The sequence below is a fragment of the Elgaria multicarinata genome, chromosome 8 (assembly GCF_023053635.1).
Source record: "Elgaria multicarinata webbii isolate HBS135686 ecotype San Diego chromosome 8, rElgMul1.1.pri, whole genome shotgun sequence".
NCBI classification, from domain to species: domain Eukaryota; kingdom Metazoa; phylum Chordata; class Lepidosauria; order Squamata; family Anguidae; genus Elgaria; species Elgaria multicarinata.
In genome coordinates, this window is record NC_086178.1 from 50,338,085 (window position 1) to 50,410,173 (window position 72,089).

Below are 72,089 nucleotides of genomic sequence, written 5' to 3' on the forward strand. Positions count from 1 at the left end.
GATGAACCTCAATTTAATGGTCATGCACTCCACCTCTCTTTCTTCACTTTTGCCTCCCCCTCTTCGGCCTCTGCCCTTTGCTTGTCCACACTTCTTCCATGACATTGGCTGATGTGCAGTGATGTCAGGCTAGGTCTGCTGTGTTGGTGGCAGGGGAATGAAGCCCCATCTGGAAGCCATTGGTTAACTGCTCTGATATCAGAGAGGGGCTAGTCTGCCTTAGTCCAGGCAATGCTTAAGTCTTCACTTTAGATGTTAGAATCTGAATTCTAATGCCTAGGAGCATCTGATGTGAAAATTAAACCTCTAATCTATGGTAGCTTTCAAACTGCATGTTGCAGGCCTAGACTGAAAAGTTTTAGATCCATTTGCCAGAAAGGAACTGACTTATAAGGTAGGGTATGTTTGATGTGTTATTTTTCTGCATCTAGAGCAAACTTGTGTGTGTGTGTGTGTGTGTGTATGTGAGAGAGAGAGAGAGAGAGATGGAACAAGGACCTGGGGACATGATCCCTCACAGTGGAAACAGTGTGTGCCTGGAGGGATCACCACCTTTATTTATTTCTTTATTACATTTTTATACCGCCCAATAGCCAAAGCTCTCTGGGCAGTTCACAAAAATTAAAACCATAATAAAACAACCAACATGTTAAAAGCACAAATACAAAATACAGTATAAAAAGCACAACCAGGATAAAACTACGCAGCAAAATTGATATAAGATTAAAATACAGTTAGAACAATAAAATTTAAATTTAAGTTAAAATTAAGTGTTAAAATTCTGAGAGAATAAAAAGGTCTTCAGCTGGCGACGAAAGGAGTATAGTGTAGGCGCCAGGCGGACCTCTCTGGGGAGCTCATTCCACAACCGGGGTGCCACAGCGGAGAAAGCCCTCATCCTAGTAGCCACCTGCCTCACTTCCTTTGGCAGGGGCTCACGGAGAAGGGCCCCTGTAGATGATCTTAAGGTCTGGGCAGGTACATATGGGAGGAGGCGTTCCTTCAAATAACCTGGCCCCAAACCGTTTAGAGCTTTAAATGTCAATACCAGCACTTTGAATCGGGCCCGGATCTGGACTGGCAGCCATTGAAGTTGTAAAAGGACTGGCGTAATGTGATCTCGCCAGCCAGTCCTTTTCCCTCCCTTTCCCCCTGGAAGTGGACACCACATTTATTTCTATTTATTTATTACATTTTTATACTGCCCAATAGCCGAAGCTCTCTGGGCGGTTCACAAAAATTCACATACTGGTCCTTACTCAGAAGGGAACGCCAGCATGTTTCTGTTTCCCCATCCATCTATCCTTCTCTCTTCCAATCCAGTGCCAGACCCAGAAGTTAAGCAAAAAAACTCAAAGAAAATTTTGGGTGAGGTCGCTGATTAGACTGGGGAGTTTAGCTAGGAAAACTGGAAGCATATTGCAGTTCACAACACTCACCTGTGAGTACACCAAGCAGAACTTGGGCAATCCCTCTGCTGCACATACCTTAGTTACAGTCACACCTGCAGGTGTTGTACTTTAAGATCAGAAGCACAGAACTTCATTTTCCTCATAAAACACAGTTTAGCTTTTAAAGCTCAACTAAAAACTTTTCTTTTTCCTAAAGCTTTTAAAACTTGATCTTGTTCTGACTTTATACTGTTAGTTTTACCCTACCCAGTGCCTGTTTACCCTACCCTGTGCCTGTTTGCATTCTCTTCCCCTCCTTATTGTTTTATTATGATTTTATTAGAATGTAAGCCTATGTGGCAGGGTCTTGCTATTTACTGTTTTACTCTGTACAGCACCATGTACATTGATGGTGCTATATAAATAAATAAATAAATAAATAAATAAATAAATAAATAAATAAATAGCTGACACCCAGTGAAAGACATCTGGCAGATATTGCTAGCAATCTGCATATATTTTCTTCCCAAGATTTGTGGGGTGCAGGACAGAGATGAATTCATATCGGGCCTAAAATTCCAACACTCTGGAAGGAGGTGTGACGTAACTTGCGAGTCTATTCGACAGAGTGCCCCAAAATGGCTGCTTCTAAATTACTCCTGTATCTGCAGGCAGACCCAATTTACAAACATTATGAGCCAGCCTTCTCCTGGCGTAAACTGGCACAGGTTGATATTCAAGGCTAATTATGCTGTACTGATTTGCAGGCAGTGCGTGAATCTGTCCGACTGTTTAACAATATTTTTGTGTGCATTTCCTTTCCCCAGTTGACATTTCTTTCTTTTTAAATGTAAGGCTGGGTCTACCAATGAAATCCTTTTAGCGAATATAAATGACGGTGGCAATTAAGAAATAATCAAATGGCACCAGCATCTACCTTTGGAAATAGAACAAAACTAACCAAAATAATGTAGACCCTGAAAAATAAAGGGAAGGGGAAATGATATCAAGTTTGTTCAGCTGGAATTCCTCACCAAGAGAGCTCAGCTCCCACCATATTTGGGCCAGAACCATGTCATAAATCTTAAGGCTATTAATCCAGAGCCTCATTCATCTCTGCTCAGCTATAGAAGAGCAATAACCTTGTCGCTACAGAAAGAGAGATAGAGGCTTTTAATTGCATATAGATTACAGGAGAGCTCTTATCTTCTACTTCAATTTGTAGCTCCAGATACAGTTCTTTGCTTCTCTTGGTCAAAGTCACTAACAGACTGTAGCACTCCATACTTCATAAATACTTGAAGAGTCTGTGTCCCTGTAGAAAAGACGGATGTATTAAGTTCTGTGGTAGATCATGCTGCTTGCCATTCTGAATGGGCTTCCTCAGAAATCAGTCCGAAGGACACTCTTTGCTGCAGTGGTACAAACATCAGTTAGTGCTGCTATAGTGAATGCTTCATCAGATGAGCACGGTAAGAGGAAGAGATCCATCCAAGTTAGTATGCCACATTTGTAGCTGGAAAGCCCTAAAAGTGCACTTCAAGGGCCTGTGGAAACCGTCAGGAGGAATTCTTTGGTGGGATCTGCTACCTTGGTGACAAGTATTGGATGTAGGAAACCCTGCCAAGCTGGTATCCTCCAGATGTTGGACACAGGTCCCACAATCCCAAGCCAACAGTGCTGGCTAGAGATGATGAGTGTTGTAGTCCAACACATCTGGAGGGCTTCCCCAGCTTGAGAAAGGTTGCCCCACATCCTTGTTGGGTTCCAAGCCCTCCTTAGTTCTGTTTAGTTATCAAACTCATTCTAGATGGTCTTGGACAAGTCACTGTTGCCTCAGCTAGCTAAACAGAGTTGCTGTAGGGCAAAAACACCTAGCTGAGTTCCTTAGGAGACAAATCAACTCTAACTGTAACTAAGGAACAGTTTTATCTGTTTGTCTTTATGCAATCACTGTTCCCTTTGTTGGTTTTGCTGTGACAGACAAGACTAATCTACAGTGAGCTGGTCTTTATGTTCTTAAGTTGTGCCTTCTGTTTGTGTGATACAATGTCCCTGTTGAGTGCGTTGTGAAATCTACTGTGCAGCTCTCCAACTGTCAGGATGTGAACGTGTCATTCTTCTTTCACGTCAGTTTGTGGCAGGATCTACACTAACGGTTTATAACGGTTTATAACAGTTGTCAGCAGCTTGTAAGGCCAGATGGGATCCCATTGCTTTCTTAGATCTCCTGAGCCCTTGAGGCTGCTGCAGTGGTGCTGTTATAGAGCTGCAGAGTCCAGTCCTCTGTTTGTAAGTGTCCCAATGGCCCAAGGAGGAAAGGGTCTGGGCCTCACCAGATGAGACTCCAGTTTAAGGGCCAAAACAGACATGGCTTGATGTGTGTGTCTAGCAGCCATGCCTTCTTTTCATTTTTACTCTAGAGTATGTTCAGGAATCCCAAATCAGATCTTAAACCCCCTCCCACTTGCTACCCATGGGTCCTGATCTAGAGTAAAAGTGAAAACAAAGATGTAGCTGCTAGACATCCATTTAAAGCAATGTCTGCTTTGGCCCTGAGACACTTAATAACCTACAGTTCAGTGCTCATGAATTGGGGAGAAAAAGATGCAAGAATAACTTGTTGGAAGTTATATTTTAGAGATATCCCTCCATATCACAATAAAGCAGGAGTTCTTAAATGTTAAGAAACCAAGCTTAAAACCATTTCAGTCTCCTCAGAGAAACTAAGGGAAAACAGAGGCATGAAAATCACATTTCTATTTTCTACTATTGTCATCGCATTTTTCTTCTTTTTGTGTGAGATCAAGGAAACTTGGTTTGTTGATTGATATTTTCAGGTGTGTTTGTATGAGCAATAGGTGCAAATGTTTTGAGTGCCTTTCTCTGCACTGTATAAAGGACTTTACAATAGGGAAAGGATGTGCTTTAATGAAAGACATGAAGAGCAAAACCCCAGATTCTTTCCTTTGTCTGGATTAGAAATTGAAATGACTTTAAAAGAGTCATAATGCAACAGAGATGACTGCCGGCTAAACCTAGGTTATATACCAGCAACATCAACAACAAGAATAGCAAGTCTTAAAGTAATTTACTTTAATAAGCAAGAACTCAATATTATAAGCATGCATAACAGGCATACACAATCAAAATTTCAGCTTTGTAGAAAGCTATTCAATTAATAAAAACACAACAGTAAAAAAAAATACATGCATAAGGTCTTAAGGACTATGTAACTAGCCAGATGAATAAAACTAAATATAAAATCTTATCAGCATAGGCTTTTCTGAAATATATTAGTATTGCTGGGCTAAAAAAAAAGCATTGAATGACTGTCACACATATTGGATATGTTCTAGGAATGGGGAAGAAAGATGCTCGTTTCACATTTTAATGCGAACTTCTCTAATTTCACACTTTCAATCCAATATGTGAACCAAAACTCAATTATCCTTCAAATTCACATTTCTCTGCATTTTTGAATAGTGTTTGGGGGAAAATGCATGTAAAAAAAATGCCTACGTTAGGGAAATTTTCACCAAAAAAATGCATATATTCATGATAAATAATATTCAAAATGCATTATATTGAGAAACTTGCTAGCAAAACTGTGTATATTAGGGAAAATTCAGTCAAAATGCATATATTAGGAGAAAATCGCATAAAATGCATACACATTTCATATCAACTTTTTTTTTAGTTCTCAGTGTTCAGGATTAATTGAATTTATGTTTGTAAAAAATAGAAATTGAGTGAAATAGAAATTGACAGATGTTTGTATTCCTTCTGTGTTCATACATAAGACCTAGCTTTCGTTTGGTGCTACATGGGCAAGATCTACACCAAGCAGCATATAGAACTATGAAAGCGGTATGAAAGCAGTATATAAGAGGCAGGAGCCACACTACTGCTTTATCGTGGTATTGAAGTGCACTGACAACTGTTGGGGCCCATTGACACATACCATATACCGCTTTCATACCACTTTCATAGTGCTATATCCTGCTTGGTGTAGATCTGGCCGTGGATGAGCTGGAATGAGCTGAGCGAAATATTTGGTACATTCCTGTTATAAACAAATGGTTTTGGTAAGAGTCCATATGTGTGTTTGTGAGGGGTGGGGTGAGAGAGGATAAGTTAATGAAATGGGAAGGAAGCAAATTGTAGCTTTGATTCCTCTGCAGCTCAGTAAGAAAGTGGTGGTTATTTCAGAAATCCATCTTACATTAGGTTTACGTGTGGAGTTTTGCACTTTTTAAAACTTATATTTGGCATCTGACAGCTCAATCCTATACATGTCTACTCATATGTAAGTCCCATTGAGTTCAATAAGGCTTACTCCCTAGAAAATGGGTATGGGATTGCAGCCTGAGTTAGATGAAAACAACACCGTACCTTGCAATAATATTATGGTTTTGAATATCTGCTTACATCTTTTAAAATAAACAGTCAATAGTAAATTGGCTAGCCAGTGTTTTAGCTGTCTTCAATTCTCCTTAAAATCAGAAGCAATTGCTGTTATGATGAATGCAGCAGTGCGGGGGTGGGTGGGGGTGGCACAGTTCTTTTGGAGCATTATAATGTCAGCAGGATCTATTCACAGTCGCGTTAAGAGAACATTTATAAACCATTGGGGAAGAGATCCTAGCATCTCCAGGCCAAACCAATTGAAGTAAGGGACACAGACTTGAGAAAGGCCTCTAGTTAGTACTTTGCTGTTGCTTTGGTCTAAAACTAGAGGTTTTGTAATGTTGAAGTAAGACCACATCTTGAAGGGTTTATCTCTATACATAGTCATGTTTTGAAGGATAAGAACGCCTCCCATCATCACTTTTGACAGCGGTATTCTTGGTTTCATATCCAACTCCAGACTTATATCCAGCAGACTTGTAGGACACTGCCTTGTAGCTGAAACAAAAATAAAACACAGTATCACATAGTGGAACTGCCTAAGATTATTATTATTATTATTTATTTATATAGCACCATCAATGTACATGGTGCTGTACAGATTACACAGTAAATAGCAAGACCCTGCCGCATAGGCTTACAATCTAATAAAGTTGTAGTAAACAATAAGGAGGGAAAGAGAATGCAAACAGGCACAGGGAAGTGTAAACAGGCACTGGGTAGGGTGTAGCTAAACAGTATAGAGTCAGAACAAACTCAATATTTAAAAGCTATAGGGAACAGAAAAGTTTTTAGCTGAGTTTTAAAAGCTGTGATTGAGTAGCCAGATAACTGGCTACTCATGACTAGCAGCCATGTAATAAATGTAATACAATGGGCAAAACATAATAGCCATCTTCTACTTCACTAGAGTAACATTTAAGGCTGATTCATCCATGGTCCATACCATTTTGATGTGCTTAGTGGTGTTCATGTTATGTGTGTACTTCTGGGATCAGTGGCTGCTAGCGGCAGCAACCGGCATCCTTGAACAGCTGCCAGAGCCCAAGCAGCTCCAGCAGGGCCCACTTGTGCAACAGTTATGCAATCAGGAAGCCACCAGCCATTTTGGTTTCCTTACATTGCCCCAGATTGCCCAACACAGCATCACCCCAGAGCATTGTGTGAAATTGAAATGGCAGGTGGCATCTCAGATTCAGCTGTTACTGCCAGTTATGCCTACAGCCATGTGAGCAAGTAGGTGACAGGAATGTAGGTGAGTGAACCAATGAGTTGGGAAAGGCACTAGTGGAAGCGCCCCTCCAGGACAATTTGCCAATTGTCTGCAGCTGGACCTCTCTGAAACATTTATTGGTGGGACACTTGCAGCCTGTTCCTATGCAAGTTTATGGAGAAATACACCCCACTGAGTTAATTCAAGAACTACCATAGAGAGGTGGGTGGGACTGACACCTTAAAGCAAGACATCATCACTCCAAAGCTGATTTTCTGTGCTGTTTTTCTGGAAATCATTTAGAAATAGGCAGGTTAAGGTGCAATTCCATGCACAGAAAAATGTCCTACAACTTCCAGGATTCCCCAGCCATGCTGGGAATCGTAGGACTTTTCTACTGTTTAAATTGGCATAGGATTGTGCTTTTAGACATGTATTTGTATACATAGTAGGAAGCAACATACATGCCAAAAACTGTAGGTATCTGCATAAGTGTCCATCTGATCACTCGAGAACCAAACCCATTATCTGTATGCTACGCTACATGCTACTTTATTACATTTGAATGACTCTAGTATTCTTCAGATGAGTCCTTGACTTGCAGACAGTTGGAACATTGAGCTGGAAAAATAACCAAGCATTTGTATGCAACAAGCTCAACCAATGGATACAGTTCAACTTTCACTGTGAAAAATGGCACTTCGGCCATTTGGGCTTTACTGGGCATTTAACTAAATCATTCAGCTTGGAGAAAGTAATTATATAATGTGTCCAATCAATACAAAGCAAATCAGTATGCCATGGCTTTTGTCAAGCCTGTGATCTTGATTCTCTCTTGGTTTCCATTATTATTATTATTATTATTATTATTATTATTATTATTATTATTTACATTTATATACCGCCTCATAGCTGAAGCTTTCTGGACGGTTTACAGAAAAATAGTGAACATTAAAAACAAATATATAAAATTTAAAACCATAAAAAGCATGAAATACAAAAAAAAAAAAACCACACAGACAATATCTGTTGAAAACAACTATTCTGGAGTCAGTTATCTGATACTCATACTATTATTGTGTTTTACTGATTTAGCTTCCCTTTATTATTCAGGTAGACTGCAGAGGCCACCAGAGAGGGAGGAAGCAGCAGCCAGGCACCTCTCCACCGTGCCTGGGCCCAGCTCCAGCTGAGAGCCCCCTCCCTCCTGCTACCAACTGTCTCTGGAGCAGCCACCAGAGAGGGAGGAAGCAGCAGCCAGGCACCTCTCCACCGTGCCTGGGCCCAGCTCCAGCTGAGAGCCCCCTCCCTCCTGCTACCAACTGTCTCTGGAGCAGCCACCAGAGAGGGAGGAAGCAGCAGCCAGGCACCTCTCCACCGTGCCTGGGCCCAGCTCCAGCTGAGAGCCCCCTCCCTCCTGTTACCAACTGTAACTGCTGAACTTTCCAACTAAGATTGTAGTGCCTGAGTTTGCTTTCCTTCCCCCCTCCTCCTCCTCCCTCCCAATCCCCTTTCCTTTTGTGTCATGTCTTTTAGATTGTAAGCCTGTGGGCAGGGACTGTCAAGAAATACTTTTGTAAGCCGCCGTGAGAGCCTTTTTTGGCTGAATGGCGGCATAAAAATCCTTAAATAAATAAATAAATAAATAAAACAGAGAAACATAGGTAGCTAATGGCATATAATGAAAAGTTATAGTTTAGGCACTTACTGGGTCTCTTCTGGTACCAGTCCTCTGCAGGCAATGCACAACAAAACGCCTCCAATGAAAGCCAAGCCACCAGCGACCCATCCCACAAATAGAGCAGCACCAAATGTATATCTGCAAAATAAAGAATGTCAGTACATAGCTTACTCAAGTCAATGGACTGGATGCAAACTAAGATAGTCCCGTTGAAATCAGTTGGACTTAAGTTACTCATGACTAATTAGTCACATTGATTTCTATACACTAAAACATAATTAATCTCATCTGAATCAAATCCAGTACGCTTAAATTCTGCTTCTTTGAAAAAGGTATTTAAAGTGTAGTTCTCTAAAGTATCACTCATATACTGGAGACATCCACGCACACTGAATTCAATGGGTCTACATCAGCTTAGATGCAACTGCTCTACTTTAAAAGGTTTGTGGATCCACCTTTCTTGACTTCAGGTTCTTCTATATCCTAGTAGGTATTGCAATGTTATATTATTCTTATCTTCTTGCATATTATTATTATTATTATTATTATTATTATTATTATTATTTATTGCATTTTTATACCGCCCAATAGCTGAAGTTCCCTGGGGGGTTCACAAAAACTAAAACAATTCAAAGTGTCAAACAAACAGTATAAAAACATGATATAAAATACACATTAAAACGAATTAAAACATACCATACATGATTAAAACATCGTGAAAACATCCTGAAAACATTCTAAAATTTCACTGGATAGGCCTGCTGGAATAGATCAGTCTTTATTGCTTTTTTAAATTCTAAAAGACTGTCAAGTTGACTAATCTCCTCCGGCAGGCCATTCCACAGTCTGGGAGCAGCGGAAGAAAAGGTCCTCTGGGTAACAGTTGTTAATCTAGTTTTTGCTAGCTGAAGTGGATTCTTCCCAGAGGACCTGAGTGTGTGGGGCGGATTGTACGGGAGAAGGTGATCCCGCAGGTAGCCTGGACCCAAACCATGTAGGGCTTTAAAGGTAATAACCAACACTTTGTACTTTGCCCAGAAACTAATTGGCAGCCAGTGAAGAGATTTTAAAACTGGTGTAATGTGGTCACCCCTAGGTGTACCAGTGACCAGCCTGGCTGTGATATTTTGGAGTAATTGAAGTTTCCAGACTAGGCACAGAGGTAGCCCCATGTAGAGCGCATTACAGAAGTCGAGCCTCAAAGTTACCAGCGCGTGCACTACCGTCTTTAGGTCTTCCAACTCTAGGAAGGGGCGCAGCTGGCGTATCAGCCGAAGCTAAATATGCATATGCTTTGTCCCTGATTATGACTCAAGCGAAGATTGCAACAGTTCAGTCCTGTGGGCCAGTGGCATGGCAGGGATGGGGTGTGGGATAGCCTAATGCATAAGTCTTGGTTATGGAAACCAGAGGTGGACAACCGGTGGCCCACCAGATGTTTTGCCCAACAACTCCCACCATCCCAGGGATGGGCAAACGAGCGATGCTTGAGATTACCAGGATTCTCTGAACATCGTCTCACCCTTCATCTTGTGCCTGCTTCCCATTCATAATCGCTGCTTGTAAATCGAGCAGAGATTGAATGGGAGATTTGCCTAAATCTCCCCACATGTGTGCTAATTTCCTCCATAGAGTAAAGTAGGGTTGACTCAGCCTCTTGGGGAAATTTGCACAAATTAGGAAATTCACACAAATCAATCTTCGTATTGGAAATGAGACATGTTTGATGTGTTGAACAATATGCAAATATTCTCAGTGAACACGTGCTCATGCTCGGAGCTCTGAACAGGACATGCTTGCATGTTTTGGAAGCAAAAATTAAAATTTCACCCATCCCTACATCAGTCCTCACTATTGGCTCTTCTGGCAAGGGCTGATGGGAGTTGTAGGCCAAATCTTGTGGAGGGACACAAGTTGCTCAGCCCTGATTTCAATTAACACCAGTAGTTTGTGAGAGGGCTGGCACAGACATCCCAAAAAGGTGGTAGCCAGATATTACAGCTCTGGCTTGCTGTAAGTCTCTGCCGTCATCCTTCCTCCATGCTCTTTATCTCTTCTACTAATCCATCTCAGAAGTGTGCAGTCTTCTTGTGCATCGTTTCGTGTACACACTGCACACCTCTAACAGGCTACAGATCTAGTCATCAGAACCACCACTCAGTAGTTGAGTGCATTTTGGATGGATCACGTACCTGGGGATGGAAAGACTTCTGCCCCAAACCCCGGAGAGTTACTGCCAAGCTGAGTGGACAATACTGAGCTAGAGAGCCAAACAGTCTGACCTAGTATAAAGCAACTTGCATTGGAATGTATATTGGATATTACCCAATGAATCCACTGAATGATGGGTGCAAGGAAAGAATAATCTCCTTTATAAGGATAAGCAATGCTACAAAGTATGTTGGTTTTATACCAGTTTAAGCAGAGAATTCTGGGAAATATAGTTTGGCAAAGGTGCTGACAATTGTGCTAGCAGTCCCTAGTCCAGTCTTCCTCAGTCAGGTGAGCTCCAGATATTTTGGACTACAGTCTCCTTCCTGATCATTGACCATGGTAACTAGGACTGATGGGAGTGGACATCAACAGTATATGGAGGGCACCAGGTTGGGGAAGACTGCTCTAGCCTCTCTCATAGAACTATGTTTCCCAGAGCTCCCTGGGAGAGGAGAGTGACTACTTAAATGTCCACTTCCCTGATGTGGGCATTCCCTCTCATCATGTATGGCCTGGTTATGATTAAAGCACACCATTTTGTCTCTAAGCACTGAATATAATGACATGGAATTACCTTGTCTGGAGCGTCTGCATCATTCCTGTTTGATACATGTTAGCTGTTGACATCCAGTAGTTTGTGACAAGCATGTTTGCAAAAACAGAAACCCCACAGATAGCGCAGAGACCTGTCAGAGAGAATGAAGCATCACTCACTGCTAGAATGAGATTCCACTTCATCAAGCCCAGGCTTGTTTACCTTTACTTACTAACTGGGCAGAAAGAGGTGCCTTTCACCTCAGATGTCCATTTATACCAGGCTAAATATGTTACCTATGGCCTTAGCTAGACCTAAGGTTTATCCCGGGATCGTCCCGGGGTCATTCCTGCCTGCTCCCGGGATATCCTGTGTGTCATTTACATGAACAGGGATGACCCTGGGACAATCCCGGGATAAACCTTAGGTCTAGCTAAGGCCTTAGTTACATTGGGGGTATTCATGTGGCATCATTTCACCATGTTATGCTGGTTGTATTAAGACGTTCATGTAGGTTAAGTGTATTGATGGCTACCAGCCATGGTTGCTATATACTACCTCCAGGATATAGTATGCTTCTGAATACCAGTTATTGGTAAACTACAATAAGAGGGTGTTGTTGCCTTTCTGTGCTGCATGTGGGCTTCTTAAGAGGCATCTAGTGGGCTGCTATGAGAAACAGGATGCTGGAATATATAGGCCTTTCTTCTGATCCAACAGCTGTTCTTATGCTGTTTAACAATTTGACTAATTGGAAGGTGGTCTGCTAGAAACCCAAATACTCTCCTAACTCCTCATTCTGCTTTGCAAGATAAAATGTAAGATCAGCTGCTAAGAGTCCTTGAGTCAAACTATTCATTTGCCTTTGCACCAAAGCAACCAAATATCCAGGGTTTGGTGTGTGATTTCTTTACTAATAAAGTTCAGGAGAGTTCAAATTTGTGGCTGAGTCATGCCATGCAGGAGTATACTCTCATTTATACTCTTTAGGAATGCTGCTAAAATCATCAGGGTACTTTGCTCTTCAGAGAGATTGATTTTTACTACACCAGCCATGGCAAAAAGATCATACAATATGTACAAACCAGAATCAGTCACTGAGAGCATGCTTCACATAGGTGGCATGGGACACTGTATCAAACATGGGTATGCAAACATTTTGGCCTCCAAAGGCTGCATGAGACAATGGGTGGTGGATTGGGAGTGGCATGGCAGTGGGAGTGGCTAGAGCTAGCAATAGGTGGGGCTGGGCTGCTGGTGAGTGTGGCCAGGGCTGCTGCCTTACTCCCCCCCATTGCGGTTTGGCAGGCTGTGGGGAGTACTATTTTCATGGGGAGAATGGTGCATGGAGATTACCTTCCTAGCATACCATCCGTCCTATCACAATTGTGGGCTGGTCATGCCACAATTGGTGGCATGACCAGCCCACCAAAGAGCTGTTTGATAGGTTGGAGAAAGTGTGATTTACATGGAAAGAACATCATGTGGGAAAGGTTATTCCTGCATGCCTCTTCCCATAACAATTCCACTCTTTCCAGCCTGTCACATAGCTGAGCAATGGGCCTTTGGGGGCATTTCATGGAGGTTTGAGGAGGCCTGCAAGGCTCACATTCCATGAGGTTGCTTACATGTGGTATAAAATATATTATATATCAACAGAACCCCCAAATATTCTAGAACGGGATGAAGATAAAGATCTCATTTGATTTTTAACATGTTATGTTGAATGCTCTCTCTCTCTGTGTGGTGGAGACTATGTATATAGAGTTCTATGCACATAGCTTTTGTGTACCCATTAAACTCAACATCTGGAGGTCAAAATGTAGGGATATTCATTGTGGGGGAATCTCATTCTTTTTTGGCTTGGTAGAATTCCATAGTGTATACTACTCACTTTGCATCTGCAAGCCAAGCTGCAGGCAGTTTCCCAAACTCAGAGAACTTTTTTGTACATTTTGGAAGGTTCTACAATTTGCACAAATTTCTAAGCTAATTGTGCAAATTATGGTCAAATTTGTGCAAATGACAGCTGAATTCAGCTGCCACTTGCACAAATTTGACTGCAATTTGCAGAAATTGCAGAAGCTTACCCCCAAATTGAACAAAATTCCCAGAAAACTCATTGCAGATCAAATTGGGCAGGAACTCAATGAAGTCTAGGAAAACTCATCAAGCCCCCCCCTCCCCAAATTGGATTTCTTCAACATCCCTACTCATAAATGGGAAATGCGAGTGTAACTCTGCTTCCCCACCCAACATAACAGGTTGAATCCAGACTTAGGATGCAATCCTATGCATGTTTAAACAGAAAAAAAGACCTACAACTCCAAGCATTATCCAACAAGAATTAATTTTAAGCATAACTAAGTCCAAATCCAACCCAATATGTGAAAAGAGCTCTTAAGTTAGGTGGGGCTAACCTTTTACCTTGTGGGGGTAGCTTTTGCCACTCTTCCTCTGCAAACTTCACTTCCTTTTTGCCTAATCCTGGCTGTGGCCAAGACAAACCAGTGATAAGTGCCCTAATAATTATGTGGGCATTATTGCTCACCAGATTAACATGAGGATGGGGGTAACCACTAGGGTGCTCCACAATTGGGTTTAGCAATTTCTTTCCGAATGTGTTCATAAAAAGATGGAAATTCCTCAGCTACCAATACAAGAGCATGTCTCACAACTGATATTATGACTTTGTCCCCTATAAGACCTTCAAGGCCACTATCTGGAAGATTAACACAGTAATGGTGCGACCCTATACATGTTTAGATAGAAAAAAAGTCCTTCACCTCCCAGCATTCCCCAGCCAGCCCTGCTGTAGGTCTAAACATCCATAGGATGGTACCTTAACTGTCTTCCTGCGGTGAACTTAAGACAGATGGGCTATAAGTTTTATGGATGAAGGGATCTTTAGCAACAGAGAATTGTGAGAATGTTTATTCATCTAACTTTATTTGATGTAAGTTTGTTAAATGTGTTCAGCCTTTTAATTCCAATTGTCTCTTACAGAACAGATGGTGTCATGGGGCCCAAGATGAACCATAACTCACCAGCTACAATATTCATGATTCCAGCAGTCAGAGTCATGTTTGCCTTTGCAGAGTCCTCCATGCTGCCGATCCGTAAACACTTCAGTGAAAAAATGGCCACCAGGAGGCCAAAAGCGCCCAGCACAATGCCCACAATCATCAGCGCTCTCACAGCCTGGAACATCGCTGTAAAATACACAGGAGTGGGGGTGGAGAGGGTCCATTAAACTAGTAGCAAATGGATGTTGCTCACAGCTCTTGAAACAACAGCAGCTTCTTAAGAAATAGACATGGTCCACAGACATAATTGACTGGCAGTAGATTCATGGCAGACAATAATTTCTTCACAAAAAGCAAAAATAACATATTAAATTCACCATCACAAGATGTGGCGATGGTCGCTATCTTAAATGGTTTTAAATGGGATTAGACACATTGAGGGAGGAAGAAGTCTATCAGTTACTATTTGCCATGATGGTTATATGGAGCCTTCATGTTTGGAGCAGTATGCCACTGGCCTTGTTCAGACGACATGCTAAGCCATGGTGGTTAAGCATTTTGAGCTAATCATTATGGCTTAGCGTATCATGTGAACCATGACTTAACTATGGTGGCTACATAACCATGGTTTAAACATAAGGTTTAAACAGTTGCTGCAAAAGGGTTCTTGGCCTAACCATTGTTTAGTGTCTTGTTGGAATAGCCCCAAAGAATATCAGTTGCTGGAGAGCAAGAGCAGGAGAGAGCTATTGATCTGGTTTGCACATACTGTTAAGCCATGATGAGGCTTATTGAAATCTGGCTTGTCATTGTATCTGAACCCATCCCTACAAACAAACCATGGTTTGTTAAGCAGCTATAAACCATAAATTGAAGCCATGGTTTGTTGTTAGCTTGGTCTGGCTTGTTTAAGCCATGGCTTGTAGTGATGACTGATCCCAGAACTGTGGCCTATTCCTGGCTTGTTTGCACTGCTGTCCACCCTGAAACAGAGACACCCAAGCAAGAGCAGCCTGAAAATGAAACCTCTCTGAAGGCTGGCAAAATTAGCAGGAGAGAACAAACCAGAAATAGGGAAAACAACCCATGGTTTGTTTGTTTGCCTGCAAGACAATGCATGGCTAAAGCAACAAACTGTGGTTAACTTAAACCATGGCTTAGCATTATGTGCAAACACAGACAATGGTCCCGTTCAGAAGACACCTTAAACCATGGCTTTAACTACAGTGGCTAAGCCAGAAAGCCAGATGGTGTTGAGACGCCATGGTTTAATGTGTCTTCTGAACAAGGCCTGGCTTTCTGGCTTAACCACCATGGTTAAAGCCATGCTTTAAGGTGTCTTCTGAATGGGCCCATTGCCTTCATGTCCTCCTTGTGGGCTTCCTTGAAATATCTGCTGGGTCCTGCTGTTGCCAAGATAAAGCTGGACTAGACTGAATTGTGGTCTGATCTTGCCCTAGCTTAGCTGTTCTTAGGTTCAAGCTAGTATACGTTGTATATAGGAAAGAATGTAAGCCTATGCGGCAGGGTCTTGCTATTTATTGTTTTACTCTGTACAGCACCATGTACATTAATGGTGCTATATAAATAAAATAAATAATAATAAAGAAGAAAGTGATGAAGTGAATATTGACATCAGCCTACCCCAACCTGCTGCCCTCCAGATGTGATGGACTACAATTCCCCAACCAAGTAGGTTATGCTGATTGGGAATGATGGAGGTTAGAATCCGACATATCTTGCAGGCACCAGGTTTGGGAAGGCTGATCTCCATCATCAACATCAACAACATGATTATTACCATAATGTACTGCACACCTGAGCAGAAGGGACACACTTATACCTTTTGGAAACACTGTGGATTCTGGTAAAGCCGCCTCCCAAAATGTTGCCTCTGATCTATCTGTGCAAAACTTCCAAATCAACAGCAAGTACTCCTTTAGGTGGAATTTGGCAGCAATCCTATCCCAAAGGCACAGTTTATTAGGTAGGCTAAAGCTACGAGAGTTGATCTTTCAGAATAACCCAATGGGACTGCTATGTAAATTCTTGAGAGGTTTCTGGCCTGGGTGTTAGCATACATTATTGTTTTTGGAGTTATTGTTTCTGGGGTCTGCTGGTTTAAGGGACTCATTCCCATTGCCATTCTCACATTATTATTCTTGCACCTATTTTTCAACAAGACACAGAGCTGACGTGCAAGGGCATATGAACAAAACCATTGGCTGAGTGTCATAGGGATCTGGGGGCAGGGGTATCAAAAACCAATCTAACATTGGGTTACTACCTTCTGTAGGCTATAGGATTCATTCTAGTCATGAGATATGGCCTTATTAGTTAATGTATGATAACAAATGTTAACAATCCAGACAGTTTCAAATCCCCAGGTTTGAATCACAAGTGTGATTGAAAGTTACTGGAAGAGTGCCATCAGCACCAAAGGGCAGTCACTGTATGTGCTATGTACAAAACAGAAGGAAGCAAACAGAAAGGTAATCTATGATCTGGTGATGTATATGTTGTACTTTCAGTTGCCCAATTGGTCATTTCTGTTTTATCAACATGAAAAATGGTAGAATTATGTGGTTTATCACAAATGTAATTCAAACATTGCAAATCCTTAGGAGAAATCCAGAGTAACTCTTAAACACGGAAAAAGTAATGTAATCTGTGGTATCTTCTAAGGATGACATTAAATCAACGTCACTGGGTTGCATTCAAGCTAATTGCACTTCGGTCCCATTTAAATCAATGTGAAAAATGCATCACGACTAAGTCCCATCAATTTCAATGGGACCTAAGTTTAACTAACTTGGCCTGAATTGAGCCCATTATGCTCAATTCTCAAATGTTTACCTGCCTCCATCCTTCCTACCTACCTTCCTTCTTTCCATATCTGCTAGAAAATTGAGCTAAAGCACTAAATTTGGATTTCAATAGTCTACATTTGGTACCTGATTGTGGCTCCCCAAAGCGGTACACACAAGATAGACACATGTACAATCACCACACTTGATGCTATAAATGAATATACATGAGTTTCTTCCCAACCCATGTACAGTTGTGTAGAGCAAACGTCATGAGAGCCAGTGTGGTATAGTAGCTAAGGTGTTGGACTGGGAGTTGGGAGAACCGAGTTCTAGTCCCCGCTCAGTCATGGAAACCTACTGGGTGACTTTGGGCCAGTCACAGACCCTCAGCCCAACCTACTTCACAGGGTTGTTGTTGAGAGGATAAAATGGAGAGGAGGAGGATTATGTATGCCACCTTGGGTTCCTTGGAGGGAAAAAAGGTGGGATATAAATGTAAAAAATATTAAATAAATAAATAAATGTGTGAAGTGAACTAGTAACCTAACCACAGTATGCACCTACTGAAAAAATGTTTACCTCATGCAGTGGCCTTCACATTTAACAGCTTCTTATGCCTGGCTGTTTCCATGTCACAACCACAGATGTCCAGCATTATTGTGGAGTCACTACATGCTCTTGATGACCCAGAATGTCACCATGTAAAATTTCAAAGGTGGGATTACCACCATGTAATATCTTGGTGGTGGCACACCCACCCTCCGGAAAACTGCCCCCACCCCTGTGCTGCTCAGGAGGCAGAAAATGTGGTATGTTTCAAACACCTCCTGAAGTATTTGTTTCAAGCACTTCTTCACTCAGGCTTTCTCTTGCTTATAATTATTTTTTATTATTATTTATTTATTTATTTATTTATTTATTACATTTCTATACCACCCAATGCCTGAAGCTATCAATTAATCATATGCCGCTCCATCTTATTATTCCTTGAATTGCTTTAAATTGTTACTGTAGTTGAAAAAAATAGTAGTATTTACATGTGATTTTAAATATTTAATATTTAATAATAAATAAATATTTATACGAGAACTGCTTAGAGATTTTATTAAATTAAGAAATACATTAGTATTACTAATAAATAAATAACCTTGGATTGACTGGAATAGATTTTTTAAGAAGAACTGTAATGAACAAATGAAAATTTGGGGAACATTTTTAAAAGTCTATGTCTTTGAGAAGGAGCCTACAGGTATATTTGAAATGAATATATTACATGCAGAAATACTGGGTAAGATACTCATATCTGCACTACTGTACTAGCAATTAGCATAATGGATCAGAAAGCAGAATGTGAGTATGGTAGTGATTTGATAATTATGTCCCTTTCTGATCTTGTAACTCCTTGTCATGAATTAGAATAGTGGACAATAAAGTATAGCTAATATCTTACTTGAACTTTAAATAAGTGAACATAGTTGTCTCTTGAAGCTTTACTATCTCAAAATGCAGGTGAGATGTTGCATATTTAAAAGCATCCCCACAACAAAAACTCCTTGCAAATAGAAAGCTAATGTTTCATAAGACGACTTCTATTATTTGTTATTAGCTTTTTGTGTAGAGAGATTTTGACATGAAAATGCATTCAAAAATGTGAGGAGGTACAGTCCCATGAGGGCACTGCAACCACCCATTTGAATAGAGTCTTAGGGCCAAACATGACTTTTTTTTAAAAAAAAAAAATGCATCAGCAGGAGGGGGTGAAAATTACTAGGTGTCCAATGTGCCTCTTTCCTCCCCTGCTGGTTGCCTGCATAGGGTTTTAAAGAACAACCTAACCTCACCAGGTCTCTTATTAAAAACATGGAACTAACAGCTAATAGAAAAAATAAAAGAAAGTCCTTAGAAATAAAAGTGTGGAATAATACACACAATAGAATTGTGTTCTGGGATAATAGAGCACAGTTCTAACAACCAAATGTGGGTAATTGGAGGGAAGGGCTAGTGTGGCTTGTTTTTGCCTTTCCATTGGCCTCCATCAGGGGAGACAAGCATCACTGGTGGAGGCCTTTGTTTCTTTTTTTTTATAATAGTTTTTTATTTTTTCCCCAATACTTAAACATACATCGATACAATAAAAAGAAACAACATAATACATAAATGTTGAATAACCTTAATAGCATATTTTCTAATTTAATCTATTAACATAATCATACTTAACATAAAAGTGCGCCCCCCACCCCGGGATCATTCCTGTTTCCAAAATCTCATTGTTTCTTCTGGAGGTGGTTTCCCACTCCCTTTAGATAAAACAAATTCTAGGAACTGTTTCCATATTCCCTCGAAATCATTCATTTTTGTTATTCCTCTTCTAACTTTTCTATTACATGTTAATTTATCATTAATAGCAATGTCCCATATCTCTTTATACCAATCTTCTATATGGTAATCCCCTTGAACCTTCCAGTTCTTAGATATCATTAACCTTGCGGCCGTCAGCAAATTCGTTATCAATTCTTTGTTTCAGTGGATGTCTCTACTGTGGACAGCTGCCACCTGCAGATCTCCCAGCAGTAGAAGGCAGAACACTGCAAAATGGGGCACTATATGAGTGTGGCAAACTGCTGGATCCAAAGCTGCTCCATTCTGCTGGACAGGACTGATCTGGGCCTGTCAGCTACACAGCACTTGAGTTGGTGTAGCTAATCCTCTCTACCCTCCATTGATGTGAATAGGAGAAAACTGGAAATACACAGAACTGCCTGGTGAAACTAGTCTACATCCATACACATTATTCTGCCCTGGCTGGCGGAAGCTGGGGATATGGTCCCAGATCCATCACTTTGTTCCTCCTCAGCCCCCTTAGAGTTGTTCTACCCAGCTGCAATCCTAGACGTGCTTCCCTGAGAATTCATCCTGTTAAACCTAATGGCATGCACAGGATTGTGCTGTAAATTGAGAAAGAATGTCCTGAGATGAGAATAAGTATATGGGCATGCTTTATTGATGACTAGAATGAAAGTTCCAGTTGTTTTGAAAATGTCTGGATATTATTTTTTGTAAGATAACACATTTGTCATAGGAACTTCTTTTCTTATTTTGGGGTGTATTTTTGTGTATGTTTTTGTTTCTCTCTGTGTGTGTGTAGCCATTTCACTGTATAAATTCCAGCTATTGCTCCAGTAGCAATTCATTTTTAAGAACAGATAAAATACTGGCAACACATTGACCAACAGATTTCTGATACCTTCTGCACAAATGCATAAACTACGCCATCAGTATTAATGCCACCTCCAAACATCATGCCCTGTGGAACCATGTGTATAAAAATTCTGGAAATATGTTTCGGAGCAAACATATTTAGGAGTATATATAGGATCGAGTTCCAGTGTTCCTTATCAAACTTTTGTGCTCTCTCTTTTAGTAACAGTCAAGATATCTATCAGAGAATTGCAACCTAACACTGAAAAAGTATTTATTTATTTATTTAGGTGTTTAATTCTCCCCAACCCAATGACTTGAAGCAACCAAAAACATTTAAAAATCTAACTAAATACAAGCGATAGAAAAATATGTGTCAAATATATAACATTATGTATATTGTGCTTTTTATACTGTATTTTGTATTTGTGCTTTTAACCTGTTGGTTGTTTTATTATGGTTTTAATTTTTGTGAACCACCCAGAGAGCTTCGGCTATTGGGCGGTATAAAAATGTAATACATAAATAAATAAATAAATAAATGTATAATATTAATTTAAAATCACCCTAACTGCTTAAAACATGCCCACTTGGAAGTTTGATTGTAAAAATTAGAAATGTGATTTAAATCTCAAATTCAAATTTCAAATGTGAAAACTATTAAACTATTAATAAATTAGACGAGTCTCGTCTAACTTTTTCTTCAGGTCTACCTATTCCAAAGTCTATTTATAGTTGTTTCCATTTGCAATTTATTTGTATTGACCCAGGTTTTAAACCAGGCCCCTTTCTGATAACAGAAATTTGACCACATCTACTTTCTACCAAGTACAAACTCTGTCAGTTACACACATCACATTAACCATGGAAAGTTCCAGTAAAATTTTAGAAATGGTATGACACTGGAATGAAATAACATTTTATTCTCTAATAATTTGAAGCCAAGTATTTATCTTCCTTAGAGGAAAAAATGCAACCTATCAGCTGTCCTGTGCACAGCAATGTCAACGATATGGTATCAAATCAATCCACCACCTAAATAACTAGAAAATGTATCAACACACAGTGAGTGCATTTTGACATGGCCAATGAAAACTGGTGCCAGGAAGGAGTTTGGTTGGTCTTTACACCAGTTTTGACAATGTAACAATAACTATTTTTGAATTTCAGTATCCTCCTCCTGACCGTTTTATTAATGACAATTGTATCTACATTTATAATTGCATCTGTCTAATCATTATAGTCAACATTATTCTCCATTTATATTAGCAAGCTGTTTTAGACATTGTTTCTTGCTTGTCTAGGAAATCACTTTCCCTTTCAACACATCTATGGGGTAGCCTTGGCTAGCCCCTTGCCCATCCATACCTGGAAGCCCAAGAATTGTGAAATAAGGCCGGCACTCTGTAAGACCCGAACTCTGAGTGACACAGCTTCTCCAGAGCCCCTGATACTGGTATACAGCTGTCACCGGATTGTCATATAAGTCCTGGGTACTCCACATGTCCATCACTGTGGCCGCAATACATCCAGCAAAACCCAGGGCTGAGACCAAAAAGCCCATTACTTGGCACATGGTTGCGGACATGCTATCTCCTTTGCAACCAGGTGCTGAGATACCTCTAGCAAAACTTAAGGAAACACTGAAGTCCCCTTCACTGTACCAACAGACTGTGGCAGCCCTTATCAGATGGTTTCCATTAACAGGTTTTGTTTGCTCAACATGTTTTTGCAAGATAACACAGTTTCAGTCCTGTCGGTTAGCGCTCAGTGCTTTGAGGCGGTGGGACTGGAGACTGGAGCTTTTGTCCATTAGAAACCCTTGCTGGTCAGATAATCTTTGTTGGTTAAGTGAAGGGCAATCTGCCCAGAACAAACTGCATTGTACAACATGACACATGCACTGCTCCCTTTTACTAGAGTCTCAAATACAGCTTGACTTATTCCAATTTCCATGTACCGGACATAACACCAGTTGCATTATGAGGAATGAAAAGGAGAGCTACATCAGTAATTATAGGATACATTTTCAGTACTGTCCAAATCGACCTTGGTTAGATCTACACTACAGCTTTATAGCAGTATTGAAGTGCACCAGTAACTGTTAGGGCACATTACACATTCCATGTACCATTTTCATCGAGTTATTTCCAGCTTCTTATTCCACATTATCCAAAATACCACAGCAAATGTCATTGTGTGTCCTACAAGGTATAAACGCACAAGAGGGATTCAGTGTTACCGTGATGGGATCATAATGATTTGACACAAGGTGTAGCTCCATCCCTCCTCTCAGTAATATAATCAAAGCTTGGGGGGGGGGTTACCTTTGCAATGCACCCCAATTTAGTTTTGTGAAAATAGCATTTGTGTATTGTTATTGATTGGCTGAGCAAAGTGGGGGCTTGGTTTCCTGTCTTTCCCATTTGTTAGTTTCTAGTTTGTATGAAAGTTGATGTTTCTCTCAGATCTTAAGATAGGCCAGTAATTCAAAATTGGTATGCATATTTAAGACAAGATTCAACATTTCATGTTGTAAATCAGGAATGGGCAACATAAGACATGTCGCCACATGTGCCTCCTGCCCTGCCCTTTTCTTTGACTTCCACTGCCCCCGCAGCTGCTGCTAAAATTCATCAATGCAGCCACTCTCCATTTAAAAGCACAAGTGCATGGCTCCATTTAAAAGCATAAGCCACAACAAAAAGGGGGCTATTTTAATGCAAAATAGCCCCCTTTTTCCTGCTGCCACACCACTGAATTTCTGCTTTTTTCCTGCTGCCACATACACACACACGCTGCTGCACTTCTAAATGTTGGTGGTAGGCTCTCTAGTTGGAAATATAATTTGAGTGGTACTAATGCTCTTTTAGATTAAAATGGCTATAAGTGGATCACTCATTTTATTTATGTGTTGGTTTTGTACTTTTGCTGTGTAATCTGTTACTAGTCAGGGATGAAGATAGGGCTTCTGGACTGAGGTATGGCAGTTCTTCTTTTGCTCTCTCTCTCTCTTTCTCTTTGTCAATGGGAAGTTCATTGGGTGTTGTTGAGGGATTGAAGTTAATGCGGGGGCATAACCGTTGTACGTATCTACAAAACTATGACACAACCCGATACCATGAATCATTCCATTGAATTAACCAAGAGTAAACATTTTCCAAGTGGCACCCCTAGTACAGGAAATTGATTCCTTGCGCAATTTCTAACACTGTCCAACCCCTTAATATCTTACATTCATCTCATACCATGTTGATACAAGGAGAAAAAGACTGGTGGTCTGAACACTATGGGGGAGTCTACATCACCTGTTTATTGCAGTCATCACTAACAGGCCACAGGACGTTCACCTGCTCCTGCAGTGATCTCGGCTCCACCTCTCAGTTTTCCCGGAATTTCCCTGATGGCTTTTGTCGTGGTTTTTCTGGCTCTTTCGCGTCCATTCCAAAGAATGTTTGTAGTGTGTGTGTGTCCCTTTGCAAGGACGTTGCTGTTCACCATGAATTTGAGGCTCAGCAAACAGTCAATCAGCTATGAGGGGTATGTGCATGGGTATCAGAGGTGTGTGGGAGTGGACCTGTCCGCCATTTTTGCTACATGTTTTGGATAGGTATTGGTGTGTTTTACCACAGAGTATGCTTTTTTTTTAATACAAACATATTTCTGCTCAGGAGCACATGTTCAACAGAGTTCATACCCCCCCCCCAAGTTTTGCTGAGCATATGTACTCATGTGCAGCACTCATGAGTCATTTAAAAAAACCCAGCTCTGCCCCATACCCATCTCCCTAGCCCCACCCACTTCTACTGATACACATGCACAAGTGCCATAATGGGACACACATGCTTCTGCAACAGCACTCCTGTAATTGCAGTAAACATTAGCCATGTGTGCCCCATGAGCACTGATCACAGAACTGGGGAACATTTTGAAGCACCCCTCTTCCATTGCAAAAGGGCTGCAGGTACAGATTAGGCCCATGTTTAATTTTGAGGCTCTCAGATCTAGAAGATCTGGAAGGGGGACAAAAAGAAGACAACTAAGCCTAATCTATATCCATGAAATAGGAAATGTCTTAGTAAATGCACAATAGTGAGCACCAGTTCTGCCAAGATACCAGAACAGAGCATAAGAGACTCCATATCCTAGTTCCCAATGAAGTAAAAAGCTAGCCTGATGCCATTCTGACTTGAGTTCCAGGCATTTTCTGAAGAACTTCAGCTGGAACACATTTTAGCCCTGGGAATGGTTTGGAAACATTACGGTGCACAGTGTGACTGTCTGAGTACTAGGAGGTTGGATCATATGACACCTATATTGTACCAATTGCACTGGCTGCTTTTGCATTTCTGGGCCCATTTGAAAGTGGTGCTTTTAATCTTTAAAGCTTTGAATACTTTGGGACCAGGGCCATAGGTCAAGGGAGGAGCACATGGTCACAACGCTCAACCACACCTTCATAAAATATGGTTTATGAAGCTGTGGATGAATGTGAAAACAGTGGCCCCATTCAGAAAACACCTTAAACCATGGCTTTAACCATGGTGGTTAAGCCAGAAAGACGGGCTGTGTTCAGAAGACACTTTAAACCATGGCTTTAACCATGGTGAATAAGGCAAAAAGACTTTTTCACCATGGTTAAAGTCATGGTTCGTCTTCTGAACACAGCCTGGCTTTCTGATTTAACCACCATGGTTAGATCTATGGTTTAAGGTGTCTTCTGAATGGGGCCATAGTCTATATCTGTTGACTTGGGTTAGAAATTCCCTTAAGCACAAAAAAGAGAGAATGGCAAGTTTATAGGTTGCGGTTTAGAAAGGCAGAAGGGCTGTGAGAATTAGGAAATTAATCTTGTTTCTCCAGTGTGGTGAATGGCTCTTGGGAGCGATATAAATTTGCCAAGTTCTCTGCCAGCAGCACAGCAGCAGTGAGTAGTTAAAGGGGGCTGCTGGACTCTAAGCTCATCAATTCTGGTCTAATACACTGTTGCGACTGATTTACTTCAACTCTGACCTAGAAACAAATTCAGTTTTTATCCAGCCATGATACCATTATTTGCAACCGACACAGTCAATACAATATTCTCGTTGTGAACTGAATGAAAGCTAGCATTAGGATGAATGATTTGCAGGGAGCTTATTATGTATAGGCCATTGCCTAAACATGTGGTATAATAACTGCCCAGATGGACAAGGCATCCCAATAATAATGCATAACAATTAAGAGGTTGGATGTTCATCTGTAAACATGATAAAGAAATGCACCATCTAGTTAAGTTGAGAGACACTCTGATTATTTCTAAAGAAGCCAGTGCCATATAGTAAATTCTTCTAGCTGCTAGAATAATCAAGCATCTCTGACAGTTGTACAGATACTTGTGCAAGATTGACACAAAATGTATCCTTATTTCAAAACAGACCCTAGAAATTGGGGCCCGGTCCCTAAACTACACAAGGAAAGGATGTTAAAGCTTTTCAAAAGACTACTATGGTGATCTGCCCTATTGACAAAGAAAGCAACAAGTTAACAAAGAAAAAAATGGGGCAGGGATCATTAAAAGAAAAAGCAAGGAAAGTGATGCAGAAACCAGATTGAAAGAGGGGGAAAACCAATGTCAGCATTAGGCCAAGTTCTCACATTACATTTCCATTCCAGATCGCATGTATATATAAAGCAGGACCCACCCAGCATGCATGAGAGAAATTTAATTATCCATATAACCAAACATTTTTAAATGTTTGTGCTGAAGCAATTAAAATGACCCCACCCTGCATGTATGTGAAACAACATGGAGTTCATACAAGCCCCTCCACGTGTTGAATGAATGTGCAGAGGTTAACCCCTCCCACCGATGGAAGTGCATTCTGCCTCCTCCCTCCACTGATGAATGTCCACTGGATAATCACCAGGGAAAGAGGGAGGCAGTTCATGGTTTTGGCAGTGTCCAGGGATAGCCCCCTGCAGCCCCATCTGTGCACTCTTTCAATGTGTGGAGGGAGTCATGGGTACCGCCCTAAACTTTCATATCAGTTCACGTCCCCACAGTCTATCAAATACAATGAGTCATTGTGAGAGACATGCATGTGTGAATCTATCAACCCTAATTGGGGGAGACATTAAATGAATCCTAGAATGTAAAAGCAAGATAGATAAGACAGGCAGACCTTTTAAGGGGAAGAAATGCTGGCATTTCTTCTCATCTTGAATCTATCTATCTATCTATCTATCATCATCTATCATCAGTCTATCTACCCATCCATCTGTCCCTAATAGTTAACCCTAGACCAGCTGAGCAGTCTGTTACGGACCTCAACTCATTTTAGATTGATCAACCCCTTAGCAGCATGGCATGATTTTACAGACCAGAGGTTATGTTCCTCTGTACAGGTCGCAGCATCGAATGTTGCAAACCACTTGTTACAGCCTTTTAGTGTGAGCAAGCCTCAGCTTTCTGTTGGAAAGATAAAATGCACATGAAGCAGGTTTGTTTGAATAGATTGTGATTCTGATTAAGACAAGGAAGTCAATACCATTTCATTAGGAAAATAATCCAGGATCATTGTGCCAATTTAAAGAAGTGGATGAATCTATTGTGTAGTTTTGATGCTTGTGAAATAATAAGAATAATGTATTACAAAGTACTCAAGGTATTCAAGACTGTCCAAAGACTTACATATAACCTATGTTAATGTTAGTGAATTAGACCATACAAAGTGGGTCAATCTCAAATTCACACACAGATCCCAGATAAATTATGAATATCTGACTCTAGTTACAAACGTTGGTGGGCAGTATTATTCTATAAAAATTACTACAGTCAAGGCTGATTTACACAAACTCAAGGCTGCAAAGCTAGTGTGCAGTTGAGCATGCCAGTGCAAAGCTTCTAAAAGTTGGTTGAGCACTGGTGTACTCAGCTGCAATTTGCAAGAGTAGGGGAGTCCTCGTGAGGAACAATTCACCAGAAAAAAGTGGCCAACCATACATTCTGCAACTCTGTGAAGAGGCAGAGGTGAACATATTCATTCCTGGACTACTAAAAACAGAGGCTTCTATCAGATCAATCTCCTGAGTAACAAGAGCTGTCATTCCGTTCCATCCCATCATTCTCCATCAGGTTATACTCCTTGCAAAATGCCTGTTGGGAAGTAGTAGAACAACACAGAATGAAAAAGAACAGAAGCTCAGTGGATAGTGAATAGATGAGACCCCAAAACAAAACAAAAACCACCACCACCAAAAAAAAACCCAAAGCCCACCTGATACTATTTGATGCTCAGCTGCATATTTCAGCAATGGCATCTTCTGCCAGGTGTCATGGTCCTAGGTGCCATGGTCCTAGGTGCCATGCCTCCTCTGGAGGAATTCACTTCAGAGGAAAAGTTATAGCTCCCAGGGGCAAACTGCAACAAGGAGCAGCCCATATCAGGAGACAGATCAGGAGGAGCCTGGGCCTTTGTGGGAGATGTCGGTGGATCCATCTGTCCAAGAGGTGTCCACCTGGTCCCTATGAGCAGCAGTGTCTCTCAAGAGTCAAGCCAGAACTATCTCTGTAAGAAGAAGTGGACCAGCAGTCTGACCTGGTACTGGGCAGTTTCCTATGCCCCAAATGCATCCCTCACAATGTGCTAACGACAAAGTTATCTTATTGAAACATCTATTAAGTATCCAGTGACCATCAAGTTACTTGTCCTTTTCAATTGGTGTTCCAGTTAATAGATTATACCAGGAGGATGGTGCAAGAAACCCGATTATGGACTCACTGTCCCAGATAGTTGTGTACCCCACAATAGCTACTGGATGGCTTGAGCTATGGGAATCAAATTCATGGAGCCTGTCCTTTGTCACTGAACCACACCTTAGTTTCAGCAGCACCCACCCCTTTTATCTACCCATTCCTCAGACAAATGTGTATTTGATACCAATCACTGCACCCATTGGAAGTTTTGAATGTTATCGTTGCTGCTCCTACAAAATTACCTGTAGCTCATGTTGACTTTATTTTTAGCAAATACAGCATACTCCCATAGGGTGGCATCTAACCAGTTCAAACTAGAGAGAAAAATTAAGAGAGCCCCACCCTCTTAAATACAATACTTCTGTTGATGAATTGAAACTGAAGAGAGAAACTTGAATAAGCAGAGTCTCCAAGACCATCTGATTGGGTGTTTTCTAAACACACACACACCAGCCATTTGTCTAAAGTTTTTAGGGCTGACTATTTTCATCATTGTCAGTGCTCAGCCACTTGCTTCAGGGCCTGCCCAGTGGGTCATTTAGATATTAGATGGGCTTATGTAGTGTATCTAATCCTCATAGTTTATTTATTTATTTATTTTATTACATTTTTATACTGCCCAATAGCCAAAGCTCTCTGTCAGGGCTTCTGTCTGCATTGGTCCCACATTGGTGTATTTAGTACAAATACAGCAAGCATACTGCAGGAAAGGGACCAGATGATGACACCAGAGAAGTGGAAGGAATTGCCAAAACATATCCATTACCCAGTTGGCATCCCATTACAGTCAATACAAATAGCATAAATTATGCTGAAGTTTGAGCTGCCATGAGATTTCATATAGTTGCAAACAAACAACCATAAACCATTTTTAGCCATCTTTCAAGAGTGTAATTGTATCTTTCCCTCAACTACTCCTTTTCAGAAGAATCCACTATTGCTGCTGGAGGCCCCACCTTCACCCTGTCATTAGTCACCTTCATGTCAGTGGGTGAACAGATAAAATAAGGGTGAAGGAGCTCCCAGTTCCCAAATGCCTCTCTTTTCTGTCTGCAAGAATTGAGATGGGAAAGTTGTTATCCATGACCTAGCCTAGTAGAAATGCCAAGGCCACTAAGTACGAGACTATGGGAGAGAAGTCTGGAAAGGTGTTGTCATTATGATCGTGGACAATGGATAGACTTTTGAAAAGTCCATCAAATATAGGGAAAGATCACAAACCAGGAAACCAAGGGTGGGGTTTACGATGTTTTTGTGACATCTCCAAAGTGAAAACAAAGCTGGTTATATGGAAGTAGTTGCAAATGTCTTATTTTCTCTATACAAACCCCTGAAACTCCATCACACCTTGGAAGAAACGCTGGCTAACGCTGGCTACTTTTGCTTCTCCGTGGACACTCAGTTACTTCCTGTTTTCAAACAGGAAGTAAACTAGGTGCATGAGGGCCATTCAGTCCCTCATTGTGAACATGCTGCTTCTCCTACACACAGCAGGAGAGAGCAGCAACTTAGGTTTAAAAATTATTTCACAGTTTTTCTGTTTTTCCTTGCGGTGCAAGGAAGATCAGAAGGGGTGGAAGGGGCGAGAGAGGCAGACTACGTCATGTGAGCTACCTCCAAGGAATCCATGAGTGTCCAGTAACGAGAGTGCAATAAAATGCTCATCAGATGGAGTTTCTGGAGTCCATGGAGTCATAAATACAAACTCCATGGAGTCCATGGAGCTGCTGTTGTGTGAAATACCATAGATGAAGTATAGTTTTGCTATAATTGGTGTCATTCATTGATGCCAACTTAATTGGAGCAGTTGTTGTTGTTGTTGTTGTTAGATACTTCTTTTCACATTGTTTGGTTGTTGTTAGATACCACTGTATTAAAGCTACTTATGTAATTGTCAGCCACCCTGGCCTTTTCTTGGAAGAAAGAGCTGGGTACAACTGCAGAAATGAACATGAACTGAAATAATTTGCAAAGCGCCCCACATGAGCAGTTGTGGAGGTATGCAACAAGAAGTAAATGTTATAATAAGATTCACATAATAAGCATCACGTGTCATATCACTACCTTAAAAATACATTATAGACTCAAACGTGGATGCAAAATAACAGTGCAAGATCCCTATTTTATGTATAATGTTTAGAGTTGGCTCCAGACTTAGTCATATGGAGATGAGCAGGGGGGCAGGGCAGGACCATTCCACCAAATTGCTGAAAGTTGCTAAAGATACAATCCTATGCCTGGCTGACTGGGGCATGTTGGGAGTTTTCTAAACATGCACAGATTGCACCCTGACTTAATTTCCCCTCTTCTGTTCCCTTGTGTGTTGTGTATTTTTAGATTGTAAGCCTACAGGCAGGAACTGCCTTCTTTTACTGATTATTTGTAAGCTACTCCAGGAGCCTTTTTGGCTGAAGAGCAGGACAAAAATCCTGAATAAACCCAATGAAATAAAGGAGACCAAATTTAATCATGATTAACTTAAGTCCCATTTAATGCATCACTTCTAAATATGGCTAAGTATGGATCCAGCCCCCTGCCTCCTGAATACCTGGGAAAATTCTGGACATAAAACCTGATAAGGAGGTATGTCAATATAGGATGAAACCCAACCAGCATTTTCTGCCAGGAAGCGTGACATTCCCATTCACTTTGGCAGGCTTTGTGCAGAAGAAGTTCCCAGTGAATTGTATCTATAGTGCTAGTCATCATTTCTAATTTTTGATAGCATTTCTCAACGTACAAAGGATAGTATCCAGTCTAGTCCTGTGTAGAGTAGAGCCATTGAAAATCATTTCAATGGGGCTACTCTACATAGGACTAATATTGGATACTATTAATAGTGTTTTATAGTTCTAATTTTAGTAATCTCACAACAACCTTTTGAGATGGGTGAATGTGGAAGACAGTGACTTGCCCAAGTCCATTCTATACACTTCACAACCAAGGTTGGATTTTGAACCTGTGTGAGTCCCAAAGCCAACCTTCTGCTCACTGTATCAAATCAATCTTAAGGCTGTTTGTATCACACTTATTAAGATATTTACATTTTCCCCAAATTTGTAATTTTGAAACCACAATATATGTATGTATATGTCCCCCTTTCCAATACTTGATTTTAATTTAAAATCTCACTTGATTCCATCAACTAAAATCAATTAAAAGTGCAATCCTACACATGCCTACTCTAGAGTACACCCTATTGAGTTAAATGAGGCTTACTCCCAGCTAAGTGTGCAAAGGACTGCAGCCAAACTTGGATTTATTTTATTACAAGTCATATTTTTTTCCATTAATTCTATTCAAGAAGCCCCAATAAACCCAGTGGAACTTCTGAGTAGACGTACATAGGACTGGGTTATAAGGTGATGAATATAATAAGATATTTTTGGCAAGTGATCAATAGAAAAATATACTATCTGGGCTAAGCAAGTAGGATGATGGGAGAGAACCGGAACAAGCAAACTTATTTTTTGACAGTAATAAAATCCTGACTAGCTGTTCATAAGTGAGCAGCTAAACCAAGAGTTCAGGGCGATAGTTCTCAGGGCACACATGTTACTGGAAAACCAGTAACAGTAAGGAAGGCAGAAAATGTAACATATTTCAAATGGCTCCTGAAAACACACCTTTTCACACAGGCTTTCCCTGGGCTGTAACTGCTGTTGGGTTTTATTTTGTTTTATGTGGTACTTTAAAACTTTTAAAGTTTTATATTGTGTCTTGTCATATTGTATTTTAGGATTTTAATTGTGAGAGCCTTGGCTATCGGGCAGTATAAAACTGTAATAAATAAATTAATAAAAATAAATAAATACTATTGAGTAGTTCTATAAAAGATATTGGGCTGTAGCCAACATTAGTCCTACTTAAAGTAGACTTATTGAAATGATTGGAACAAGTTGGTAATGTCCACATTTTCCCATTCATTTCAATGGTTCTACTTTAAGTAGGACTAACATGGGATACAACTCCTTGTGTGTACTTCAGCATAAATGGCTTGAAATTTGTTACATCGAAATGAACTTAAGGTATTTCCTTTTGTAATATTTTGCACTTGCCTATCCCATTTTAGTAAACTATCAATAAAAAGTGTAACCTTAAAAAAAAAAATCTCAAGGACTCTTTGTTTGTACTTGAGAGTTAAAGAGTGGGGGTAAGGGTGGGGGGTGGAATGCAGAAACCCAAATGTCAATGATGCATTTGGGTTGCCTGGCTACTCTACACCAATCTTACTGTTTTTATTCACTATGACACTATTGTTCATAATATAAATTGCTATTGTCAGAATAATAAATAGGGCTTTATAATGGAAATACTGGCAGACCCATTAACTATGTCCGAGCGAGTGAGGTGGCTGTAATGCAAAACTGGGTGGGGTGCAGTTAAAGCAAACCCATCCCCCAGTCCCATCGTTTTCTGTACTACGGCATTGCATATTGTGATAATTTGATTATTTATACCTTTTTTGTTCTTCTCTAAACATGATTCTTCATTATTCATTTTAGATGGTGGAAAGACATCTCTATCTTAGCCAGAACACCTACCTCCCCCTCCACTAAACATGGAACCATGCCACTGGCAAGGGCTGTTCTTCTATGGCTATCCCCAGAGATTAAAAATGTCATACAATATATAATAAGAGAGGAAAGTGCTCCTACATCTCTTCCTCTTAAGAAAAGGTACATCTCTCTAGTTAAATATATATATATATATATATATATATATATATATATATATATATCTCATCGCTCTTCCTAGGACTGTGCTGATAATGCTTACCAACTATCCTCCACTTAGGAGTAAATATAAATGTTTTTGGAAATATGTTTATATAGTCATAGAATAGGTACAAAAAGATACATATTTTTCCCCTCCATGGCTGAGGAATTTACATGCTAATTGATTTGGTCTGTTAGGGCTTTCGGATGACAAGTTAATTAAAAACACGTACACAGTGCAGAATTGAGCACAAAACCACTCAAAGCTTGCAGATTGATTTTATTTTGGCCAAGCAGCCTGCGATAGCTTTGTCTCCTGTGTCTCTCAATATAAGGTCTATTCCCAAGTGGTTCTCTCTCTCTCTTTACTTTCAAGTGCCTGGGAAGTGAGGTAGAATATTTCATACTTTACCAAGCAGCTCCCTTTGTTTTGTTTTGTTTTTAACTTTTAACACGGAGGTGCTAAAAATAGGCTTCTCTCTTTGGATGGTGAGAGGCCAATTACACTCGTAGCCATAAAAACAAATAATCACACCACCTCTATGTTTAAGAGTGTTCACTGTGCAGCAACCCAAAAAATATAATTCAAGGACATTTGTTCACGGCTGCATAAAGTGGCTTATAAGAGTTATTTCGTGTGGCCTTGCGACAGCATTGGTTTTACAAGTGGGGCAGCTGAGGTTGAAAGACTGTGACATATCAAAATCTACCCTATCAGGATGGGTTCATATGTTCAGTTCCTACATGTTCAGCCACGTTTTCTTTTATGTAACAATGGACAGCATTCAACCCTCCTACACAAAGAGGCACATGCTCACATGTATCCATGCTACTCCTTTTGGCTTACGGGCAGCATGCTAAGTGCTTGATCCTTTGTCAAGCACTTAGCATTGTATTCGCTAGAGCTGATATTGTTTGGGTTCTTCCTTTTTTAACATGTTTTTAACCATTTTAAGTAATTTTAGATCTGCTGAAGGCTCCTATCTGCTGGTTTTATTCCATGATTATTTTGATTGCTTGTTGCAAATAGGCTGGATCCAGATTTAGGCATTTGCAACTAGGCTGGCATATTGGCATAAACCAATTTCCCTGCCCCTTCCTCCCCATGGCAGCCCCTCCAGCCCCCTCAAAATGCTACATAGAGGATCAGGGGTCTCTGCTGAATGAGGTGACCTGTGGTGTGTGTGATCCCTGAAAAATGAGCAGAGACTCCTTCTGTAAGCAGATCACTTCCATCCACAGAAGAGAGATCCTGGACCCAACCCTGACAATATATATATACTGTATGCATTGCTGATATTTTTTAAATGGCATTGGACACACCACTCTTTGCAAAACAAATTGTCAAAGGCATTGTTTTCATTGAAATTATTCACTTTCCACATTTAGGCCACTTCGCACATTGTTGTTATTACTCATTCTTTATCTAATATATGTATAATTCAAAAAAGAAGAAGATAAATGTTGGAATTACCAATATCATAATAAAATCACTGTAAAATCCTAAACCCAGATCAATAGAAAAATATACTATCTGGGCTAAGCAAGTAGGGTGATGGGAGAGAACCAGAACAAGCAAACTTAATTTTTGACAGTAACCCTAAACCCAGATCCACCAATCTTCTGTTTATAGATCTTCCAGAGGCTGATAGCAGGGAAGGACATGTCCCACATCCAGTGCCTCCAACTGGGCATTTGGTGGTCACCTAATCCAAATGCAGCAAAAGGGTTCACATCTAGCCCTGACTGTGCAGAGCCTGCTATATAGTTCAGGAATCATCTTCCCTCATATATAGGTAAGTTCAGAAGACCCTTAACTAAGTGTTTAAACATTAGCAGCTACCAAGAGGATCAAGTAGAACAAAGCAGACTAGGAGTTCCATGGTTGGCAAACTACTACTTCCAACATCCTGCCAACTTACACCAACTTAGACAGGAGGTATCAGCAAGTATCTTTTCCTCCTGGCATTAGGTAAGGACCTGAGCTGGGCCATGTCAGGGGAGCAGGAGGGCTTTGGATCTAGCAGATCCAAGGACACCCCCAATCTGCTACCAACACATTCCTGAACCATCCTGATTTGGCCCCTACTATCAGTGGAAATTTTTGCCGGCAAGTCTGCTATGTCCACAGATTGCTGGTACTTTTGGACCTCTCAGCGGCTTTCGATACCATCGACAATAGTATCCTTCTGGAATGCCTGAGGGGTTTGGGAATTGGGGCCACTGTTCTCCAGTGGTTCCAGTCCTTCCTTTCAGGTAGGTTCCAGATGATGATGCTTGGGGATAGCTGCTCCTCAAAAAAGGAGCTGTTGTATGGCATAGCACAAGGTGCCATCCCATCCCCAATACTGTTTAACATCTACATGAAACCACTGGGAGAGATCATCTGGAGGCATGGAGCAGGGTGCTATCGGTATCCCAATGACACCCAAATATATTTCTCCATGCCTTTGATAACAGCGTCAGCTAAGGATAGTGTGTGTTCTCTGAATAAATGCTTGGAGGTGGCAATGGGCTATATGAAGAAAAACAAACTGAAGCTGAATCCAGACAAGACGAAATGGTTGCTGTCTGGATGAGGCTACATTCCCCCTTAAAGACTGTGTTCACAGCTTGGGGGTGCTCCTGGATCTGGCATTCCAGCTGACAGCCCAGATAGATGTGACAGCCAGGAGTGCCTACTATCAGCTTCGCCTGTTGCACCAGCTATGCCCTTTTCAAAAGCTGGAAGACCTAAAGACAGTAGTGCATGCACTGGTAACCTCGAGGCTCGACTTCTGCAATGTGCTATACATAGGGCTACCATTGTACCTAGTTCAGAAACTTCAATTAGTTCAAACTATGGCAGCCAGGTTGGTACATCTAGGGGTGAGCAGATTACCCCAACATTAAAATCACTCCACTGGCTGCCAATTAGTTTCCAAGTGAAGTACAAAGTGTTGGTCATTACCTTTAAAGCCCTACATGGATCCAGGTTACCTGTGGGATCGCCTTCTCCTGTACAATCTACCCTGCACACTCAGGTCCTCTGGGGAGAACTTACTTCAGTCAGCCAAAACTAGGCTGACAACTGTTACCCACAGGACCTTTTCTTCTGCCGCCCCCAGACTGTGGAATGGCCTGCCAGAGGAGATTTGTCAACGTAACACTCTCTCTGAGTTTAAGACAGCCGTAAAGACTAATCTCTTCTGGCAGGCCTACCCAGATGAATGATAAACCAAGATATATATTTTTAAGTTCTGTTGATTGTTACTTTGATGCTGTATTGATTTTATATGCTCTTTTAATTAATTTGATTTATACTGTATTGTACTGTTGTTTCTCCCCTCCTCAATCCAAAGGGAGAGACAGTTAAGAAATAAAATTATTATTATTATTATTATTATTATTATTATAATTATTATTATTATGTCACAAATGTGCTGCCCCACCAGCGGAGCTGCAATGGAGGGGTGCTTCTGCTTCATCCTTGCTGCACCCCAGATAGCTGTCCAAGGGGGTTAGGATTCCTCCATAAAACTTTATATAAAACAAATGGAATGAAGTCAGCAAAAATGGAGAATTTTTTTTAAAAAAAAATCCATTGTAAAAAGCATTTGTGTCCCTCTCGTAGAATACTAGAAGGGCCACACCAAACCAATGGATCCTTTTACTTAAGGCATATGTATTAGTAGTAGTAGTAGTAGTAGTAGTAGTAGTAATATTATTTTAAATAGTTTCTGAATTTAAGAGCTAAAAAGAACAATGCTAAAGTTATAGAGTTTTACTCAGCAATTGGAAAAAAGAGCATGAGAACAATAAATGTGGAAAATATTCAGCATCAATTGAGCAGCAAGGATAAATGTAAAGGGGATACCTTGACAATGCCCCCCGATCAATATACATATGTGGAATAACATGACAGATGTTTCATAATACCACTTTGGACCACTCATGTAGATAAGAGCTTTATTTCGCTCTCCAAAAGGTTTAGATTTCCCCATTTTGGTACAATAGCATAGCAAAGACTTTAAAAAAACCAAAAACATATTTCTGGTTACATGCTATCTCCAGGTACAAAGAAAAGCTGAAGGACCTTGTGCGGCAAAAGATATAGGGGGCAGACATTATTTTAAATATGTCTAGCAGCTGCTGTTTTTCTTTTCTGTTTTTCTTTTCTTTACTTTACATTATACAGGGGATTGGGACCCTATCATGGAGTAGGGGAGAAGAAGGCCTTTAAAGATATGAATCAGGGTTGCTGTGCCTACTCTAGAGTGTAAATATTATTAGTTATAGCTGCTAGACATACATTTACAGTAACATCTGTTTTTGTCCCTAGTCTCATGAAATAGTAGTTTATATTTAATCATCTCTATATGATTTTTCTGTTTCATTAAAAAAAAATGTTATTATCTCTGTTAAAATTCTGCCTCCATATTACTGGCAAGATGATAAAGGCTCAAATGAGGCTAATTGCTCGCCCCTTTAGAAATATCTTTAGAAGGTTGTGGCTTACTCCCCCAAATCAACCTGGCATTGGTACAAAAAAAGGGAGGATTTATTTATTTATTTATTTATTTATTTATTACATTTCTATACTGCCCAATAGCCGGAGCTCTCTGGGTGGTTCACAAAAATTAAAAACATTCGAAGTATAAAACAACAGTATAAAACCATAGTACAAAATACAATATAAAAGCTCAACCAGATAAAAACAGCAGCAATGCAAAATTACAAATTTAAAACACCAAGTTAAAATTTATTTATAGACTTTTAAAATACTGGGAGAATAAAAAGGTCTTCACCTGGCTATCAATTTGAAATATTAAAAATATAGCCTGCATCTCTTCCTCAACTTTAGACCTAATATGGAGTCAATATGGGGGTCAATATTTGCTTTCTAGTTTCTGATCCCTTTTGGATAATTCTGCATTCACAGGATCAGGCCCAAATCAGTAAGCCTGAAAATTTTGTTTGTTTTAAAATTACAAGCAAGTTGGTTGAAATTTAAGGTGCTGATGCAGTAGACAGTACATGGAAAACTTGAGCCTCTCTACCATTGATGGATCAGTATAAGAAATGCAGGCCTACAGAAATGGGAGTAAGGTGAGCAAGAGGAAAATGAAAGTAAAGAGCAGGACCCAACTTGCTCAGGGGCTAGAACAGCCCTACCAAAGCCACTTCATCCCACAGGCTCAGTTGAACTGCATCACTGACGAGTCCTACCTGGTAGTCCAAGGATGGTGAAATAGGAACGACACTCCGTAAAACCAGAGCTCTCCCTGACGCAGGTGCGCCATAGGCCCTGGTAATTAAAGACAGCTGTCACAGGATTGTTGTAAAGATCTTGAGTGCTCCACTGGTCCATGCCAGTAGATGCAATAATTCCAGCTACCCCTAACAGTGAGACAAGAAAGCCAACGGACTGGCACATGGTCACGGACATAATAGGGCCTTCTTTGGAAAATGGGCTCACAAAGTACCCCAGTGGTACTCAAATCGCATCTGAGCACCCGTCAGGCACAAATGGGCTTTTACTGACAAGTAGCTGTACACGTCACAAATAGGACGGGAATGATCCTCGCCTATGCCACACAGACTCGCCCTCTTCCCTTTATCAGTTTCAGTTAGATTATTTGCCTCAGTCGGTACCAGGGGCCATTTGTTATCCATAATGCAAATGCCTCACTCTCTATTTACCTTTTGAGAGTAGTTTTCATGACTAATTCAAAGAGGTGGCATGAGTTAAGCCTTGCAGGTGCCATTCTAGCCAGCTGCAGAAATGCTGTGCTTAAACAGCCAGGCATGAAGCTGGCCACACGGTTAGCATTATATTATTCAGCATCAAAACATTGACATGTACTCCCTTTTTGGTCTGAAACATACACCAAGCAGGAAACCACTTTGAAAACGTTTTGGAAACTGTATATGTTGCGTGTCCTGGGCCCCAACAGTTGTCACTACTGTTATAAACTGTTTTAAAGCAGTAGTGTAGATCCTGCCCTAGTTTCTCCTTGTTCCCGTTGTTGTTGTTTTTAATTAATATTTTTGCTTCTGGATAGGGATGTTGCAGAAATCTGCAATGGATTCAAAAGAGTTTGAATGAGTTTCAGATTCTGCAGCAGACTGGCTTTTTCAGAGCCAGGTGGATTATGTGGATTTGAGGACCAGTTTTTCCCTTTGGTGGGGGCTGATTTGCACTAATCCACTTTAGCACTAATTCACATTAGTATAAATGGCCATTAGCACATTTGTGCAAGTGTGCTAATGTGAATTTGTGCTCGTGAATTAGTGCAAGTAGAATGGGATTCTGATAAAAGAAAAAGAAAGATGCCTGACAATCCATGAAACAGAGACGAAATGGATGTAACAATATCTGTACATCCCTATATCTGGATGTACATTTATTTATCCATAATTTAAAGCATTTCTGCCCTTCTCTTCCATTGAGCTACTCAAGGCAGTGAGGTGTAGTACTATAAAATAAAACAGAGAAACCATCATCCTCAAAAATAAATCACTAACAATTTGTTTAAAGTAGGTAACTAGCTCATAATCAGAGAGCGGACAGATCTATTTTTTAAAAGACAGCATCCAAAAGGAAATGGGAAGAGGAAAAAGGCTTCGCTGAAAGGGATGGGGTGAGGCAGACTTCTCTTGGGAAGGTGTTCCAGAGTCTGGGCACTGCTACAAAAATGGCCACCCACCATACTTCTGATGTAGGGCCTCAGAGGATCATCTCAATGCATGGGCAGGTTCATATAGGATGAGGTGAAATTTGCTTCTTTTGAAAAAGTATGCTTTGAGGAACTCTTTAGTATCAGAACCAATCAGCAGAAACAAACAGCACTGACTTTTATTTCTCTAACAATTTTTAGCTATGATTAAGTTGATACCAGGATATTCTACAGTCAGTGGGTGAACTTTGTCTTCTGTTGACTGATACAGAGAGTGACTTCAGCCAGAATACACATGATGTGTCAGCTGGTGACTGCAGGGTGACTTGTGGCATTTGATGTGGGTCTTATCTAGGGCATAGCCAAGTCTGCAGCAAGCTGCCTATTAGCATTAATGAAATTTGGGAACTGACTAAGATTCTGCCTCCCTCAAACTCATCCAAAGAAGGCAAAATATCATGAAAGCTGGATTCATGGGAATTTTCCTGCACCCCAAACTCATTCTTTCCCCCTCTCTGTCTGACAAATGCGCATAATCTTTGCATACACAAATGTATATCCATATGCTCACAAGGCTGTTTTCCAAATCATGCTGCCTTAAATGTTGATAATGATGTTTTTTTTAGATTTCTTAGATGCCTTTCTCAGAAAACACTCAATGAGCCACCTGTCCTCAATGAGCTAAAAGTTCTCTGAAGTTCACTTTTGACTCAGGCCTTAGCTAGACCAGGCTATATCCCGGGGTGATACCCGGGATCATCCCTGTGCATCCAGATGATGCACAGGGGTTCCCGGGATCAGGGAGAGATCATCCCTCCCTTGCCCTGGGATATAGCCCTACCCTTTGGTCCCACTTTTTCCATGGTCTCAGGCTGAGCCCAAGGCCACAGAGCGTGTGGCCTGTTTCTGCGGCTTGACCCCGCTCTGTGTGATTACTCGCGCAGAGCCATGAGCCATGCAAGGAGCACTGCGCTCATCAGGGCTAGAGTGAGGGGAGCGGGGGAATCATATTTTTTTTTAAAAAAAAAACTTACCTTGAGTCGCTCGAGCACTCGTGTGCTGCCAGCCCTTTAAAAATTAAAAATAGCAGATGCGACGCCTCTCTTCTTGAGGTCGTTGCGCCTTACGTGTAAATGGGGCTGAGATCTCATGTTATTCACAATGCGAAGTCTCCCCTCCTCTCCCCCAGACTTTACAGTAGGTCTGTCTAACGCCTCAGCCTAAAAAGATGTACTCCCGTGTGCAGGAAGCCTTCACTGCCTAGGGCAGACATCCCCAACCCAATGCCCTCCCAATGCGCAGGATTGCAGCTATTAGCATCCCAAGCCAGCATGACCACTGGGAAGTTGTAGTCCAGCACATAGCCCTGGTGCATCCCGCAGGGCAACTGTGATCATCAGAGCCATGGGTTCCTTATTCTGCACCAGCAGGTCTTGACAACAGGCCTTGAGGTTAGTTTATTTATTTATTACATTTATATACCGCCCCACAGCCGAAGCTCTCTGGGCAAAGCTCTCTAGGCAATTCTTGAAAACCACAATTTAAGAACGTAAGAAGAGCCATTCTGGATCAGCCCAAAGTTTGACCTAGTATAGCATTCTGTTCAAACTGCAGTTGACCAGCTGCCCACAGGAAACCCACAAATAGGACACAAGTGCAACAGCACCCTCCCGCCCACGCCCCCAGCACTTCGTGTACATAGACATATTGCCTCTAATGCTGCAGGTAGCAACTAGTTGTCAGGACTAGTAGTCATTGATAGCCTTCTCCTCCATGAATTTGTCCAATCCCCTTTTAAAGCCATCCACGTTGATGGCCACTGCTATGTGCAGTTGGCCCAACATGTCCCAACCCCTGCTTTCCATGGGTGGAAAGGGTCTCACTCTGAGGCATCCATTTAAACAACTCTCTTCAAGGATATATTTTAATGTAACCCAAATTCATATTTTTGTTTCATTTTTCTGGATCTCACTTTTCTTCTTCAGTGTTTTCACAATCTCTTCTTCTTGTTCTGCATCCCCAAAATTGGGGCGGGGGCATGTCTCTTCCTCCTTTGAGGATTTGCCTCTGCCAGCAAGGATACCTTTTCAATGATTTGCTATTTTATTCACAAACCAACTGTGACTTCAAAGGCATCTTGGTGACCTATCTAAAGCTGAGAATTGCTTAGCCTGGAGGAACCGCCTTCTTCCTGATCCCTCTTGGGAGAAAGTGCGGCTGGGTGGCACAGGGGAGCTGCTGGAGGAGTAATATCCGACCGGACAATGAGGAACACTTTGACAGAGTGTTCACATTATTGGCTGATAGGACTGCATCAGTCACTCATTCACAGGCACAAGGTCTAAATTGCAGAACCAATTAACGGCACTAATAGCCCTTGCCTGAATTAATCTTTGAGACAAAAGGAAAGAGAAGTGGAAGTGCTATTAGCAAATCAAGCTGTACCATCCCTGCTTTATTGCAGGAATCTAAGTGTCTGTATTTGGCTATTATGAACTGACTGCAATTACAGCCCTCATTTAAAATGATTAAGTGGTTATAATTATTTTTCAATTAAAACTTAGATATTCTATTTATGCAACATCGCAGGCTTCAATTAAACTTCTTTTTCCCCCTTTCCATTTTTTTAAAAAGAAGGGCCACTCTGCCAAAAGAGTCCTGAATTCCTCTCAAACCATTAAGAGCCAAATAGGATGCTAATAGTGCTTCTGTTTATATCCCTCAGCTTCACTTGAATTGGTAGACAATGATGGGGATTAACTAGCATCTGCAGTATTTGTGATACAGCAGAACTTCAAAGTTATAAATCCAAGAGGCGTAAACTGACGGGCCAACAAGGCTATTCCACATTGTCATACTCTGCTGGACATTGTTGCTGCAATTGTGCATACACCAGCTGCTTTGAGTCTTACAGCCTTATTTAGATGGGGAATGGGACCCTACCTTTTAACCCAAAGAGTTATGGACAGGGTTATATCCATCCACTCTGTGGTCAAAAACAAATAGCAACACTGAAGGGCTTATATCAGTCATAGAAATCAGCTTTAGGTCAGACTATTTGTCCACCCAGCCAAGTATCATCTATCCTGACAGGTATCCACTGTCTGGGATCTCAAGCAGAGTTCGTTCCCTCCAACTGCTACCTGACCTTTTCTAACTGGAGATTGTCAGGGATTGAATGTGATCATATGTCCTATCACTGAGCTACAATGGGGGCTGGTAGCTCCAATTTCAGAAGGGCTGTGAATCCATTCTGGATTTCAGTCAAAACTTGCCAGAACTCTATAGGAGCTATCTATTTTGGGGTTCAGCACCTTGGGTAGCTCCTTTGGAGTTCTGGTTAGTTCTGACTGAAACCCAGAATGGATTCATAGCACCACAGAAATCTGAGCCACCAGCCTCCACTGCTGAGCTATAGTCCCACTAGTATAATTGTGAGTATTTCCATCATATCATTTAAAACCTAATTACTAAATATGACAGCTGCAAAACAGGTCACTAATACTTATTGATCATTATTAGAGCCCCTTATTATGCCATGGAGTTTTCTGAGTGGGTAAAACAGACAAAAGCAATAGTAAATTTCCCTGCATGGAAACAGTAAGAGAGCTCCAGCTATTGGGTGGTATAGAAATGTAATAAATAAATAAATAAATAAATAAATAAAGTAGATTGCATTATTGACAAAGGGCTATTAAGAAGCAAAGCTTCGGCTATTGGGCGGTATAGAAATGTAATAAAGAAAGAAAGAAAGCAGAACTGGCAAATTAATGTCAAGCTGTCATTAAGGGTAAGAGGACCAGTTGAATCGCCAGCACCATTCAAAGTTACTAATAATGGCATTTGTTTCCAAGGTGTAGTAGTATCTGAGGTTCTACTGCATTACAGCTGGAGGCCATGAGCCAGGGCTGATGTCAAGGGTAGGTATGGTTGGGCACCTGTTAATGGCCCGTAGCCCAACAGCTGCCCACTGACAAGAGTGCCCTGGAGCAATTCCTCCTCTTCACCATTGCAACCTGTTTGATTGATTGCCTCTCACATTGCCCCAGATAATGGTGGTAGTGAGGAGGAGGAGGAGGAGGAGCACTAGATGCCACTGTTTACTTCGTCACTGGATCTCTGCCTGTCAATCAAACAAGCGATAGCAATGATGGGAAACAGAATGGGGGTATTAATAGAAGCTGGTGACAATGGTGGTGAGAAGGGAGACCTGGAGCCAGCACTGCCATGATCAAAAGAGACATGAATAGTTTGACGGGTTCCCTAATAACCTTTCCCACTTCCCCCTTATCGACCTTGCTCCAGTATTCTGTGCATGGTACAAGAAGCCACTCCAGGAAGACAAAGGGCACCCGTACTTGGCCTGGAGTTGGGTTACATCATGCCTTTGTTGCATTCAATGACCCATAGCCTCATAGCATGGATTTGGCCTTATGGTTCATTGTTCTCAAGCTAATCTACCTGTAAAAAAAAAATCAACTAACAAACAAACAAAAACTATGTTTATCTTTCACTGCTCATTTCTCTCCTTTCCATGATCAGGTCATTATTCATACCCTATAAATAATCCCTTGATCAGTTTGGGATGATTTCCTTTCAACGTCTTCCATACAGGATAATGTTCTATATGACTCTTTTATTCTCTGAGGCTGTACGTGACAAAATCTCCTAATCTCACTTTCTGAGTCATGCCCTCTAATCCCTTTATCATAGTTGTTGCTTTTCGTTGGATTCCCTCCCATGTCTTAAATAAATAATTAGATGCAAACTATATGCTAATAAATAAATCATTATAGCGGAACACTTCCCATCATTCAAAATCCAGGAAATTTGACATTAGGGCCTCACTGCCCAAATAGAGTTTAAGACCTCCTTTGTTGAGAAGTATCCTGGTGAAATTTAGTTGGGGCATCTTGCTAACGGACCAGTGCTTGTGATTTTGCTCTCACTAGAAGTAGAATGCATGCTCTTCGACATGGTGTGTGGCATCCTGTGTGTTTGCAGGGGTGTACTGCAACTTTGTTCCTTTGTGTTTTCTCCATATTCTTGAAGTAATGACGTCAAGCCAAAGTGAGCTTTGGGGCTGGGTGTCATGGGTTGTCCTGGATCCTCATGAGTAACCGCAGGAAAGCCGTCCAAATTGGTGTCCATCGCTACATCCTGTGGTAGCGAGTTCCATAATTTAACTATGCGCTGTGTGAAGAAGTACTTCTTTTTATTGGTCCTGGATCTCACACCAATCAGCTTCATGGGATGACCCCATTGGGTTCTAGTATTATGAGAGAGGGAGAAAAATGTCTCCCTATCCATATTCCCCATACCATCCATACTCTGTGCTTTCTGTTCTTTAACCAGTTACTGATCCATAAGAGGACCTCTCCTCTTATTCCATGACTACTAAGTTTATTCAGGAGTCTTTGGTGGGGGACTTTATCAAAAGCCTTTTGGAAGTCTAAAAGGCTTTTGATAAAGCTTTTTGCTGAGGGGAACTAACATCTCCTGCTGCCATAACACATTCAACCAAAGTATTGGCATGCCACCATAAGACCACAGATGTCCATGTATAAGCAAACAGCAGTACTCCACCAATTAGTGTTAACTTGGATTTATTTATTTTCATTTCTGCTGCTTAACCAGAAAGGACATCCTCTGTTTGAGGAATTGTAAACTAACTATATTTAAAAAAATCAAAGTATCTGCCACATACGCAATTTCTTTCATGTTGTTGTTTTCCCCCCTCCAAGCTTTTATTTCCATTCATTGCTTTGGTACAGCCAAAGTTCCCCTAGAAACAAAGGAATTGTATTTTGCAAATAGCAAAGTTTTCTTGAGACCTATTGGGCCTGTTCAGACAACACGCTAAGCCATGTTTAGGCCGCTAACCCTTTTGCAGCAAATTGTTAGTGAGTGCGTTTAAACTGTGGTTATGTAGCCACCATGGTTAGGAATGGTTCACATGGCATGCTAAACCATAATGTTTAGCTCAAAATGCTTAACCACCATGGTTTAGCATGTCATCCAAGTTGATAGTTGCCATCACAATGCAAAAATGCTTTGGTTCCTTTGCTCTTTTGAAAGAGAAAATCTACTTTGATATTGCCAGAAGCATGGGTAACCATAAACTTGCCATTGCTTTTCCATTTCTTAAAGATTTCAATTTTGATGTCACTTATTTGCAAACAGGAATGTATGATGATGTTGTTGTTTTTATTTTAACTCGAATTTGCTCCATTCACAGCCCCAAATGCAAACTGGAGCAGTTTTCAGAGAAAGCTCACAAATCCCTGAGCTTGCATTCCCATTCACAAAATGTATACCTTAGAAAAATGTGCCCTTTAAAAATACTTACTCCCCCAAATATACATTTTCATGCTTTAGTCTAGGGGGGAATTGCACATTTGGGTGCGCACTTTTTTTAAAAAAAAGTGTATCAAAATGCACCTTTCTCATTTGAATGAAGAGAGGAACAGATCACAATGGAAAACAGGAGCAGGTGATCTGAGCTTGGAGGTGGAGTTTGGAGAATCTTGAACAGGTCAAAAATCACTGATTCTCCCACCCCTATTTGCAAGATATGAGAAAGACCTGATGGCAGCAATGCATCAATCCTTGCCAATTCAAACGTTGGAGAATTATGGTTAAAATATTGCAAGGGCAAGAAAGAAGTCAAATTAAGTTTTAAACTGCTTCAGGGCCATTTTAGAAGGCGAAAAAAATCAAGCCCGCAATTAGTTAAGATTAGTTGCTCCAATGCAATTGTGTGGTTTGCCATGTTTACAGGACTTCAGTGAGAACATTTTTGCAGTTGCATTGTTCCTGCAGCCACATACATTTGGCTGAAACTGACCAATGGCTATTCTGTCACGCCTGGCCTAGCCTGGCCGTGGGGAGGTGTTTGTGGGCGGGGGAGAAGGGAGACGTGCCTGGCTGGTATTGGCCAGGTGCTGGTATGGTGCCACACAGGGGGAGGGGATAGCGAGTCCATAAAAAGTGGGCTCCCACTCCCTTCCCCCTTTGCTGCATGGCTCCCTCCCTCCCTCCATCCCTGAAGGCAGTGTGGGCTTGCTGGTTAATCTGTTATCTTAATTTGGTCACATTTGCTATTTGGCGCTAGGTACGGGCATCCAGAGTGGGAGTGGGAATGGTGAGCATTCACGTGGCACTGTTCACAGTGACTGGTAAGTTCTGAGGCTCCCAGCTTTGAGCCTTGCAGCCTGCCTGGGAGATAAGGTGTACCTACTCACCCACTCTGAGCCGGGAGGGCAGAGATAGGGCGTGACAAAGGAAGGTCCCCCTACCCCACAAGAGGCAGGCCCGGGGGAAGGCGAAAGGTGCAGTGCCTACCCTAGGGCCATGAATGGCTCGCCCAACTTCAGGGGCCTGGCAACAGGCCATACTAGTTCCCCGCTAGGTTTCACCCCCTTTGCAGATCATTTGGTAAATGTGGCCCTGTTTAAATCCAGCTGTTGTTATCTTGTCTCCTCATTGATCAACCTACGTACCACAAAGTCCATTTACTGTAGTATCCTGTATCCCACTGTGGCCAACTAGATGTTTACAAGAAACTCACAGGCATGGCGTGAAGGCCGCAGACCTCCCTTGATATTGCTTCTTCAGTTCAGTAGATTACTGCTTCTGAATACGGAAGCTCAACTTGAAACAATGCTATCATTTTAAAAAAAATATTGGTGTTCTTCATCTCTAGTTCTATCAATGTCCAATGGGATTGCATGACAACTGATGCTACCATATTCCATATGGCAATGACAATTATTTGAGGAAAGCACCCTCTCTTTTATGTACAAACTATTATGCTTTAAATTCCAGAGATATTATTCTATTATTCTATGGTGTGAAAGGACTACTGTTCAGTTGGCATAACACGTGTTTGCATGAATAATGTTCCACAATCAGACCCCGGCATCTCCAGTTAAGAGGATCTCAGAAGAAAGGCTGGAAAATACCAACAACCACCTGAAATCCTTTAGATATGCTGCCCTTCAGAGTAAACTATACTTGGTTATGTGGATCAATAGTCTGACTCAGTATAAGGCAGCTTCATATGGTCCTATAATTGACAAGATGGTTGAGATGAATTCCAATAGAATTCAGTCTATCCCTACAAATGCTGCACCCCATTTTTGATCACATATAAATCTCTGGGATGGGATATTTAAAATATCAAGGATCCAAACCAAGTGATAGAAATATACTAATCAACTAAATATCCCTTCAAGCTTCAACCAGCAGGGGTCAACGGGTGTATAAACGGATTCCTCCAACTCTTCAATAATGGCCATAATCGATCTGTAATCACAGGCAATTTGTTTTAAGAAATAAAGTGGTGACTCTGGATTAGGGATGTTGGAGAAATCTACAATGGAATAAATTTAGTTCAGATTTCTATAAATCTGAGCCACAGATTTGGCAGTTATGGACTGGTTCTTTTACATTCCAGAATTTTACGCAAATTTAGTAATAGAAATATACAAAAAATCAAAAAATGGCCATAGGTAAAACATGAAAATGAGCTTGGGGTGCATATTTGGGGGGTTAATATTTTTGCAAATACGAATTTATGCAAATTCAGGGGATTTGAAAAAAAAATCCAATTCCATCAATGTGTGGATGACAGAATGAATTTCAATTTGGGAAATTGGAAACTATCCAATTCTACCAGTTTGGATAATGGAATGAAAGACAACTGATAATCTGCAAAATATGGACAGAATGGATTTTACAAAATGCATACATTTCTACAACAGATGTCCACATGCAACACCATTTGCATTAAAAGATGCATCTAGGCAGTTCAGCAGGGCTTGGATGAACATTGCAATGGAGATGGGGATACATATTTGCATCTGTATCAGCAATGTGTAAAAGAAAGCTTGCATGCAAATTTCTCTTCCTGGGTTGGTGTGGCTGACTTCGGCCTTAGCTAGTCCTACCAGTAAATCCACAATTGACGAAGGGAGACCCCGCGATGCAAGTATCGCGGGATGTCACCCTCGTTTGCACGTACGGCGAGGCGCCCTCATGAAGACAGCCATTGCGCCAGCCATTTTTTTTTACTTTTAAAGGGGATGACACGCACGAACAATCATGCACAAAGGTGTTCTTTTAAAAAAATGGGTTTCCCCATTTCCCCCACCCTGCCGCCAATGGGCGCAGTGCTCCTGGGGAGCACTGCACCCTGTGCGTGGCTCCCAGCTCCACGCGAGTAATCACGCGGAGCCAAGAAAAGCCACAAAAATGAGCCACATGCTCGGGGAAAAGCAGGCCCAAAGGGGTAGGCTATATTTCAGGGCCAGGGAGGGTTGATCCCTGCCGGAGCCTGGGATCCCCTGTGCATCATCTGGACGCACAGGGATGATCCTGGGTATCACCCTGGGATATAGCCTGGTCTAGCATTGGGCCAGAATCCCGAAAGTTCAGATGGTATTTGGAGGTCTTGGCGAAAGAACAGTTGGACTTTTTCGTTTCAGGGTGTAGACTGAATTTCAGGAATGAGGAGTGCAACACTAACTGGCATTCCACCTAGCTCCTTGTGTTGCCTGCTGCCATTTTTAAAAATCCCATAATGCCCCTGGATCAATGCTACATAATGATGTAGCATTGTTCCAAGTAGCATGTGGGGGGAAATGGTGGACCATACTAACAGCTGCCATTTGAGGTGGCTGTCAATGAAGGGCACCATTCCCTCCCTGCCCTGAATGCTGTTTAAAACAAGCTATGCCATGACATACTATTATTCTGGACCATTATGGAGATTTAAACATGACAGGCAGTGGCAACAAGGAAATAGGAGTAGTACTGGTGAGTTTTATACCACTCACCCCTGAAATATGCTCCACAACATGCCTAAGTACGCACAAAATGTTTGCTCAGCTCTAGGGAGCCTTCAGTATGAAAGGTTATGAGTAGGAAACTGACAGAAAGAGATGTATGCTGTAGATTTAAAGGGGTTCAGATAAGTATTTTGGAGGAGAATAACTGGGCAGAGGCATTTGACATGACAGAGGCCAGGGCTACATTTCTAAAATGAAAGGTGATGGAGCTCACCTTCTCATCTGCATTCAGATAAACTCAGATGTCTGGAAGTGGTCCATGGAATATTCAATGATGAGAAAACAGACTGTACATGATGAGAGGCACTTTCCTCCTCATTGCTACTACACATGATTCAGGCCTGTGACCTGGCCATTCAAACAAGTTCTGGGACACAAATGAAGGACTGGTTTGGACAGGGCCGGTGCTACCAGAAAGGCCACCTAGAGCACCAAGCTAAGAGGGGCGCCAGGTGCCGCGCAGCACTCATGCGTGTTGTTGGCTGTGAGCCGGGCCGGCCCAGCCTGAGGATTCAGCTGGGGTTGGGGCGGGCGAGGTGGCGCCCCACACCCGCCCAGTCGAAGCGAAGCCAGGGACACAGGGGAGGTGGGGGCTCCACGTTCAGACTTTCGCCTGGAAGCTGCCCTCCCAGAGCCGGTCTAGCTGCCCAGAAGCCGCCCTCCCAGAGCCGGGAGGCTGCCGCCAGAAGAAGAAGAAAAAGCACATGGCAAGCTCGACCCTGGCCCAAGCCAGCTTCTGCCTTACTCCCGAGGAAAGAGCACCAGGTTGAGCACCAGGAAAGAGCACCAGCACTCGCCTCTCTCCTCAAACAGGCCATGATGTCCAGGCAGGTGGGCAAGCGGGACTCCATCTCCCTTCCCACAGGAAAGCTAGTGACTTGTGGACTCCTCACAAAGCAAACTCTCCTGCTTCCTGATCCTGCGTGCGTGGAACAACTAGACTTGCATCCGAGAAAGCATTGCACTGGGAGGCACCAGTGCAGCCTGATCTGCCTATGCCTCCTTACTCAGAAGCCTTATTCCCCCAAGGAAACGTGCGGAGGGGATCGGGATGCCACACTGCATAGCGGGTTGCATTTGCACAGAAATAAGTCCCAATGAATTCCAGACAGCTCGGTCCCAAATTGAAGTGAGCCAGTCCCAGCTCTCCACTCGGCGCACATGTTCGGACTTCCACGCAATTTTTTTTTTAGGGGGGGTGCAAGTAGCTCGCCTTGCCTAGGGCGCAAAATAGTCTGGCACCGGCCCTGGGTTTGGAGCATTGTGCAAGTGAGGGGCAGCAGAGAACATCTATAAGCAAAGTAGCATTGCGATCAGTGTCCTAAGGAAATTCTAGCACTTAACATTTTGGTGTAAATTAAATCCATCATTACCAGGGAGAACCTTATCCTTGATTACAAAATGTTATACTGTTGTCACTAGATGGCAGCAACAACTTAATTATATCACCCTGTTAACCCCCCTGTCCTGATTTTTTTTTTTCCCTAGCAGTTTCTGCCAGGAAGGACTTTCTCTATTATAGCCAGCAAATTGAACCATTTCATTGTCTGGAGCTCTCTGTCCAGAGGCCTATGATAACAGTCATCTCCAACGTTCCAAGGAGAGAAAGCCCAGATAAAGGAGTGTAATAGTACCAAGCTGCACTGTGCCCGGTGGCATACTGTTCTCCTATCATTTGGAAGCGGTGCGCATTGGGATTCTGTGTGAGAGGGCAGAGGGTTAATTGATGGAAGATGTTGAATACCCTTAGCTGAGACCAAGATGTCCCAGTACCACTGAAACAGAAGGCAAAACAAACTTGCTGGGTCACCTTGTTCATTGGGTTGCTGCATATTATCTATAGCTGGATTGTTCTATTCAGGATTGTTCCCACCAGCATAAGCTGGGAGGCCCTCATGGCTTTGTTAGCCTACTGTTCCTTCTCTTAAGTTCCTGTTTGTAAAGTATGACCACTCTTCTGCTGACTCTCTCTACTAGGTCACAGAGCTCTCCCAATGTCATTGCTGTAATTGATTTGCCATCCTGGGTAAACATTTTGTTCACCCTATCCATGTTGTCTTAACCATATGCTAAGCAGGGTACTAATAGAACATCCATGGCTGAAACATCCAGTTTCAGACTGCATCATGATGGGGAGATGGATGAGGTCAGAAATTGGGGTTTATAAGTGTTGAACTTTGTGTGTGTGTGTGTGTGAGAGAGAGAGAGAGAAACAAAATGTCTCAGGCTGGCACTGAGAACATCAAACAATCAAGAGTTGACCAGGATATTGTTTTATCAATTTCAGTTTTTTGTTTATACTGTCTGCCACCTTCACTTTTTCTGTGTGGCTTGAGCAGTCATTGGAGATCAGAAATCTCTCCGACTCCTGGAAGATGGGGTATATATCATTCAGGTAAAAAGCTCGTAAACTACTTCTATGTGCTGTTAATTTGTGTTTGAGTTTGCATCCCAATAGGTAAAGTGCAACTAGGGACAAGGACCACAGACTCAAGATTATAACTGAAATGAAATCAATCATTGACTGGTCCCCAATGTTCCTTGTTTTTAAAATAAGAGTGAATGTAACATAGTGGGTAGAGTGTTGGAGCCTTTCTACACAAGGCTTCTATTGTGCACTCATGATTGCTCACTCATGGTAGATTCCAGGTCCTAGTTTACATGATGTTGTGATCCTTCAGGGCCTCTCCCATGCTTTCCAGCCATTATCTTGTTCTCATTTTCTTATTGAGAAAAGTCTGGAATTATTAACAAATGGCAGTATGAGAGTCTCTTGTAAATGTGCAATTCCACTATACCACAACGCCATCTAGTGGTTGTATAATGAAACATCTAGAAAGACAGCAAGAAATCACCTGGGGTGTGTGTGACATGTATAAGGAGCCAATCTTAACCCCACAAAGAATCTGGAAGCAGAAGCCTTGTAAAGGTGCAGGATGAAAGTCTCATGTAGAAATGCCATTGGACTAGGAGGAGGAAGACCCAGGTTCAATTCCTTACTCAGCTGTGAAGCTCATTAGACCTTTAATCAGTCACGCTCTCTGAAACCAACACACCTCATAGGGTTGCTATGAAGATAGATTGATGTACGAGACAGTACAGCTAAAAATTGCTCAGATTGTACAATTTAAGCATCCCCCGTACTGGTCCCTTGCAAAATAAAGAGAGGAAGAGCACGTAGCTATGCCAATGACACCTGGATAATGGCAGATGAAGAAAAATAAGCGAAGTGCTGCTGAAATCAATAGTTCTTAGATGTAGAACAATTGTCAGGTGCTCAATGAGTTTTTCTCAGCCCTTAAAGCCATCCAAAGAAGCTGAATGGCAGAAGATTCAGGTCAGACAAATGGAAGTACTTCTTCACATTTTGCATATTTGATCTGTGGAACTTGCTACCACAAGATGTAGTGATGGCTGCGAACATGGGCCTTAACTAGACCTACCGATCCAGCAGGATGGAGGAGTGAAGATCTTGTGATATTTTTATTGCGAGATCTCCCCCTCTGTTCACATGCAGTGTGCGACGACCTCAAAGGAAGAGGCATCACGCCCACCATTTTGTGCGCAAAAGGTAAGTTTTTTAATATATATATTCCCCACTCCCCCCACCCCACCCCTGATGGGCACAGTGCTCCTGAGGAGCTCTGCGTCCCGTGTGCAGGTCCCAGCTCCTCGTGAGGAACCCCAAGGAACCAGGACAAACCGTGCTGCCCGGACACACATTCCATGGTCTCAGGCTCAGACCAGGACCATGGAAAAACCGGGCTCAAAGGGTAGGGCAAGATCCCGGGGCAAGGGAGGGATCATCCCTCCCTGATCCCGGGATCCCCTGTGTGTCATGTGAATACACAGGGATGATCCCGGGGATTGCCCCGGGATTTCGCACCATCTAGCTATGGCCACGGATGGCTTTAAAGGAGAACACTTATGGAGGACTAGGGTATCTGTGGCTAGTAGCTATGATGACTATAAAATACCTCATGTCCTGCTTGCGAGCTTCCCATTGGCCTCTGGTTGGCCATTATAGGAACAGAATGCTGGATTAGATAGGCGTTTAGTCTGATACAGCACAATTCTTCTTATGTTCTTAGTCTGAAGCTATAAATTTGGAACCAGTTCTTAGATCTCAAATCCAGATCACCCAGGCTAGGTCTACACTACTGCTTTATAGTGATATTGAAATGCACTGATCATTGCTGGGGCACATTCCATATCACACTTTCATATTTCCTGCTTTTTATTCCACATTTCCAAAATACTGCAGCAAATGTCAGTGAGTGTGCTACGAGGTTTCTATATGTGCTGAACTGGCAGTATCTTGAGATCATGGTGGGTAGCTTGATGCCACAACATCTATTTTTCAATAGTGAAAAAAGGCTTAGATAGTGATTAGGCAAGTTTATGGAAGATGGAAGTATCTAAATGCATTTGTGAAGATGTTAAATGGAACCATCCATTTTCAGTGACAGAATGCCATTGAATACCACTTCCTGGGTGCAACAATATGGAAGTTGCATCAGCTTCATGTCATACTTGCATGTTTCTCAGAAGCATCCAATTGGCAACTGTGGAAAAATAAGATGCTGGTCTAGATGGATCTGTGGTTTATTTATTTGTTTCATTTCTATACCGTCCTGTAGCCAAACCTCTCTGGGCAGTTCACAAAAAGGAAAACCACAAGTACAGCATAAAAACAATATAAAATATAAAAGCTTATAATCTAGGTTGATCTAGCAGGCCATTTCTTATGTTGCTGTTGATGATGATGATATAGAAATTATTGGGTACCATCTTTCACTGAACACAAAGTATTTTTTCTGGGATACTGTAATAATAATACAATGAATTAAAACAGAGCACACATCAAAAACCTAGTTGGAAATTTATCAACAGCTGCTCTTATATTAGTTACAAAATACTAGGAATTGCAGAAGCTTCAATCAAAGGAAGAATAGATAAGGAAATTCTAATGACTAAGCCTACTTATTTTTTTCTTTTTCTTTTCTAAAGAAGATGGGGAAATGTGAGAAACTGACAACCATCACTTTTGGAACAACAGCAAGCATTTATTATTTACTAAAACAAAGTTAAACCCCTTGAGAATATATTGGATTGTATAACATGTATGCAGATTGGCATAACATATGATATTTGCATATTTGTTACTTGCGCTAACCTTTCTCTTTGTTAAAGTTACAAGGTATGCAGGAAAACTTAAATCTACAGCTTCATCCCACGTACCTGTTTCTCTCGAATTATCCCCTACAGCGCTAAGCTGTTGCTGCTGCTGCTGCTGTTGTTGTTGCTAGCTAACTCACACCCCGGGTGGCAGCGCTCCTAAGATCCTTTACATACCAGGAAATGGGTTTAAGGGGGAAATGTAAAAAAATCATTAAAAAATCAACAGATGACCCAATCTGATTCAAATTTGGTATGCTTAAAGCTCTCCTTAATATCTATTACTATGCCAATTTTAATGTCTTTATCTTTAAAACTTACACAGATGTAAGCATTTGTTTAATTAAACATATGAAATCCTACTCCTGGGCCCCCAGTGGCCGCTCAGAAAACAACAAATGATTTGCTCCAAAGGTAGTAGCAAAATAGGTTGGGTCTTTTGCCTTTGAAGCACAATTAAAGCAGGATGCATGGGAGTACTTCGCAGTCAAAACAGATTATAAACTGGAAAACTTCAGAGTCCTTAGCATGCAATTCGCAGTGACTGCACAGTATAACCCTGGTGTGCTAAAGCTCCTAGAGAACAGCAAGGCATCCAGGTGGCTGTTAAATATTACTGGTCTCCTCCTCAATGGGCAGAGAGAGAAAACCATCTGCAGAAAGGGAAATCTGCCAATGGAAATCCTCCCTGAATGATGTATCAACCAATGTGGCTCTCTTGCTAGCAGTGCTCCACTGACAGTGGGGTCAAAACCGAGGTAAGTTGGGGGGATGTCAGGTATAGCTACACAGGATCCAAGACCTCCTCATTACCCCCAACATGCCTGCCATGACACAGGCTCTGAACACCAGACCTGGCCGAGGCTACTCCCTGCTCAAGCCAAGCACCACCGCTTGATACACCTGAGGCAAGGGATAAGAACCACCTTCCTCCAAACTATGTGGAGAAAGGGGTGGAGAAGGATTTTTAATATATATAATAATGCGGTGAGTTATATCTGCTTAGGTGAATGATTGTCAGAGTGGGTGTTAAATGTGTAAACTTAAAATGATAAATGCCAAGCAGACATGTGGGATTTTTGTGGTAGTTTAAAAACAAAACAATCAAAATTTATTTTTAAAAGTTCACAAGCTTTGTTTCAACTAACAACATTTTAAAACCTTTTTGAAACCTTTCATACAATCCTGTCACTCATTCACATACGCGCTTTCCTTTTTCTCACACAATCACTCTTGAACTTTCTTTATTCTCAGTATTGATTAATATACTTCCACTACGTGCACACCACACTCTAAAGACACCACTCACTACACTGACTCTCAAATTTCCCAGAACTTAAGTACCATAAACACAGAGAGCACTACAGACTCTAAGAGTACCTAACAAGTCTCTCTGAAAAGTTTCCCTTATATATCACTCCCCCCCTCCCAAGACATTCTAACTCCGCCCACTCAGGCCAACATTCTAAAAACCACAGACTTACAAACTACAGACATACATTTGGAATTGACTTGTGGGGTGTAACGCCACATGCCCTCAAACACAGCTGGAAAATGCACCAACCAAAGAGCTGGCATAGTACATTTCCTCTCATTGGAGGCAGGAAAGAAAAGGAAAAACTCCCACCCTGGACCATGTGAGATGATGGAGTTTAGGAAATCCTAGTTCCTGCACCATGGATCTCCCCATCACGACCACCTCAGGATTACTCTGTAAAGCACTTTGTGAAATCAAAGTGCCAGATAGATGATAAGGAGTCAGGAAAGTGGAACAAAGTCATTCTAAGCCATTTAGTTAATTTCAGCCCTTGAGCCAATCAACCAAGCAGACATATTTACATATGCACAAACACAAAAGGAAGGAAGCTGCTTACACTTCACTGCTCTCAGTGGGTGGAAGGATCATTGCAAAGCTTTGCGGGGGCGGGGCAGGGGGAGGAAAAAGGCCCTTGGGGCTGGTTAAACTTGCCCTTTTTAAAGCAAAGGCTTTGCATCAGGTTGGTTGGTTTTTATTTTTTAGCATTGCCATTCATTTTAATTGTTTGCTGCTGTTTATACAAAGAAAGGCAGGGAAATTGTTCCTTTTGGAGAGCATAGTGCTGGGTTTGTGTCATGAACTCGGTATCCTGTGGATTAATGGAGATCAACGAGCTACCTGCAGAGCTTATCTACAAAGGATGCCAGAGAGACTTTTAAAGGCTGTGTGATTTGAATTTATCACTTGCTGGATGTTCTCACTGATGCTCCACTGCAGTGTATTCTAGGTGGATGCTGCTAATGTAATTTGGAAGCTTTTCTGCTTCAAGCTTTTGGCACATTGCATTAATTTCCCCTCCCAACCAATGTGGTGCAGTGGATAGCATGCTGGATTTGGCTAAGGGTACCCCAAATAAAAATCCTCACGCAGGCAGAATGAAGATAATTTGATAGCTTTGGGCCAGTCACTGTCTCTCTGCCTAAACTACTTCACTGGGCAGGAGTGAAGATAAATGTGATAAATATTGGAATGCATTCTGTATATCGGGGCGGGACTATAGAAAAAATACTAATGAATGGCCTACATTTCTGTTACTGTGGTAGGTAAATAATGCATCTGGTATTTACATAAACCTGGGGAAAAGATTTTAGTGACTTTACATAAGGAATGAAAACCATGCAGTTAGGGGGTTTTCTTCCCCCTTGAGAGACTGTTTGTTTTAGTTCAGAACTGAAATACTACTAATAATTACTATTTTGCAGCAAGTTTTATTTTTCCCAGCCAAAGAAGCAAAAGGCCCTCTGGGAATCAAACTAGCCTAAGCAATCAGCTAAGAATTGTTTACAAAGTTATCCTAAACCCAAACATCATGTTAATTAATGAATGGCAGTAGCGAATATATCCCAAAATGAAATGAACGATTTCCCCTTATTCCTTACCCTTAGTCAGGATCTGAGTTGAGGAAAGCGAATTCGATGAGGGGCCAAACTAGAAAGATCGATGAGTGGGATCTCCTACAGTGCTGTTTATTAGCAACCATACAGTGTGTAGGGCTGCAGAAGCCACTGTGGCCGTTGCTAGACCAGGGTTTAGCCCAGGGTGAACCCCGGGCTTGCCCCTGTGTGTCCAGATGACGCACAGGGGATCCCGGGGTCAGGCAGGGGTAAGCCTCCCTTGCCCTGGGGTATTTGGCTACAGTTGTAGCCCGGTATTTCCCGCAGTCTCAAGCTGAGCCCGAGACCACGAGTGTGTAGATCAGTCCGCCACTTTTCCCGGCTACCGCAATTACTTGCGAGTAGCTGGGGAAAATGGCAGATGGGGCGCAGCACTCCGCAGGAGCGCTGCAGCCATCAGGGCAGGGCAGGGAGATCGGAGCCGGGGGGGGGGGCAGAGAGATCGGAGCCGGAGGGGGGCAGGGAGATTGGAGCCGGGGGGCAGGGAGATTGGAGCCGGGGGGCAGGGAGATTGGAGCCAGAGGGGGCAGGGAGATTGGAGCCAGAGGGGGCAGGGAGATCGGAGCCAGAGGGGGCAGGGAGATAGGAGCCGGGGGGAGGTCAGGGCAGGGGGGGAGCGGGGAGAACATTTTTTAAAAAAAGACTTACCTTTGCCGCTGGTGCACTCCTGTGCACCCGGCCCTTTAAAACAACAAACAAAATGGCGGACACAATGGGGCTTTCCTGCAGCCCGTCATGTCTGACGTGTAGATTGGAGCGACAGCCCATGCTACTTCTAATGTGGGCTGGCCCCTCCTCACCACTAGATTATCAGGTAGGTCTAGCAATGGCCTGTGTTGCCAGCCCTAAAATGGGTTGAGTCTTTACAAGTGTACATACTGACTACTTGCTAAAAGCCCAGGGGCATCTCACATAGCATCCTCCACCACCAACTCCTTTCACTGCCATTTATTTACCTCAGAATAGGAAAAGAGAATGAAGAAGAGGTGGTGGCTGGTATTCCCCAAACCCCAGTAGAGCATCTGGATGTGCTAGGAGTGTTTTTCCTCAGTTTAGAATATTGCGGGGTGGGGGGAACAGCTCTGCCTATTCCTGGTCATGGTGCCACATACATTAGTTGTATCCAGGGCCAGCCAATGTGAGTAGGGTGACCATATGAAAAGGAGGACCGGGCTCCTGTATCTTTAACAGTTGCATATAAAAAGGAGTTTCAGCAGGTGTCATTTGTATGCCTACAGCACCTGCTGAAGTTCCCTCTTCATCACAACAATTAAAGCTGCAGGAGCCCTGCACTCTTTGGTATCAGATCACTCTAGCTATATTTCTGCAGCCTTAACTGTTGTGATAAAGAAAGAATTTCTCCAGGGGCTACGCGTAAATAAATGACATCTGCTGAAATCCCTTTTTCTATGCAACTGTTAAAGATGCAAGACCTCTGTCCTCCTTTCCATATGGTCATCCTAAATGTGATGCAGTCACCTCAGGTAGCAGATGTTGGGAGACAGCAGCAAGAGTTAAAGCAGAGAACAATGCCTTGCAGCCTACTCTGTGTCCCCTAAATTGCCTTCAAGTTCAGTGGAGAACATTGTCCTGTCATCAGTGCGACAGGTTTATCTGCCAATCCAGTCAACTTTTGTTAATGGAATAGGAGGGGGCGCCATCTTGCCCTTTGCCTCAGGCAGCAAAATGTCTTGGGCCGATGCTGGTTATGTCATGATTGGACTAATCTAATGAACTCTATATGGAGCAGCCCTTGAAAACTACTTGGAAACTTCAGATGGTGCAGAATGCTGCAGTCAAACTTTTGACCATGGCCAAGTGACCCCTTCATTGTATCAATCACACTGCACTGTTTGTTTCTGTGTGCAGTTCAAGGTGCTATTACCTTTAGAGCTTTAAATGATTTGCGATCAAGCTATTTAATGGACCAGCTTAGCCCATGTGGATCTTACCCATTCCATAAGATAGGTTGATAAAGCCCTCTTTCGTATACCCTGGCCTTTTGAGGTACAGTTGGAAATAACACACTAGAGGGCCTTTTCTCTGTCAGCACCCCATATGGGGAGATCCCTTCCTCAAGAATTTAAATTATCTTCATTTTTCCTGGTGTTTTGTCAGTGCTTGAAGACTGTTCTCTTTCAGCAAGCCTTCACTCTGTAACTGTTTGAGTTTTTAAGCATAATCCATTGCCTGGCTTTCTAAGTCCTTATCCCACACATATGAGCCTTATGCTGTTTGTAGTTATTGTTGTACTTATTTTAAGATTTGAATAATATGGATTATTGTTTTAATTCTGACAGTTCAATGGATTTTTCAAGTTGTTTTGAACACTTCTGTAAGGAGGGGAAACCAGGACAACTCCCCCACTTCCATCAATATCAATAAAATCATTTTTAAAAAATCTAACTGGGGATGGGACTGGAATTCTCCAGTGAGGAAGTGTGGCTATGGGCCTCACAAGATGTTTTACAACAATAAATAAATACAACTTATCACACAATTTTGTCATATCCTTCCTTATATACCTAAGAGCACCCAGACCTCTCACAACACCCAGCAGCTGCTGCATTGTCATCTACCCTGGTCCCTCTAAACTTTACCATTTCAATGTATGTCTTTATTCATGGACTTTTAATGAAAAAATTAACATAACATGTCTAACTTCTAAGCATTGAGCTATTGCATAAGCCTCTTATCACCTCATTTCTCTTTTGGCATAACACTACTTCCATTTTACTAGCTTAGGCTCCAGTTATACATTGGCAAATTCAAGTTACTTAATAAGAAATGCAGATTACTGAATTAGGACATCTCTTAATGTGTACTTAAGAAAAGGTGTGCCAATAACCCATATCAGGCAGAATCATGGGATGGACAGTAAAGCTCATTTACTCCAATCCAGCTAAAGAGATCTGCACATGGAAGCAGCTTTCTGTGCACATATCAGTTGCTGAATCAGGGACAGGGGGATAAATCAATGCACAACTGAGTGCATATCCACATGTACATTCAAATATGGACGTCGCCTGTTTGCAATGCACTCCTTCCCAAGGGGACATTCAAATGCACATCCCCATTCCCTTTCTGGCACTAGTAATATATCTTTTTTTAAAGTGTAATGGACAGGGCAATCCTACCTCTTGATTCAGAGTGCTCTAATGTCAGAGCCTCTGACACATCCTAAGCCCTTCAGGGCTCATTCTGCCAGGGCAGAAGTGAGGGATGAGCAGGATTCTCCCTCCCTCTCTCCCTATTCCAGGGACCTATTTCTGGCATACATTTTCCCATGTCAGGGGTATGGTTGGCAACTAGAAGGATCCAAAGCCTCCCTGGAGCCACCCACCTCCACCCTGATCCACCCCCTTTTGGCCTCTCTCAACTAGGGATTTGCGAAGGAGCATCACTCAAGCTCACCCAAATTCTCCAAATTCCATCTTGAAGCTCATTCTGACAGGAGTCCATATCCAATTGTGAGTGTCTTTTTTCTCTTTGCATGAAAATCCATGCATATTTCCATGATTCCCCATCCCCACCCCACCCCCCAACGTATGCATTTTTGGGAAACGGCTCTGCGAATCACATAGCAAGCTCAGAAATATACAGGCTTTGACCGCAGATTGTATCTGAGCCTGTGTTCCATCTAGGAGGTGTGAACTGAATAAAAGCCTGATCAAAAATGAACTGAAGCAAATTTCCCATACATCCCTACTACCAACATTGGAGCTTCCATGTAGGGAAGATAGGAAATGTGGAAGTTTCTGCAGGGACTAGGAAAGGAATAGAAAATTGGCTCTCTGTAAGGGTGGAAAATTGGCTCTCTGTAAGGGTGGAAATCTCTCTCTCTCTTCTCTTTTCTCTCTCTCTGCCCTTGGAGAGGGAATGTTGACCAATCCTATGGATCCTGGAACATCCTCCCAGGGGCCAGAGGACTACAGCCTAAGGCTAGATTTGGGCAATTTTGTTTTAAGAATACAAACAAACTTACCTTGCTATCTCCATAGGACAAAATCATCTCAGGGTCATTTTTCACAAGCATGTTAATCATTCTATCACTACAACAACTGGTGATTTACCTGTATGGCAGAATCCTCACACATCAAATATGTCAGAATATCATAATCCCACTTTCCTAAAGGATGGTCAACCCCCCACCGGAGGCTCATTTGCATACAAATGCTACTATTTCCCATGTGAACATCTGCCAACCCTCTCCTGATCTTTGGGAGGATTTCAACTCTCCCATGACCCACCTACTCCTACCAAATATGATGACATTTGGGGTGGGAGGCAGAGCAGGTTAAAGTTTCACATCAGCTCTACTAAAGATTCAAGCCTCACTGAAGGTAAGAAGCAAAATTACTAAGGTAGATAATATACACACACTCTATTTCTGTACTCATATGGCTTTTGTGTAAAGCTAGGTCATGCATTCAGTGTGAGCCATCAAGTGGTAAGACATCATATGATATGCATGCATGTGACAATCCATCCTTAACTACTCATTGAGAGAGGGTCAGATTGGGCTTTTCCATCATCTAACTGATTTGATGGTTTAAAAACTGTTTAGCATGCATAGGCTCTCTTATCTTGAATAGACAAGGGGTTTAAGAGCTATTTCTGCAGGGCAGAATATAATCTCTAGACTAGGTTCTTATAATTGTCTGTGCTACTATGTTTTGTTTCCAGAACACCATACAATATGTTCTAAAACTGCAATTCTACACCCATTTTCCTGGAATGAGTAAGAACTATTAAACAAGGTGAGGCTTATTTCAGAGTAAATATATTTATTTATTTATTCCAGCACCTTTTTTCAATGTGTTATTCTGTATTATAGAGGTTTGACTCACCTGAGGAGTATAAAGGATCCTAGATTTTATTTCCATTGTTATAGGAAATGGTGATCTATCTTGAACATTCTAAACTGTAACCATGGGTTGATGTAAACAAATAGCAAGAACTATGAATTCTGGTACCTCATTGTTTTTGTCATGTTATTTGCTACCTCTCATATCCTATCAAAAATGCCAACGCAACTTCTTCATTCAAGCAGTTAAGCCAAAATACTTTAATTTCAGCAAGTTTGTTTCCACTTGAACTTATTTACTTTAACCTTTTTAAACAAGTTTATTAATCAGGCTGGCATTGTGGTACACAGAACTCCCTGGAGAAATTGTTACAGTCTTACTAAAACTTTGTTGGTATCCCTAACAATCCCTCATTTCTTTCATGTGATGACCTCCAAATCCTTCACATTTCAATATAGGCAAAATCTGGTCATAACCTAAGGAAGTGAAGAACTCCTACTGAGAAATGATTGAAGCTGTCTTTGTTTCTTTAGAAATTTCTAAGGTATTTCATTAAAGAAGAACTTCCCATTTGTCTTCAAATTACATCATATATGAAGATTCTGTGCAGCTATACAAAAACACATTTGAAAAATTGCCTTGATGTATATTTTTTGTAGAATTTTGGTTTCCTTAGAGGCATTTAAGGAGCCAGTCACATTCTCAGTTTTCAAAACTGCATATTAATATACTCAGCTTTCCAGTTAGCTCTCCAGTTTTAACATTTAGAATTTCAGGTGTTCATGAGATCCAAAATTCAAATTTGGCTGGTCCCCCAACCCCCAAAATACTGATGTCTGTTTCAGTTTTTCCAACTTTTGATACATATTTCAGCTTCTCTCTCCTTGGGTCAATGCTCAAATATATTTCACAAAAATCCAAAGTGATGTCAAATCCTATATACATCCTTTGACTTGCTCTTAAAACTAACCTCATGCCAAAGTGTGTTTTCTACCATTTGAATCATTAGATGCAGGTATCTCTAATATTTATCATGCCAGCTTAGCTTGACAAAAGGGACTCATTGGCATCCCTATGGACAAGCTCAGGTTTCTGTTTAAGCACTGAGGACCTTATCTCGAAGCATCTCTTGACTGATAATATGTTTCCCCTCTCACTCACTCTTTATCTATTCTGAAATTTGCCTCAGCTAATGCAAGCAAATCTGCTGTAGTAGCAACATTACTGTGTAAAGATATTAAGAAACTCAACAAAGAACGCTTGTTTGTGGATCAACCTCATCACCATCACCAGTAGCGGCAGCCTCGTCCACCACGTCAGTACATGCAGGGCCTACTTTTCTTTTGTATTCCTTTGCATTTTGTGCTGAGATTTGCAGTTCCATGTAAAAATGACTCATTTGATTCAAAACTATATTCATTGTACTGAAGCCCACTATAAATGTATCTATCTATTAAAAACAGCCTTTTCTCCACCATATTTTTTCTTGTTTTGCTAATGTATTTAATGCAACTTTGCAATGCCTGTGTTCACTGTTAAGATCTTGGTTTGATTGACAATTAAACTCCTCTCCCCTAATTATCCAATATCCATGCCAGTGAGGATTTTTCTTTCTTTTTTCTTTATAAGTATGAATGTACAAATCCCACCACTAGAAACACTAATGTTGGGACTCTTATCAAAACTTTTTGTTCTGCTTTTCAGATGTGTTTTTGACTGAGGGATAAGCTCCACTTTAGGTGAAATCTGGGGGCTGTCTATACGTTGTCTTTGCCCCAGGTTGGCACTAAATCCATGCTGCATCGGTTATATGATGCAGCTGCCAATTCGGAGCCACCCTGGGGCAAAGAGGTGAAGATGTGGAGCAGAGAAGTCAGGAATTTACCCTGGGTTTTCTAGCACAAGCAAGGTCAGCACAGCTCTTCCCCATCTGTCTTCCCTCAGGTGCTGCTTCAGGGGCGTTCCCAGGCAAAAGGCAACATGCCTTTGGTCGCTGGAAGCTGGGGGAGGGCCCGACAAGCCTAATGGCTGTCAGAAAGTCTGTGCTGCCTCCTTTCATACATATAACTTGTTGCCACCCCACACCAACAATACCATGGGGTTTGGCAGTGGAGCAGCGCCCACTCAGTGCCTTGAAGGCAGCCCCCTGGTCACATGTTACGATGATGACTTTAATCAGACGATAAAAGCTGTGATAGGGTAAGCTGTGATTCAATTTTTTTTAATTGATTTAATTGATATCCTCCCTTTGTGCAAAAAAAAAAAAGTTAATAAAATACAGGTTAAAAACAAAAAGCTCTATCAGACGAGCGTTTTACTGCACACGCCTTACTGGGCACTCACAGATTGCTCACTTGAAATTGTCTGCCTCTTGTGCATCTTCTGCCCCTTCTGACCTTCCTTGCACCGCAAACCCCACCCACCCCCCTTGAAAAAGTCTGGTTGCTGCTCTTTCCTGCCAGACTGAATGGGCCTCATTACTTCCTGTTTTCAGGAAGCGACGATGGAGCGACAACAGAGAAGCGACGGGAACCGTGCGTTTCCATGTAGATGTGATGGGGCTCTGTATCTCAATTAAAAGGTTATAAAAATAGTAGCTTCTGAGGGCTGGCAATGCTCTGTAAGCCTCTTGATGATTTTGCATACATGGGGAAGATGAAAAAAATGACCTCTTTCTGCTCTATCCTAGGGCTACTCTTCTTTCTCTGCCAGCACACTTACTACTTACCATACAGGGCTCAAATGCTGCTATAGTTGGCTAACCATTTGATGAAGGAACTAGTGATGGAGTGAAGTAAAGAGGTTGCCTTATTTCTCCTTCACAGAACAGGTAAAAGCAATATGAGAAATGCAGAGCATCTTTTTTCTCTCTTCATTTTCAGCTGTAGTTTGTTCCATAGTGTTATTCTGCATGAACTCTACAGTTCATCACAAAGATAATGGCCTGGTTCACATGATCATCAGTGGAAACCACACAGTATGTGCTGTTTCCCCCCAATTCATGCCCACCATTGGTTAATTACCTGTGCTGTGTTTTGGGTTGTCATGTCATCTGAAGTAAGCAGCACAACAAGGCAGGAGTGTCTACCCCCCCCCACTACCTGCAATGGGGTTGTGGGATAGATTAGAAGCTACACCTACCACAAATAACTGTGCAAATAAGCAAGATCATCCCCCCTTATTTTCTTTAAAATGGGAGTATTAACAGTGTTCCCACATATATCAGTTCAATCTCTGGAATACATTAGTCAAAGGGTGCAGGAAAAATGGGCTTTTCTCACCAAAGATCATGCTTTGTATAACCTCAAAGGTTTAACTCCAGAAAACTTTGTCCCCACACACCCATAAAAGAAAAGGGAAAGTACTTTTTATTACAAAGGAGAGCTTTGCTTTTTCCAGCTATCTTCGTTCTTTCTTCTTTCCCTTCTTTCCCTTCCGCCTTCATACACTTTCGCTCCCAGGCAGTGCCTCTCCTTTCTCTCTCCTTTCTGCACTCCTCTCTGAGAGTGAAAGCAAGGACAGGTCACTTGCCTTTTTTAAATAAGCATTTGGAAGAACTGTTCTGTTGCACATCCACACAAAAGACAAAAACACAAAGGGACGTTTTTAATTGGAAGCATTTTGGTGTGTGGGTGTGTGTGTGTGTGTGTGGGTGTGTGTGTGTGGGTGTGTTTATTATTCTCCTAGGTTTTTAACTTCAGAGAGCGGCTCACAAATACCTCCTCTGGATTCACACTGCCAGGCGGCTTTATTCTGTGGCAGGGAAGCTTTCAGAGTGTGGCACAATAGCTTTTGTTTCAGAAGTATAGGGCAACAAGGACCTTGTATGCCAGAGGTCTGTATTATATCCATAACGGTAGATTTGGATGGTGGAACGGAGGTTGGGAGAAAGTGTGAATGAGCGATTTCTCTATTGTACAGATGGAGGCCTTCCAGCAAACACCGGCACAAAAGAAAGCACATCCTTAAGAGCTGAAGCCGACTCGGGATAAATACTCATTTTGCACATAATGGTCCCTGTGATTTAACCTTGCACAGCTGCTATGACACCTGCTTTTCAGCACCATTGTTGAAGAACAAGCTGCACATTGTCTGCTGTATACATACTGAGCCATACAAGTTAACATTTCTCTCTTTTTTTAAAGTTACTTTTGTTCCCTGTCTCTTCTCTCTCTTTTTTAAATACAGCCATTTTCTATGAATGAATAGATTCAAATAAACTACAGCCTTGATTGCCACTGCATTGGACCCTCTATGAACTGTTCTGCCATACCATCACTGGTGGCATAGTGGAGAAAGGAGGCATGTCTAGGAAGCTCAGGCATGGTGGGGATTGGACTGCACTCCCAAGGACCTTGTCATGAAATGCTGCTGAAACAGGGTCAAATTCAGTGGTAGGCAGTGCTTACATGAATGATGGCAAACAATGGTAGGTTAAGTACTTCTGTAGCTGTCATTCAGAACAGTGTTCCTCGTTTATGTGCTGTTCACAGGCCTTGGTAAATGGAAAAACCTTCTGCTCTTTTACCCAAGAATGATACTGTATTTAAATTTTACTGAAGTCATATGGTTAGTATGGCCATGTATCTTACTTCATAGAGGGCAGTCCTCTATTTGAGCTGTCAGAGATATAACTGTTATTTTGTTATATTTCTGTCCTATTTTTCTTAAATACATTTTGGTCAATCACAAAATGTTTTCTCTATATGTGCTGTGGTCATATGGCTGCATTTGGACAACACAATAGTCAATGATGGGTTAATAGTCAACTTCACAGTTGATTATCAAGGAGGTACTCCCCACATGACATGGTTATAATCAACCATGGTGTAGATTAAGGCCAGCGTCAAGTTGACTATTAGTCAACAGTGTTATTGATTGACATATCCCCCCTCAGTCCTCCCACTGGTATCCCATCAGTCATTGCAATTTCTGCCAGATGGACTAGAGCAACAGCAGCCACCTTGGTCACTCTTGCTGGGGGACTCTGTAGCTGCCAAAAATAAGCAACTGTGCATGATGAAATAGTCAACGGTGCCTGACACATCACAATAACCAACTTTTTTTTCAAATACTCAGCTCTGCACAGCATTTGTTATTTGAGTTGGTTATTTCAGCCGAATAACCAACCATGCTGTGAAAAGGTCCTGACAGATGATGCAATAACTAACTATTGACTATCAAGCCACCGTTGATAATTTAATCCACCTTATCACGTCGTCAGAACCAAGTCTATGTGTCTCCATCCATGCTTTCACTTTCTCTGGTTGCTTTCTCTCAGCTTTCACTCACATCTCCTCCAGTAAGTCATGGTTGCTGAGTGATCCCCTGATGGCTGCTGTAACATTTCATAAGATCTCAATACCAGCATGAACACCTGCAAGAGAGAGAGAGAGAGAGAGAGAGAGAGAGAGAGATCCCACCTTATTTCCTGCAAGGAACCCAAGGCGGCACACATAATCCTGCTTCTCTCCATTTTATCTTAACAACAACAACCTTGTGAGGTAGGTTGGGCTGAGAGTCTGTGACTGGCCCAGAGTCACCCAGTGAGCTTCCATGGCCGAGTGGGGTCTATAATCTGGATCTCCCGACTCCCAGTCCAACGCTCTAACCACTACACCACCCTGGCTCTTGATGCATAAACTTGTGAGATTACACAGCAGCAGCTTCCTTGCTCAAAATTATGGGGAGATGGAGTGGGGGGGGTTTCCTTATGAGGCATCATGGAATGCCTTCATTATGGAGAGATGGAGCAAAGAGGGGAACCAGGACACCCATGGGCATTACGTTGGGGATTGCAGCTCTAGATGATGCACCAATGTGAAACTTCAGCTTTTTCTCCGGATTGTTAAAAGCTACTGCAGGGTTGGACCTAAGTGATACATATGTATTGGCTCAATTAGCCCTAGTATGGATCCCTATGCCCCCCTCCAATTGCTGGTGGGAGGTAGGATCTGGTGAAAATGCCCCTCTACTGGCCTCCACCAGTGGAGAGGAGCCCTGGTGGCTTATTGGCTCCACTGCAGCAGAGGGTCTCATGGAGCATTCCATGCTCTGAAAGCTGCCTTTATTTATTTATTTATTTATTTATTTATTGCATTTTTATACCGTCCATTCACACCTATACTCTCAAACTGTTTCACACCAGAAATAATTTCAGCAGTAGTAACTGCACCACCAATTCCATTGACAATTTCCATCCCACTAAGTTAGCAATGAACAAACACTGAACAGAAGTAAGGTACTCTACTACCGTTGCCAGAGTAAATGGCTGCTGTTAGGGGGTACAGGTGCAGTTCCCCTCTAAGTTGCAAGAATTACGGGTTTTGCCCAGTAGGGCATTAAGAGAGCAGATCTAAAAAGAATATTGTCAATATCCTGTGGGGACAAAAAAAGATGGATCAGGGAGCTAGGCTCTTCCACATATTCCTGAGGCTTCAAGAAGACATTGTGATGAGCCAGAACAAAGTTTTATTGCAGCAGAAGCATACAGGGAGATGAAGCTGGGATTAAAGCTCATAACATTACTGTGGATCATAGGTCTTGCTTTTCCTACACCACACATATTAGATAACTACAAACATTTTAATCAGTGAACAATGTAGCATCATCATGGAGAATGGTATGAGAGTAACCCAGGGCAGAGCACAGCAACCCTAACCTGGTTAGTTGCTAATTTTCACATTGAAGGACTGAAACATCCCCCAAAACATGCAATTTTGTTTTATTCATTATCATTTTGCAACTTTCATTGGTAAACTCCTAGATGCTATCAAATCTGTCCTGCAGTTAAAACTATGATGGTTTTAATAATCAACGACTGCAGAGCATTAAAAAAGGAGATCTTTCAAGGGCTTAAGACTTATTGCTTCCATTTTCTCAGCTTTCTTAAAGAAAGAAGGGGTGTTGTAGAAAATGGTCAAATTTATCATTTATAGCAAAATATTAATGTAGCAGCAGGAGAGTTGATGTGGCCATCTATCTATATGCATTCAGGCTTCAAAGAAAGCATAAACATGAAATTAATGGTTTGTCTACTGTAAGGGACAAATAAATGCAAATTCAGCCTCATTAATATCAAGTGGGTGACTTCTTGGTTTATGGGGTTTGGATTGATTTTGTCAAAGACCAATAGATTTATTAAAAAATGTCTTTTAAATTTAGCATCCATATACCCATTAGTTGAAAGAAATAAAACTCTCTGCAATTGCTACCACTTCTCCTCCTCTGCTCCCCCCTCCTTAGACGTTGTTTTACCTAAATAAAGTTCATGCATTAGAGCTCACTTTCACGCTGAAATATGTCTCTTATAGGAGCTGCTATAAACGTCAGCATTTTCCACAGCATTAGTTTATGGTCCAAGTGAATTTTAATGGCATCGTAATCTCACTGCAATCAATTGTTGTGCAGGGGGGGAGGAAAGCATTGGGAGTGTCCATTAAACAGAGCTTTGCATCACTTTTAATGTTCACAGGCCTTCACCAGTTTGGGAGAGGAGGGGATTTGGGTGGGGGTCTTTCTCTCTCTCGCTCCCTCTCTCTCAATTTACAAATCCCTTGCTCTGATTTACAGTTGGCTAAACCGCATAGTATTGAGGTGTTTCCACCCAACTTTTAAAAAGGCTTTTTAATTGTTGTTTATGAAATGGCCTCACAAAGTTTCCAAAGACCTGTGACAGAAGCTTCCATACCATTTTCAGCGGGATGCCATGAGCTTCCAGAGGTTTTCATCCCGGAGATATAGGACCAATCAAGCACTGCTACCACAAAAGCTAGCCTTCATTAGTGTAACATGAACCTTTGGTTTCCTAGCTTGTTTAAAGGCCTATAAGCTGTCCTATAACCTTCCAAAACCTGTTTCAACCGGTAGCATTAAGGTTCTCCAGTTTTCTGTTTCTCTCAGCTACAATAGCACTAAGCAGGAAGTGATGGGTAAAGATTCTCCCTTTAAAGGTAGCAATTGGCATCAGGTTTCATCATGCTTTGTGCCATATTGACACCAATGTATTGATTAAATGCTCTTTTACTTATCATTAAAACAGAGGTGGGCAACTTTGGGGGCTCCTGGATCCAATTTCAACCCCCTGGGATTGCACACATGCACACACACTGCACACCACCAAAATTCAGAGGCAGCAACACTAAATGCAGTTGATGGTTAAGCTAAATTTGGCATGTTTAGGCCACCATTGCAGTTTGCCCCTGAAATTCTGTGGGAAACTACCAATTGTTTTGCGACATCAGCAAATTCTGTTACTATACATATAGTACTGTGCTGAATCTTTTTTATTAGTTTTTGTATCATTCATTGCAGGGAGGGGCAAAAATAAATTGCACCTGAAAATTGTGGAAAGCGGTAAGAATTTCAGAGAAATGTCTCAGTGTCTGAGGGGGGTGGGGGGGTTCGTTATTTTACCATTTTTATCCCTAGTTCTCTCGGGGGCTTTTTAGACAGCACAAGCAGCCTGCCACATTGCAAGGACAGAATGGGGTAAAAATGGTTGAACAAAGAATGCACACGAACCCCTGAGCCACCTTCTTACAGAAAGGTAAGCCCTGAAGCCTGAGATATTTCTACGAAATTATCAACATCCCTGCGAATAAGGTAGAGAAATAATCCTGCCTCTTTAGCAGGGAAACAGAGGTTGCAAAAAGGCAGGTGGGCTTTTGGCACTAAAATAGGGTGACCATATTTTGCAAACCAAAAAGGAGGACAATATCGCTGCCCTCAGGAGTTGTGGCCACCCCAACATGTCCAGCCCCCAAGGGGGCGTGGCCTCAGTCAGCATCCATTGTCAGCATCCATTATCATTATCAGCATCCATTATCAGCATCATTACCATTATCAACATCAACATCATTAGCAGCAGCAGCTGCTCTCCTCCTGGTACCTCCACCACCACCGCCGCTGTTCTCTTTCGCAGCATGGCCTGGTCCGCCAGCAGTGTCCACCACCTGGGTGGTCTGGGCTGCCGCTGGCAGGGCGGGAAGCGAACTGACCCTCGCCCCTTGGGTCTCGTCGCATGCAACGAGACCCAATGAGTGGGGCTTCATGTTCACTCCTGTCCTGTCCGGCTGGGCCAGGGAGCGAAACGCTGCGCTGACATGATCGCATCAGTGTAGCAGAAGGGCTAGATCGGTTCTGGGGGAAAGCGGGGGATGGGACATGCCATCCCGGAAGTCCAGGAACACATCTTCCAGTCCCCACCCCTAACTCTGATCTAGCCTTCTGCTGTGCTAGATCGGCGCTGGGGGAGGGCTGGAGCACCCATTCCTGGAAGTCCGGGAATATGTCTGCCAGTGAATTGGGGGCCAGTCCCAGTTGGCCCGGAGACCTCTGTTTTTCCAGAGGTCTCCAGGGTTTCCTGGTGCATCTGGTCACCCTAACTAAAACAAATCAATTTTATATCTTAACTAATACATTATATGCTGTGGAAAATACAGAATGAGCAAAAGCCTATAAAAGAAAATGAAACTTGTTTGGTCATCATGTAATTATCCAGTCACTAATCCAAGTGATTCTAGTTCGTCAGGACACAGAAATGTGAAACGATACAAAAGGTGAGGATGTTTTGTTTGTTTGTTTTGATCATATACTGCTTTGTTCTGCATGGGCACAAAGAAATTTATTTATTTATTTATTTATTTATTTATTTATTTATTTATTTAAAACTTTTATATACCACTCCACATCTAAACAAATTCCAGAGTGGTGAACAATAAAAGATA

General features: G+C 41.8%; 1 protein-coding gene across 1 annotated transcript; it reads right to left on the reverse strand.

The window, feature by feature from the left end:
• Window positions 1-5,944: 5,944 nt before the first annotated feature.
• Window positions 5,945-22,066, reverse strand: CLDN18 (claudin 18). The gene is made up of 5 exons (XM_063131530.1): window positions 21,847-22,066; window positions 14,492-14,656; window positions 11,484-11,595; window positions 8,723-8,833; window positions 5,945-6,299 (listed from the first exon to the last, which is right to left on the reverse strand). The coding sequence occupies exons 1-5, from the start codon at window positions 22,064-22,066 to the stop codon at window positions 6,176-6,178; spliced, it is 732 nt and encodes a 243-aa protein (XP_062987600.1). The 3' UTR covers window positions 5,945-6,175.
• Window positions 22,067-72,089: the final 50,023 nt, after the last annotated feature.

Excerpts from the sequence above, each read along its gene's own strand:
- CLDN18 (XM_063131530.1), bottom strand. The coding sequence starts at position 22,066 with ATGTCCGCAACCATGTGCCAAGTAATGGGCTTTTTGGTCTCAGCCCTG. Across the intron at positions 14,657-21,846 it reads CACAATTCTTGGGCTTCCAG|CGATGTTCCAGGCTGTGAGA; the intron begins GTATGGATGGGC and ends TGTATTTTACAG. Across the intron at positions 8,834-11,483 it reads ATGCAGACGCTCCAGACAAG|ATATACATTTGGTGCTGCTC; the intron begins GTAATTCCATGT and ends TTTATTTTGCAG.